The sequence below is a fragment of the Pleurodeles waltl genome, chromosome 4_1 (assembly GCF_031143425.1).
Source record: "Pleurodeles waltl isolate 20211129_DDA chromosome 4_1, aPleWal1.hap1.20221129, whole genome shotgun sequence".
NCBI classification, from domain to species: domain Eukaryota; kingdom Metazoa; phylum Chordata; class Amphibia; order Caudata; family Salamandridae; genus Pleurodeles; species Pleurodeles waltl.
The window spans coordinates 40812164-40884252 of NC_090442.1; the positions used below are offsets into that span (position 1 = coordinate 40812164).

The following is a 72089-nucleotide window of genomic DNA, read 5'->3' on the forward strand; positions in this document are numbered from 1 at the left end:
TTTTAAGGACGTACAAATTGGAATGTGACAATTTCAGAGTTCCTCATTCATAAGAAGTCTGTGAGATAGTATCTCAGAAAGATCTCAAGTTTATAACAAAAATGGTTGTAATGGTGATTTTTACCACACAATTGCAACTCGGTGCCTCAATCTGCAAGAGACCAGTCCTTGACAGATTACACAACTGGGGCAAAAGCAAAGGCAGCAATTGCGTCAATCCTTTATGATTCTTCTCTAGTACTATACTTTTTCTGAGGGACAATTTGCATTATTCCTGGAGAAAATCATAGAGCTTCTACACATCCATAGTTTCTGCATTCTGCACGCACACACACTCCCTGCACTGAATCTACCCACAGTTCTGTTCAGAATGATTGTGCCATGTCATATTGTTGCATACGTATTGCATATCCGTGGCATTTATGAAGAGGTACTTTGGTATGGCAGAAAGACAGAAAAGTAGCAATGCTGAAGGCGTAATGTGACTGATTGTGCAGTTTGCATTGGGCTTTCTTAATGAGTGAGAGTGAAAGGAGTATTGTAAGAGTGTGCCTCCAGTTTGTATGTAAAGATAAGTTGGGTGCTGTGAGAAAAAGACTCAACCATTGATGACGCAGAAATGAAGGTTTTACATTTATTAGCGCATAAACGTAGTGCCGCAATAATCAAGTGTGACTTTAACCGAACTAATAAAGATTGTACGGGGACAAATGTGCCCTCAGAGTAGTTCGCCAACATTTATAAGCGTGCTTTATATAACGTGATGTATTAGAATTGTACTAATCTGACATAACCATAAACGTGTGCCATGATTTGCTTGTTTGAAATGTTTTAACTTAGCATAACTTTAGTGGAGGCTTCGGCCTAGTTGCCTTGTCTCACGGTTTAGATGCTCGTGTTTTTCTAATGTGCTAATAAAACGTGTATTCCTGCTTGAAGCTGTACTTTTCCAGTGAGATCGGTTCACATGCTTATCTTTAAGGTTTCGTGCCAGCCTGGTATCTTCCTCTTTGCTCCAAGGTCAATCTGCAGGTGCAGACAATGGAAGCTCTGAAAGTGAGTTAATTGGTAAAATATGTTGCAACTTACGTTCCCGACTCCAAGGATAATGTATGCCTAGGTAGAAGCTTGTAAATTGTTGTTTTTGATTGGACAATTTGAAGCCAACCTATGAACCCTCCAATGGAAGACCCTACTGGATTTGAACTGTTGTTTATTTAAACCTGGTGCACAAGAAGAAAGCGGCCATTACCCGCCATTTGCAGGACATTAGCCATTCCATTGCAGCCATTATGGCCCATCTTGCCGACCTCTTCATTTTGCCATCTTCTACGATGCCAATTGATGTTCGACGCCATTTTGAATGAGACTTTGATGCTTTCTCTAATCGAGAGAAAGAGACTTTAAGTAATTCTCGCCCTAGAGACTTTAACTTTGAATCGTCCCTTTGCATAAAGTAGTAGTTTTGTCCTTTTATCTTGCCGCTGTGAGGCAATTGCCCCGTCCACCCTGCCCCCTTTGCCCCGTCCTATGCTGATCGAAACCGGTACCTGTGAGACGAAGACTTCCTTGAATGCTGATTGAATTTGGTAAATATGAAAGGAAAATGTACAATTGCATTGTGTTTCTTTTTAGGTAACCAACTGCTGATTTTTGATAAGAGCCCTAGTTAGGAGTTTTCCAAATCAATGTTGCTAAATTGTTTTTGCATGAAGTCCCACATGCAGATGCTAATTTGAGGTTAGATGAGGATTCATTTGTTGCACGATGCAATTTGAGACCTTGTTATGCTGACTAATGTATGCAATTAGCCCATTACAGATTATAGTTTTAGTGGTTTGCGTTGCTATTATCGAATGCATTGTTATTCAAATGCTGCATAGATTGTATCTTTTTCGCCGTTATGGACAGCTATTAATGTTCATTTACATATATCATTTGGTGTTGAGACACATTTATATCGTGCTAGCTTTGTTAATATAGGGAAATAAATTCATTAACTTTGAATGAACTGGTGTGGTTATTCATGGCCGAAAGGTCATGGTTCGCCGAAATGTTTTCTGGATTAATTGTGAAGTGTTATGTTGATCAGGGCATTGCTTATGTTCGTTATTGATTATTGATTTGATTAAATTGACTAATCTCGGGTGAAGAGAGCCCCACTTGGTCAAAAGATTCATCGACCCAAGAGCGTCCAAATACAGGTAATTTATTAGTACGGAACGCTCTATCAGTAGATGGTAGCAGAGGACGGTTTCGACTTTTGGGACCCCACTCGAGAGGACGGTTTCGACTTTTGGGACCCCACTCAGGAGAACGGTTTCGCCCTTTGGGACCCCACTCGAGAGGTAATGGTTTCGTCCTTTGGGACCCCACTCGAGAGGTAACGGTTTCGCCCTTTGGGACCCCACTCGAGAGGTATATGGTGTTGAATTAGATTTTTCTTGGGTAAAACAGATTGAGAGAATGATGATGCCCTAAGACCCCCGCGACTTTCCCGGGATCTCGGAGCTTGCGAATGGAGAGAATGGAGGTGTGAAATCGGCGTTGGCGGTACTAGTGACGGTATGAGTGAAGTCAGGGTTTTGCGCTTGCACAGCTTATTGCCGCAGATTGTTTGAAAAGGTTGCGAGGATTTTAGAGAATAGCGGAGATGCGACTCCGAGTGTGAGAGTAGGGAAGTCGTCGAACTTCATGTGCATGTGGCGCTTTGTGCAGAAAAAGGTCCACGTGGTTGTTGTTGTTGAGACGGGCCCTGCGAGGTCAAGAGACTCCGGAGTATGTTGAAAAGTGTATGAGACACTTGTTTTATGTTGTGGTCTGGTCGGTTTAATAGGTTGACCGGGCGTGGTCAACGAGTCGGTACATGTGTTAAGGGAGTGAAAGAAAACTTCGACTTCGGGCTTTGACAAATTCTAAGTGCACTAGAATAGATCATTGACAAGTTGAGAGCAGAGTCTGCGGGTCAGGATTTGCTTGCGAATGTGGGGACCGAGAAAGATGGAATAACTGCCGAGGCTAGTGAAAAATCCCTAAGGTCCTGAAGCGATTGTGTTACCCTTCCTGTAGTAAACCGACAGATCTGTTTTATTATTATTTGGTTGCTCGCGATACATGCCAGAAGTTGTTACGAGAGGAGCGGAGTGAAGGAGGACAAGCCGCGAGGCTTTGTCAGCCGCAGTGTGTGTGAGTGTGACGTCACTAGGAGCCGCGCTGGGATAGGTTGGTTGCAAAGAAGGGCCGCACTCGGATTGGACGCAGTCCGTGGGGCTCGATTGGAAGGGGAAAGGCAAGCGAAGAGTATTCCGGGAATTAAAGTCACTTATTGATTACAAACTTTGTGAAATAAAAGACGAGAAAATGAAATTTTTTAAAGCATTAAAGAGTGCGATGAAGGGGGAGTCTTACATTAAAGCGAGCGTAGGAGAGGAGACGCCACCTGAAGGTACACCAGCTTACATTGTAATGGAGGAAAAGGGGGTAGCTCCGTGCCTTTGGCTAAAGCAATGGCACAAGCTGACAGAGAAACATGGGAGCGTAGCGTTCCCGATCCATGGGACATTCAATATAAGGATCCTAGAGAATTTGAGATTCGCGATGTACGACATGAAGGTACCTCCAAGGCCAGCACAGTTTGAGGCTCTAGCGATTTGGGAACTAATGGCTAGACAGCAACAGCAAAAGAAGTTCGAGACCAGGATAAGAAAGGTAGAAAAGGCACTAGCGGACGCTAGGTGAGATAATGCACAGAAGGTGTGGAGGTCAGATATATTGCAGGGGATAAAATTGTTTCCCGCAATTGCTAAGGAAGAAGAGGCGACAGGCAAGAAAGCTACCTGTAAGACAAACAGGAGGTGTTCCAAAGATAGAGAGGACGAGGAAAAGTTAAGGAGAGAAGAGGAGTCAGAGGATGAGGAGTTCATCATGCAATTGCTGAACGACCGTCCACCACCTTATGCAGAGAGTGAACAAGGTCCAAGTACCAGTTCTGCCCCTCCGGCACCGGTACAGAATAATGAAACTCCGAGTTCAGAAACGCCATCGGGATCTAAGGACCCGAGTTTACTGTTCACCCTGCAGATACAGCAGGTTAGGAGAATATATCCAGATGTGCCTATATTGAAAACAGCAGAAAATTATCAGCCGCAGGTCCCAAGGTACTACAGCAGTGACAACAGTACGGGAATGATTCTAGATCCAACCGTAATGGGAGTACAGAATGGTCGCAACCCAACATTGGCACAAGCTGAATCAACCCAGTTTTTGATGCCTCAAAAGCAGATGCAGGGGGAACCGCACATGCTCAGATGACGGGGAGTCAGACGGGCATGCCGGCAATGATGACCCATAGTGTGGGAATGAACATGCCTCAGAACCTGGTGAATGGACAGAACCCAGATGCGATATCCCTACCCATTACTGTAGGTCCACCGGTACCTTTGTACATTCAGCCTAACTCAGGTATGAGCGGTCAAGGATCAATGGTACAGAGTGGGACGGAAAGGAGGTACATAGAAAACACTCCAGAGACAACTCCGATAGCGGCTCTGCCAACTGGATCTGGGTCCTTGATGGAGTTTAGCCCCATATGTGCTCAGTCAACAGTGGTGAGGTCGAGTCCCCCACTGATGATACCGCTATCATCGAACACTGAAAAGTTGCCGCAACCATCAATGGCAGTCGATGTGAATGCTACACTGATGGGGTTGAATGCGCAACAGCTGACACAGTGGTTCAACAGTCTGAATTCCACACAAAGCTCAGCCAGTGGGAAGGGAGAAGACTTATCTGAATAAGGTCAGGTTGAACATGGAAGCAGAAGAATTGGTGGAAGGGACTATGGGTTTGAATAGGTTAGAGTCCTACTCGGAAGAAGAGCTGAGGTATCTATGTCCTAGGATTACGAGAGAAGTGAACAAGGTACATAGAAGGTTGCAAGAAATAGCTGACAAAAACGGGGTTGAGATAGACAAGACAAAACACTTGAGCAGGAGCTATAGATTGGATTTCGGGACCACAGACTTTGAACACATGAGGTCAGCAGGCATGAAAACGCACCTTAGAGAATTGCTGCAGAGTGCACAAGTGTGGAGGTGCTTAGACAAATGGGAAAGCAGATGGGCAAAGAAAAAGGAAAAGAGGAAAGACAGTGTCCCAGAGCATAAGGAGAAAAGACCGCAGAGTAGTGATGCAATAACCATGTTACCAATGAGGGAGACAGCAGGGGGAAAATTAATACATGTACCGTGGCACAGAAGCGACATTCAGTCTTTTACGGATGATTTTCCCAAACTGAGAGAGAAACCGATTGAATGGTATCAACAGACTGATAGGTTTGTGAAGCTTGCAAAATGTCTTTGGGAAGACCTGAACACCCTCTTTGAGATTGTGGTTCCGGCAGATTTGTGGGAAGACTGCAAAAGGGCTGTAGGTTGGCCGACAAGTGAACCAGAGAGAGACAGGGATACGGGTGCACCATCACCTATGGTAATGAGCTTGTACTATAAGGTGATTGAGCATTTGAAGACGAAGGTTGCCACGAAAAATGTGGATTGGCAGAAGATTGATCGAACTGCCCAAGAGACTAAAGAGTCGATTCATGGTTACTATGAGAGGTTGTTGAAGGCGTTCAAGAACTACAGTGGCACGGAAACAATAGAGGCGAAGGACATGCTTCATTTTGTGTTTAGATTTGTGGAAGGGCTGAGACCAGAGATAAGTCAGATGATAAAGACGCATTTGATTTGTTGGCAGTCGAAACCTATTGATGAGGTGTTGAATTATGCGAAATACTGTAGCGACGAAATTGAAGTGAAACAGAAAAGGTTGAAAGAGAAAGTGATGGTGATGCAACTTAAAGCAGCTCAGACAGGTCTGCAAGGGTTGCAAGGGTTTCAACAGCAGATACCGCAGCCGCAGCCGCAGGGAAATATGGTGTTTCAGCCACAGGCGAGAGGCAGAGGCAGAGGAGGCTTTGGGAGTAATGGTCCGGATTTGAACACTGTTGCAATTCCGAATGGTGTGCAGGCAATGAAAAGGGTGATGCCGTGTCACGTGTGCGGAATCGTCGAACATTGGAAACGCGAGTGCCCGATGGTGATGCAGGAAGGTGCAGGTGTTGGTCCGCAAAACAATGATGTCAATGCATTCCAGACAATGAGGGGACCGAAAATGAGAGGTCCAAACCCAAATTTTCAGACCATAAATCAGCTGCAGGGATTACAGCCCATGCAGCTGCAGCAGATGCAGATGCCCCGTATGCAGATGACGCAAATGCAGCCAATGCAACAGCAGTTTCCCATGGTACCTAATCAGCAAATGCAAATACCTTTGGCACCAGTGAGTCAGCAGCAAGTGATGGTTCCTCCACAGGTCTCGGGTCAGGTGATGAATACAAATGGCACCGTACAACAGTTCCCATTACACAGTGAGAATGGAATAAACAATGTATGGGAGAGTGAAAGTTCAGATGAGGAGGGAAATTGTGTTCTTGCAGCATCTTTAGAAGTTGATCAAAAGGGTCCATATGTGGAGGGAAGTGTTATGGGTCATCGTGTTTCATTCTTGGTTGACACAGGAGCCACACGTTCAACTGTTAGGAGCATTAAAGTACCAAATTTGCCACTCTCAGGGAGAACAGTTCAAGTAGTGGGAGTAGCAAACAGGCACCTGACGAACCCAATCACAGATCCAGTACAAGTCAGAATTGGTAACTATCAAGGGTTACATAAATTTGTGGTATGTGACTCAAGCCCGATAGCACTGTTAGGGAGAGACCTATTGTGCAAATTGGGATGTTCGATTATGTGTTCGAACGATGGAATTAGAATTCAGACGAGCAGTGATGGGGAAGAAGAGGACAGTGTAGAAGGGGATGAGATGGAAACTGTCGATGAAGAATATCCTCTGATTAACCTTTTTCCGATGATAACTGAAGAAGATATTCCAGCTGAATTACGGGAAACAGTCGGAAAGGAAGTGTGGGATATGACAGGAAAAGAGGTGGGATTGGTGAAAGGAGTGGAACCAGTGAAAGTGACCGTAAAACCCAATGTAACCTTTCCCCAGACCCCACAATACCACATGGCACAAGACACCCTCATGAAAGTCGCCCAACTCATTGACGAGTTTGTAAAACAGGGAGTACTGAAAGAAGTGTTAAGCAGTCCATGTAATTCACCAATCATGGGACTAATAAAGCCGAGTGGAAAGGTCCGAATCGTGCAGGACTTGAGGAAAATAAATGACATCATAATTAAATGCTGCCCTGTAGTACCGAATCCAGCTGTGATAATGTTTCAAGTCCCTTGCGATGCCGAGTGGTTCTCAGTCATTGACTTGTCACAAGCATTCTTTTCGGTGCCTCTTCATGAGGACAGCCAATTTCTCTTTTGTTTCAAATTCTTAGACAGAGTTTACAGTTGGTGTCGAATTCCTCAAGGGTTTTCAGAGTCACCGTCAATTTTCAATCAGATTCTAAAGAAAGACTTGGAAGCGTTAGAATTGCCATTCGAGTCAACCCTAGTACAGTACATCGATGACTTACTGATTGCATCTAAGACAGAAAGTGGCTGCACAGCCGACACCATTGCTCTACTGAACCATTTGGGAAGGAATGGACACAAGGTGTCTCCTTCAAAGTTGCAGTTCTGTCAGAAGAAAGTAAAATACTTGGGTCATCAAATAGAGAAAGGGTCACGGAGAATAATGAAGGAAAGAATAACAAGTGTACTTCAAATGAGTCCACCAAAGACGAGGAGGGAGGTGAGGAAGTTTTTGGGGATGGTGAGCTACTGTCGCCAGTGGATTCCCAACTTTTCAACTCTAGCAAAGCCTTTACTGAAACTGACCCAGAAGGATGCCTTGGATGAAATTGAGCTGAAAGGAGATGAGATGGATGCTTTTATTGAATTGAAAGAATGCATGTGCAGGGCTCCAGCTTTAGGTATGCCTGATTACACAAAGCTTTCACATTGTTTTGTCATGAACGTGATGCATGTTCTTTGTCTGTCTTGACCCAAGCCCATGGTGGCATAAACAGACCAGTAGCGTATTTTTCAGCTACTTTGGATCCGGTCGCAGCAGCACTGCCAGGGTGTTTGCGCGCTGTAGCAGCAGTTGGTATCAGCCTCACTCAGAGTGAAGGAATAGTGATGGGACACCCATTAACAGTCATGGTCCCTCACTCAGTTGAGATACTTTTGACCCGCTCCCGAACGCAACACATGACTGGAGCAAGACTCACAAGGTATGAAACAATAATTCTGGGCTCACCGAATGTGCAGCTGAAAAGGTGCACTACGTTGAATCCAGCAACCTTGCTTCCCGGTGAAAATGCTGAAATTGAGAACGCTGAAGACGTCGAGCACGACTGCCTTCAGGTGACTGAATTTTGCACAAAACCCCGACCTGACATTAAGGATACTAAGCTTGATGAAAATGACCAAATTGTTTTTGTTGATGGGTCATGTTTAAGAGATGCATTGGGAATTTTGAAAGCAGGATATGCTGTATGTACTGTAACAGGTGTCTTGGAAGCATCCTGGCTTCAAGGAGTCTATTCCGCACAAGTAGCAGAGCTTGTAGCCCTTACAAGAGCATGCCAACTGTCTACATTGATGAAGGTTACCATTTACACTGACAGTCAGTACGGGTTTGGAATTGTGCACGACTTTGGGCAACTATGGTCAAAGAGAGGTTTCCTGACCTCTTCAGGGTCCCCAGTGAAAAACGGGGAGAGAATAAGGGAATTGTTACACGCCATTCAGATGCCAGCCAAAATTGCAGTGGTAAAGTGTAGTGCTCATACAAAAGGACAGGACTATGTTTCTCTGGGAAATGCATATGCGGATCAAGTCGCAAGATTTTGTGCCTTGAACTGTATATTGCTCAGGGATGAATGGAATTTGATAAGTGAACCAGAACTCGAACCAGCTGAAGCATTTGCCTTGAAGGTCGTGGATACAATGGATGAACTAAAAGCATTACAGAATAGCGTCAGGGAGGATGAAAGAGTTTCCTGGATTAAGTCACAATGTACAAGGAGACCAGATGAGTTATGGGTTTCAAATGAAGGAAAATTTGTTTTACCAAATAGTCTCTTATCGCAGCTAGCGCGGTTCTATCATGGGCAGGCTCACCTAGGGAGAGGTGCCATGATAAGATTGTTCAAAACTGATTGGTTTAACCCCAGATTCCGTCAAGTTGCAGAAGCAGTTTGCCATCGTTGTGTCATTTGTCAGCAGATGAACCCAGGAAAGGGAACGGTTGTGAACGTGAGCCACATTGGTAGGGCGGGTGGCCCGTTCAGCAGAATGCAGATGGACTTTATTGAGATGCCTGTGCATGGAGGTCTGAAGTATGTGTTGGTGATTGTGTGCATTTTTAGTCACTGGATTGAAGCATACCCCACACGTAGAAATGACAGCCTTACAGTTGCAAAACTATTGTTGAGGGAGTTGATACCACGTTTCGGATTCCCGATCTCTTTAGAATCGGATAGAGGAAGTCACTTCAATAACGAGGTGATAAAGTTACTTTGCGCAGCGCTGAACATTGAGCAAAAACTGCATTGTAGCTATCGCCCTGAAGCCTCAGGACTGGTGGAACAGATGAATGGTACACTGAAATCAAGAATGGCGAAAATATGTGCATCGACAAATTTGAAATGGCCTGACGCATTGCCTTTGGTGTTAATGTCAATGAGAAACACCCCTGACAGAAAGACTGGATTGCCCCCGCACGAAATTCTCATGGGCAGGGCCATGAGACTTCCTGCAGTTCCCGCAAACGCGCTTTTGAATATTACAGATGATATGGTGTTAGACTACTGCAAAGGTCTGGCTGACGTGGTTCGCTCTTTCTCTCACCAGGTGGAAGCAACCACCTTGTCACCGATCCAAGGTCCAGGACACACACTGAAAGCAGGTGACTGGGTCGTGATAAAGAAGCACGTGAGGAAGTCATGTCTGGAACCCCGTTGGAAAGGCCCTTTCCAAGTGATCCTGACGACCACTACCGCTGTGAAGTGTGCGGGAGTTCCCAACTGGATTCACGCCAGTCATACAAAGAAGGTGTTGTGTCCCACAGATGAGGAAGTTGAAGCGCTGAAACTGCCAGTACCTGATAACAAAGTGCCGAGCGCTGAGACAGAGCAAAACAGAACTAGGAGCGAACAGGCAGAAATAGAAGAGAGAGAAATATTCTCTGAGGACGAAACAACCGATTCACTTGGGGAAGACCAAGGAGAAACCTCAGACAGCGACGAAGCAGCTGAAGGTAGCAAAGAGCCTGAAGCAGCTGAAGGTAGCAAAGAGCCTGAAGCAGCTGAAGGTAACAAAGAGCCTGAAGAAAGTAACGGGGACAAAGGGCTCGAAAGAGGTGAAGAAGCAGGAGAGCCTGATCAGAGGAGGGCTTTCCCAGAAGCAGACGGTACAGAAAAAGAAAAGAAAAACCTGATTGACTCCCCAGAAGGAGGGGACAAGGCAGAACAGAACGAAACTGTTCAAACTTCCTCAGAAGAGATCGCAGGTCCATCAAGTGGACACAGTGCAAAGAGAAGACCAAGTATATCACCAGTAAAACTAAGAACTAGAGAAACGTTGAACGACAGTGAAGGGCCAAGAGTGAAAGAGAAAAGAAAGGAAGTGTCTGTCGTGGTACCAACATCAAGTGAAGAAAAAGACTTGGCCAAAGAGGAAAGTACCAGTGAGGCAGAATCGAAGAGAGATGCAAAATTGAAAAGGAAAAGGATACCAAACAGGAGATATTCCGGTCCAGAATGGGCATATGTAGTCAATGACGATTGGACCGACGAATTTGTATCTCTTAGCCTCGAGAACGAAGAAGAAGAGATACCAATAGAAAAGAAAAGTTTTATGGACACTATTGATTGAAAGGGTGATAAATGACATTGCTTGCTATAATCTAACGTGATACAACCAGCTGAGACATTGCTAAACCGGATGAGACATTTGCTAACTTGATAAGACTTTGATAACCTGATTGACTCTTAAACCCGATTTGAGACAACGTTGCTAACTGATAAAAGACTGAGTTATTGCCGAATTGAGACAAATGCTGCTAACCGATAAGTGACTGGGCTCCTGAAGAAAACTGTGTGAACATTGCGCTCGTTCAGCTTTGTAACTAATTGCTAAATCGTTTCTTTATAAGTGCTTCTAGCTCTCTGATTCTATACAGATCATGACTAAGTACGCTACACAAAATAGTAGAGTGAAATATTGTAAATATGCGTGTATAGGCTTGATAACTGCATGTGTACTAATAATAATGGCAATAGTGCTTGCAATGCGTGGTAAGGGTGAGAATGAGAAAGGTGATGCTTCTACTTCTGCTCCTGTTACTGTCACTGAACTAACCGCATTGAAAAGACTAGAATTAGATGAGAGACACTTGCATGATAAGAAGGAACTTTCGTATAATGTTTTCTATCGCCTACTAACAGAATATGTTGAGACTATGGACGCGAAAGATTGTTATGTGTGTACACAGATACCGACATCGGTAACGGAAGGGGTGACTTATCACCACATGCCTCTTACATATGGGATTACATGTAGTTTAGTAACTTCTAGATTTTATGGTCAAACTAACATACAGTATTTTTATTCAAATTATGATGTTACCTTTGCATATGTTCCTATAATAACGCAACTAAGCCAGATTGCTAAAGATTGGGATGCTAAAATAATGAGGGAATTTTTCGAGCCAATGCAACCTTTTGAAACAGCTCCCGCTCATAGGGAAAACCTTACCTGCTCGCTTTCTGCAGTAGAAATAAGCTTTTTAGATCGCACAGATGTTAGAAGGGCACAAATGAATGTGAAATTAGAAAAAGAGCTAAGTAAGAGGACTTCAGTAGATAATTATGCTTTTGCCGCAATCAAAACACACGGAAAAACAGCTTTAGACGCTTGGCATGTAGGGAAATTTTGTATATATCGTGGTGAATCTTATTATGATAACATTTTCGTGGGAGCGAGTGAATGTAAACATACGTTTATCTTTAAGGCCAAATGGACATTCATGCTGAACGGACTTGACCCTGTCATACCTGGTGTATATTACATTTGTGGGCATAATGCCTATTATCGTCTTCCAAAGGGATGGTGGGGGAAATGTTATTTGGGTATAGTGTTCCCAAAGGTTTATCAACTGGATGACCTATTGGTGATTCCAAAGACGTCTGGATCTCATCATATCCAGAAAAGAGAGACCGCAGCTGCTGTGGTAGGAGATATATTTGGAGCCATGATTCCTTCATTGGGAGTTGTGTTGAATTCCATCAAAATAAGAAAGTTGTCTACTGTAGTGGATAACATGTTGACAAAGTTTTCAGGTGCTATAATCCTGATGGATGCTGAACTTGCAGCAGAGAGAGCTATGACTCTTCAAAACAGGCTTGCCCTAGACATTCTTTTAGCAAAGGATGGCGGCGTTTGCAAAATGCTTGGTGCGCGTCACTGTTGCACGTATATACCAGACAACAGTGTGAAGATTAAAACAATGCTTGCAAATCTAACAAAAGAGAGTGCAGACTTGAAGGAATTGAAAGAACCAGGAGTTTGGGAGAAGGTTGGAAAGGGAGTTGCTTCAGTGGGAAATTGGCTTGGTGGCATTTGGAATGGAATATTACTAAAAATAATACAGGGAATACTAATAGTACTAATTTGCATTTTTGGGATTTGGGGAATAAAGAGGGGAATACTAATGATCATGGCAAGAATTAAGAGAAGGAAGGAAGAGAAAATAATGAAAAGAATGGCAGAAGAATACCAGGCAAGAACAAGGGGAACTAAAAGGCAAAGAGAACTGACAGAATTTTAATGGAATAAAATTTGTGGGAATAGTTTTGTGTGATGACAAATAGTCATCAGAGGAGGGATTGATGACGCAGAAATGAAGGTTTTACATTTATTAGCGCATAAACGTAGTGCCGCAATAATCAAGTGTGACTTTAACCGAACTCATAAAGATTGTACGGGGACAAATGTGCCCTCAGAGTAGTTCGCCAACATTTATAAGCGTGCTTTATATAACGTGATGTATTAGAATTGTACTAATCTGACATAACCGTAAACGTGTGCCATGATTTGCTTGTTTGAAATGTTTTAACTTAGCATAACTTTAGTGGAGGCTTCGGCCTAGTTGCCTTGTCTCACGGTTTAGATGCTCGTGTTTTTCTAATGAGCTAATAAAACGTGTATTCCTGCTTGAAGCTGTACTTTTCCAGTGAGATCGGTTCACATGCTTATCTTTAAGGTTTCGTGCCAGCCTGGCATCTTCCTCTTTGCTCCAAGGTCAATCTGCAGGTGCAGACAATGGAAGCTCTGAAAGTGAGTTAATTGGTAAAATATGTTGCAACTTACGTTCCCGACTCCAAGGATAATGTATGCCTAGGTAGACGCTTGTAAATTGTTGTTTTTGATTGGACAGTTTGAAGCCAACCTATGAACCCTCCAATGGAAGACCCTACTGGATTTGAACTGTTGTTTATTTAAACCTGGTGCACAAGAAGAAAGCGGCCATTACCCGCCATTTGCAGGACATTAACCATTCCATTGCAGCCATTATGGCCCATCTTGCAGACCTCGTCATTTTGCCATCTTCTACGATGCCAATTGATGTTCGACGCCATTTTGAATGAGACTTTGATGCTTTCTCTAATCGAGAGAAAGAGACTTTAAGTAATTCTCGCCCTAGAGACTTTAACTTTGATTCGTCCCTTTACATAAAGTAGTAGTTTTGTCCTTTTATCTTGCCGCTGTGAGGCAATTGCCCTGTCCACCCTGCCCCCTTTGCCCCGTCCCATGCTGATCGAAACCGGTACCTGTGAGACGAAGACTTCCTTGAATGCTGATTGAATTTGGTAAATATGAAAGGAAAATGTACAATTGCATTGTGTTTCTTTTTAGGTAACCAACTGCTGATTTTTGATAAGAGCCCTAGTTAGGAGTTTTCCAAATCAATGTTGCTAAATTGTTTTTGCATGAAGTCCCACATGCAGATGCTAATTTGAGGTTAGATGAGGATTCATTTGTTGCACGATGCAATTTGAGACCTTGTTATGCTGACTAATGTATGCAATTAGCCCATTACAGATTATAGTTTTAGTGGTTTGCGTTGCTATTATCGAATGCATTGTTATTCAAATGCTGCATAGATTGCATCTTTTTCGCCGTTATGGACAGCTATTAATGTTCATTTACATACATCATTTGGTGTTGAGACACATTTATATCGTGCTAGCTTTGTTAATATAGGGAAATAAATTCATTAACTTTGAATGAACTGGTGTGGTTATTCATGGCCGAAAGTTGATAATTTCCAAAGTTTCATATCTTATGATGTGCTTTTTTGCCGTTAATCCTCCTTTCTTCTTTTATTGAATACTCTGTTTTATGCTGCAATGGTATTTTTGGATTATTTGAAAAGAGAATGAAACTGCTTTGACAGTAGTTCAGACTTCCCATTTCTTGACTTGCTAATTTGCTCCCGAAATTAGCTTATACAAGTGACATGAACAGGGCCTTGACCTAAGCACGTACCTGAAAGCCTGTCACCACCTCTAGAAATAAAATTCACAGCAGCTAAAACAATCATTTTGAAAGAGAATATTTCAAGTGAGTCCAAGTTTAATTTCAATAAAGAAAGCTGTATAAAATGACACGCTGCACATTTGGGTAACCAGCATGACTCTTTTCAGTGAAGAAGTAGAATGGTTCTTTTGCAATATACTATCACCCTGGCAAGCTGCTACGAGGAAGAGTAAACAATATGATTAGGTTTCAGCAAAAATGTATTAGTTCAGGATGTGCACCTCAGATAGACTTAAACTTACACACCCTGGTCTGTGAGAGTAGTGCCCTATTCATTGCGGCATTGAGAGTAATCTGCAAGACAGAGCTCCAAAATCATCCTTTCATCTCAGTTCATGGCCACATACAGTATTTCTGCAGTCATCCATTTCACTTTTCTGTCTTTAACTAAACTGACCATTTTAAACCTCTGCCAACCACCACTTCAATCTTACCATTTTTCTGCTATCATAGGGCCTTGAAACTTTTGGCAAGTGGACAGAAACAGTCAGAGAACCACATCACAATACATACTCCTTTCCCTGATACCTTTCACAACAAACTGCTCTTGGAAAAAGACGTTAACCGGTCCTTGCTCTCAGACAGACACAGAAAGCCTATCACCACCTCTACGAACATATTTCAATCAAACCAATATATATCATTCAACAATTATGCCTCTGTATCAATATAACTACAACTCGAGACAGAAAGGAATTTAAAAAACAATCTGCCCATTTGAATAACCAGCAGAGTTTTAAGGATGTACAAATTGAATGTGACAATTTCAGAGTTCCTTAATCATAAGAAGTCTGTGAGGTAGTATCTCAGAAAGATCTCAAGTTTATAGCAAAAATGGTTGTAAGGGTAATTTATACCACACAATTGCAACTAGGTGCCTCAGTCTGCAAGAGACCAGTCCTTGACAGATTACACAATTGGGGCAACAACAAAGGCAGCAATTGTGTCAATCCTTTATGATTCTTCTCCAGTACTATACATTTTCTGAGGGACAATTTGCAGTATTCCTGGAGAAAATCATAGAGCTTCTACGCATGCATAGTTTCTGCTTTCTGCACGCACACACACTCCCGGCACTGAATCTACCCACAGTTCTGTTCAGAATGATTGTGCAATGTCATATTGTTGTATACGTATTGGATATCCGTGGCATTTATGAAGAGGTACTTTGGTATGGCAGAAAGACAGAAAAGTAGCAATGCTGAAGGTATAATGTGACTGATTGTGCAGTTTGCATTGGGCTTTCTTAATGAGTGAGAGTGAAAGGAGTATTGTAAGAGTGTGCCTCCAGTTTGTATGTAAAGATAAGTTGGGTGCTGTGAGAAAAAGACTCAACCATGAAGGGACTCGAACCCTCAATTTTGTGATCCGAAGTCAGACGCCTTATCCATTAGGCCACATGGTCACTGACTGCAATGTGTTTGGGTGTTTAGGGTTAGGTGGTATGAATGGATGTGGAACATATCAATTACAGGTGCGCAGGACAAGATCCCATAACGTTCTTCATCTTCTTTCCATCAAAGGAGTTTTTTCAAACAATATCTTGATAATTTCCAAAGTTTCATATCTTATAATGTGCTTTTCTGCCGTTAATCCTCCTTTCTTCTTTTATTGAATACTCTGTTTTATGCTGCAATGGTATTTTTTGATTATTTGAAAAGAGAATGAAACTGCTTTGACAGTAGTTCAGACTTCCCATTTCTTGACTTGCTAATTTGCTCCATGAATTAGCTTATACAAGTGACATGAACAGGGCCTTGACCTAAGCACGTACCTGAAAGCCTGTCACCACCTCTAGAAATAAAATTCACAGCAGCTCAAAACAATAATTTTGAAAGAGAATATTTCAAGTGAGTCCAAGTTTAATTTCAATAAAGAAAGCTGTATAAAATGACACGCTGCACATTTGGGTAACCAGCATGACTCTTTTCAGTGAAGAAGTGGAATGGTTCTGTTGCAATATACTATCACCCTGGCAAGCTGCTACGAGGAAGAGTAAACAATATGATTAGGTTTCAGCAAAAATGTATTAGTTCAGGGTGTGCACCTCAGATAGACTTAAACTTACACACCCTGGTCTGTGAGAGTAGTGCCCTATTCATTGCGGCATTGAGGGTAATCTGCAAGACAGAGCTCCAAAATCATCCTTTCATCTCAGTTCATGGCCACATAGAGTATTTCTGCAGTCATCCATTTTACTTTTCTGTCTTTAACTAAACTGACCATTTTAAACCTCTGCCAACCACCACTTCAATCTTACCGTTTTTGTGCTATCATAGGGCATTGGAACTTTTGGCTAGTGGACAGAAGCAGTCAGAGAACCACACCACAATACATACTCCTTTGCCTGATACCTTTCACAACAAACTGCTCTTGGAAAAAGACATTAACCGGTCCTTGCTCTCAGACAGACACAGAAAGCCTATCACCACCTCTACGAACATATTTCAATCAAACCAATATATATCATTCAACAATTTTGCCTCTGTATCAATATAACTACAAATCGAGACAGAAAGGAATATAAAAAACAATCTGCCCATTTGAATAACCAGCAGAGTTTTAAGGACGTACAAATTGGAATGTGACAATTTCAGAGTTCCTCATTCATAAGAAGTCTGTGAGATAGTATCTCAGAAAGATCTCAAGTTTATTGCTAAAATGGTTGTAAGGGTGATTTATACCACACAATTGCAACTAGGTGCCTCAATCTGCAAGAGACCAGTCCTTGACAGATTACACAACTGGGGCAACAGCAAAGGCAGCAATTGTGTCAATCCTTTATGATTCTTCTCCAGTACTATACTTTTTCTGAGGGACAATTTGCATTATTCCTGGAGAAAATCATAGAGCTTCTACGCATGCATAGTTTCTGCTTTCTGCACGCACACACACTCCCTGCACTGCATCTACCCACAGTTCTGTTAAGAATGATTGTGCCATGTCATATTGTTGTATACGTATTGCATAACCGTGGCATTTATGAAGAGGTACTTTAGTGTGGCAGAAAGACAGAAAAGTAGCAATGCTGAAGGCATAACGTGACTGATTGTGCAGTTTGCATTGGGCTTTCTTAATGAGTGAGAGTGAAAGGAGTATTGTAAGAGTGTGTTTCCAGTTTGTATGTAAAGATAAGTTGTGTGCTGTGAGAAAAAGACTCAACCATGAAGGGACTGGAACCCTCAATCTTCTGATCCGAAGTCAAACACCTTATCCATTAGGCCACATGGTCACTGACTGCAATATGTTTGGGTGTTTAGGGTTAGGTGGTATGAATGGATGTGGAACATATCAATTACAGGTGCGCAGGACAGGATCCCATACCGTTATTCATCTTCTTTCCATCAAAGGAGTTTTTTCAAACAATATATAGATAATTTCCATAGTTTCATATCTTATGCTGTGCTTTTTTGCCGTTAATCCTCCTTTCTTCTTTTATTGAATACTCTGTTTTATGCTGCAATGGTATTTTTGGATTATTTGAAAAGAGAATGAAACTGCTTTGACAGTAGTTCAGACTTCCCATTTCTTGACTTGCTAATTTGCTCCCTCAATTAGCTTATACAAGTGACATGAACAGGGCCTTGACCTAAGCACGTACCTGAAGGCCTGTCACCACCTCTAGAAATAAAATTCACAGCAGCTCAAAACAATCATTTTGAAAGAGAATATTTCAAGTGAGTCCAAGTTTAATTTAAAAAAGAAAGCTGTATAAAATGACACGCTGCACATTTGGGTAACCAGCATGACTCTTTTCAGTGAAGAAGTGGAATGGTTCTGTTGCAATATACTATCACCCTGGCAAGCTGCTACGAGGAAGAGTAAACAATATGATTAGGTTTCAGCCTAAATGTATTAGTTCAGGGTGTGCACCTCAGATAGACTTAAACTTACACACCCTGGTCTGTGAGAGTAGTGCCCTATCCATTGCAGCATTGAGGGTAATCTGCAAGACAGAGTTCCAAAATCATCCTTTCATCTCAGTTCATGGCCACATACAGTATTTCTGCAGTCATTCGTTTCACTTTTCTGTCTTTAATTAAACTGACCATTTTAAACCTCCGGCACCCACCACTTCAATCTTACCGTTTTTGTGCTATCATAGGGCCTTGGAACTTTTGGCAAGTGGACAGAAGCAGTCAGAGAACCACATCACAATACATACTCCTTTGCCTGATACCTTTCACAACAAATTGCTCTTGGAAAAAGACTTTAACCGGTCCTTGCTCTCAGACAGACACAGAAAGCCAATCACCACCTCTACGAACATATTTCAATCAAACCAAAATATATCATTCAACAATTATGCCTCTGTATCAATATAACTACAACTCGAGACAGAAAGGAATTAAAAAAACAATCTGCCCATTTGAATAACCAGCAGAGTTTTTAGGACGTACAAACTGGAATGTGACAATTTCAGAGTTCCTCATTCATAAGAAGTCTGTGAGATAGTATCTAAGAAAGATCTCAAGTTTATAGCAAAAATGGTTGTAAGGGTGATTTATACCACACAATTGCAACTAGGTGCCTCAATCTGCAAGAGACCAGTCCTTGACAGATTACACAACTGGGGCAACAGCAAAGGCAGCAATTGTGTCAATCCTTTATGATTCTTCTCCAGTAGTATATTTTTTCTGAGGGACAATTTGCATTTTTCCTGGAGAAAATCATAGAGCTTCTACGCATGCATAGTTTCTGCTTTCTGCACGCACACACTCCCTGCACTGCATCTACCCACAGTTCTGTTAAGAATGATTGTGCCGTGTCATATTGTTGTATACATTTGCATATCCGTGGCGTTTATGAAGAGGTACTTTGGTATGGCAGAAAGACAGAAAAGTAGCAATGCTGAAGGCATAACGTGACTGATTGTGCAGTTTGCATTGGGCTTTCTTAATGAGTGAGAGTGAAAGGAGTATTGTAAGAGTGTGTTTCCAGTTTGTATGTAAAGATAAGTTGGGTGCTGTGAGAAAAAGACTCAACCATGAAGCGACTCAAAGCCTCGATCTTCTGATCCAAAGTCAGACACCTTATCCATTAGGCCACAAGGTAAATGACTGCAATATGTTTGGGTGTTTAGGGTTAGGTGGTATAATTGGATGTGGAACATATCAATTACAGGTGCGCAGGACAGGATCCCATACCGTTCTTCATCTTCTCTCCATCAAAGGAGTTTTTTCAAACAATATCTAGATAATTTCCAAAGTTTCATATCTTATGATGTGCTTTTTTGCCGTTAATCCTCCTTTCTTCTTTTATTGAATACTCTGTTTTATGCTGCAATGGTATTTTTGGATTATTTGAAAAGAGAATGAAACTGCTTTGACAGTAGTTCAGACTTCCCATTTCTTGACTTGCTAATTTGCTCCCTGAATTAGTTTATACAAGTGACATGAACAGGGCCTTGACCTAAGCACGTACCTGAAAGCCTGTCACCACCTGTAGAAATAAAATTCACAGCAGCTCAAAACACTCATTTTGATAGAGAATATTTCAAGTGAGTCTAAGTTTAATTTCAATAAAGAAAGCTGTATAAAATGACACGCTGCAAATTTGGGTAACCAGCATGACTCTTTTCAGTGAAGAAGTGGAATGGTTCTGTTGCAATATACTATCACCCTGGCAAGCTCCTACGAGGAAGAGTAAACAATATGATTAGGTTTCAGCAAAAATGTATTAGTTCAGGGTGTGCACCTCAGATAGACTTGAACTTACACACCCTGGTCTGTGAGAGTAGTGCCCTATCCATTGCGGCATTGAGGGTAATCTGCAAGACAGAGTTCCAAAATCATCCTTTCATCTCAGTTCATGGCCACATATAGGGGCATATTTATACTCCGTTTGCGCCGGAATTGCGTAGTTTTTTTGACGCAATTTCGACGCAAAACTAACTCCATATTTATACTTTGGCGTTAGACGCGTCTAGCGCCAAAGTCCATGGAGTTTGCGTCATTTTTTTGCGTGGACACCTACTTTGCGTTAATGAGATGCAAGGTAGGCGTTCACGTCTAAAAAATCGACTCCGAGGCATGTGCGTCGGATTTATACTCCCGGGCAAAATTCACGCCCGGGAGTGGGCGGGTCAAAAAAAATGACGCACGGCTGCTTTTGCGCCGTTTTTTAGCGCCTGCAAAAGGCAGGCGTTAAGGGACCTGTGGGCTCTTAAGGAGCCCAGAGGTGCCCTCCCATTCCCCCAGGGACACCCCCTGTCACCCTTGCCCACCCCAGGAGGACACCCAAGGCTGGAGGGACCCATCCCAGGGACATTAAGGTAAGTTCAGGTAAGTGTTTTTTTTTTTTTTTTTTTGTGGCATAGGGGGGCCTGATTTGTGCCCCCCTACATGCCACTATGCCCAATGACCATGCCCAGGGGACATAAGTCCCCTGGGCATGGCCATTGGGCAAGGGGGCATGACTCCTGTCTTTGCTAAGACAGGAGTCATTTCTATGGGGGTTGGGAGTGAAAAAAAATGGCGCAAATCGGGTTGTGGCGAAAAAATTGCCTCAACCTGACTTGCCCCATTTCTTGACGCCCAAGCTCCATTTTCCCCTACGCCGGCGCTGCCTGGTGTATGTCGTTTTTTTTAACGCACACCAGACGGTGCCGGCGGCTAACGCCGCTAACGTCATTCAATGAATACGGCGCCCGCATGGCGCCTCAGAATGGCGTTAGCCGGCGCTAATTTTTTTGACGCAAAACTGCGTTAGCGCAGTTTTGCGTCAAAAAGTATAAATATGGGCCAGAGTATTTCTGCAGTCATTCGTTTCACTTTTCTGTCTTTAATTAAACTGACCATTTTAAACCTCTGCCACCCACCACTTCAATCTTACCGTTTTTATGTTATAAAAGGGCCTTGGAACTTTTGGCAAGTGGACAGAAGCAGTCAGAGAACCACATGACAATACATACTCCTTTGCCTGATACCTTCTACAACAAATTGCTCTTGGAAAAAGACGTTAACCGTTCCTTGCTCTCAGACAGACACAGAAAGCCTATCACCACCTCTACGAACATATTTCAATCAAACCAATATATATAATTCAACAATTATGCCTCTGTATCAATATAACTACAACTAGAGACAGAAAGGAATTTAAAAAAGAATCTGCCCATTTGAATAACCAGCAGAGTTTCAAGGACGTACAAATTGGAATGTGACAATTTCAGAGTTCCTCATTCATAAGAAGTCTGTGAGATAGTATCTCAGAAAGATCTCAAGTTTATAGCAAAAATGGTTGTAAGGGTGATTTTTACCACACAATTGCAACTAGGTGCCTCAATCTGCAAGAGACCAGTACTTGACAGATTACACAACTGGGGCAACAGCAAAGGCAGCAATTGTGTCAATCCTTTATGATTCTTCTCTAGTACTATACTTTTTCTGAGGGACAATTTGCATTATTTTTGGAGAAAATCATAGAGCTTCTACCCATGCATAGTTTCTGCTTTCTGCACGCACACACTCCCTGCACTGAATCTACCCACAGTTCTGTTCAGAATGATTGTGCCATGTCATATTGTTGTATACGTATTGCATATCCGTGGCATTTATGAAGAGGTACTTTGGTATGGCAGAAAGACAGAAAAGTAGCAATGCTGAAGGCATAACGTGACTGATTGTGCAGTTTGCATTGGGCTTTCTTAATGAGTGAGAGTGAAAGGAGTATTGTAAGAGTGTGTTTCCAGTTTGCATGTAAAGATGAGTTGGGTGCTGTGAGAAAAAGACTCAACCATGAAGGGACTCGATCCTTCAATCTTCTGATCCGAAGTCAGACGCCTTATCCATTAGGCCAAATGGTCACTGACTGCACTATGTTTGGGTGTTTAGGGTTAGGAGGTATGAATGGATGTGGAACATATCAATTACAGGTGCGCAGGACAGGATCCCATACCGTTCTTCATCTTCTTTCCATCAAAGGAGTTTTTTCAAACAATATCTTGATAATTTCCAAAGTTTCATATCTTATGATGTGCCTTTTTGCCGTTAATCCTCCTTTCTTCTTTTATTGAATACTCTGTTTTATGCTGCAATGGTATTTTTGGATTATTTGAAAATAGAATGAAACTGCTTTGACAGTAGTTCAGACTTCCAACTTCTTGACTTGCTAATTTGCTCCCTGACTTAGCTTATACAAGTGACATGAACAGGGCCTTGACCTAAGCACGTACCTGAAAGCCTGTCACCACCTCTAGAAATAAAATTCACAGCAGCTCAAAACAATCATTTTGAAAGAGAATATTTCAAGTGAATCCAAGTTTAATTTCAATATAGAAAGCTGTCTAAAATGACACGCTGCACATTTGGGTAACCAGCATGACTCTTTTCAGTGAAGAAGTGGAATGGTTCTGTTGCAATATACTATCACCCTGGCAAGCTGCTATGAGGAAGAGTAAACAATATGATTAGGTTTCAGCAAAAATGTATTAGTTCAGGGTGTGCACCTCAGATAGACTTAAACTTACACACCCTGGTCTGTGAGAGTAGTGCCCTATCCATTACGGCATTGAGGATAATCTGCAAGACTGAGTTCCAAAATCATCCTTTCATCTCAGTTCATGGCCACATAGAATATTTCTGCAGTCATTCGTTTCACTTTTCTGTCTTTAATTAAACTGACCATTTTTAACCTCCACCACCCACCACTTCAATGTTACCGTTTTTATGTTATAATAGGGCCTTGGAACTTTTGGCAAGTGGACAGAAGCAATCAGAGAACCACATGACAATACATACTCCTTTGCCTGATACCTTTCACAACAAACTGCTCTTGGAAAAAGACGTTAACCGGTCCTTGCTCTCAGACAGACACAGAAAGCCTATCACCACCTCTACGAACATATTTCAATTAAACCAATATATATCATTCAACAATTATGCCTCTGTATCAATATAACTACAACTCGAGACAGAAAGGAATTTAAAAAACAATCTGCCCATTTGAATGACCACCATGGTTTTAAGGACGTACAAATTGGAATGTGACAATTTCAGAGTTCCTCATTCATAAGAAGTCTGTGAGATAGTATCTCAGTAAGATCTCAAGTTTATAGCAAAAATGGTTGGAATGGTGAGTTTTACCACACAATTGCAACTAGGTGCCTCAATCTGCAAGAGACCAGTCCTTGACAGATTACACAACTGGGGCAACAGCAAAGGCAGCAATTGTGTCAATCCTTTATGATTCTTCTCCAGTACTATACTTTTTCTGAGGGACAATTTGCATTATTCCTGGAGAAAATCATAGAGCTTCTACGCATGCATAGTTTCTGCTTTCTGCACGCACACACACTCCCTGCACTGAATTTACCCACAGTTCTGTTCAGAATGATTGTGCCATGTCATATTGTTGTATACGTATTGCATATCCGTGGTATTTATGAAGAGGTACTTTGGTATGGCAGAAAGACAGAAAAGTAGCAATGCTGAAGGCATAATGTGACTGATTGTGCAGTTTGCATTGGGCTTTCTTAATGAGTGAGAGTGAAAGGAGTATTGTAAGAGTGTGCCTCCAGTTTGTATGTAAAGATAAGTTGGGTGCTGTGAGAAAAAGACTCAACCATGAAGGGACTTGAACCCAAAATCTTCTGATTAGAAGTCAAATGCCTTATCCATTAGGCCACATGGTCACTGACTGCAATAAGTTTGGGTGTTTAGGGTTAGGTGGTATGAATGGCTGTGGAACATATCAATTACAGGTGCGCAGGACAAGATCCCATACCGTTCTTCAACTTCTTTCCATCAAAGGAGTTTTTTCAAACAATATCTTGATAATTTCCAAAATTTCATATCTTATGATGTGCTTTTATGCCGTTAATCCTGCTTTCTTTCTTTATTGAATACCCTGTTTTATGCTGCAATGGTATTTTTGGATTATTTGAAAAGAGAATGAAACTGCTTCGACAGTAGTTCAGACTTCCAACTTCTAGACTTGATAATTTGCTCCCTGACTTAGCTTATACAAGTGACATGAACAGGGCCTTGACCTAAGCACGTACCTGAAAGCCTGTCACCACCTCTAGAAATAAAATTCACAACAGCTCAAAACAATCATTTTGAAAGAGAATATTTCAAGGGAGTCCAAGTTTAATTTCAATAAAGAAAGCTGTATAAAATGACACGCTGCACATTTGGGTAACCAGCATGACTCTTTTCAGTGAAGAAGTGGAATGGTTCTGTTGCAATATACTATCACCCTGGCAAGCTGCTACGAGGAAGAGTAAACAATATGATTAGGTTTCAGCAAAAATGTATTAGTTCAGGGTGTGCACCTCAGATAGACTTAAACTTACACACCCTGGTCTGTGAGAGTAGTGTCCTATCCATTGCGGCATTGAGTGTAATCTGCAAGACAGAGTTCCAAAATCATCCTTTCATCTCAGTTCATGGCCACATAGAGTATTTCTGCAGTCATTTGTTTCACTTTTCTGTCTTTAATTAAACTGACCATTTTAAACCTCCACCACCCACCACTTCAATGTTACCGTTTTTATGTTATAAAAGGACCTTGGAACGTTTGGCAAGTGGACAGAAGCAGTCAGAGAACCACATGACAATACATACTTCTTTGCCTGATACCTTTCACAACAAACTGCTCTTGGAAAAAGACGTTAACCGGTCCTTGCTCTCAGACTGACACAGAAAGCCTATCACCACCTCTACTAACATACTTCAACCAAACCAATATATATCATTCAAACAATTATGCCTCTGTATCAATATATCTACAACTCGAGACAGAAAGGAATTTACAAAACAATCTGCCCATTTGAATAACCAGCATGGTTTTAAGGATGTACAAATTGGAATGTGACAATTTCAGAGTTCCTCATTCATAAGAAGTCTGTGAGATAGTATCTCAGAAAGATCTCAAGTTTATAGCAAAAATGGTTGTAAGGGTGATTTTTACCACACAATTGCAACTCGGTGCCTCAATCTGCAAGAGACCAGTCCTTGACAGATTACACAACTGGGGCAAAAGCAAAGGCAGCAATTGTGTCAATCCTTTATGATTCTTCTCTAGTACTATACTTTTTCTGAGGGACAATTTGCATTATTCCTGGAGAAAATCATAGAGCATCCATAGTTTCTGCTTTCTGCACGCACACACACTCCCTGCACTGAATCTACCCACAGTTCTGTTCAGAATGATTGTGCCATGTCATATTGTTGCATACGTATTGCATATCCGTGGCATTTATGAAGAGGTACTTTGGTATGGCAGAAAGACAGAAAAGTAGCAATGCTGAAGGCATAATGTGACTGATTGTGCAGTTTGCATTGGGCTTTCTTAATGAGTGAGAGTGAAAGGAGTATTGTAAGAGTGTGCCTCCAGTTTGTATGTAAAGATAATTTGGGTGCTGTGAGAAAAAGGTTCAACCATAAAGGGACTCGAACCCTCAATCTTCTGATCCGAAGTCAGACGCCTTATCCATTAGGCCACATGGTCACTGAATGCAGTATGTTTGGGTGTTTAGGGTTAGGTGGTATGAATCGATGTGGAACATATCAATTACAGGTGCGCAGGACAGGATCCCATACTGTTCTTCATCTTCTTTCCATCAAAGGAGTTTTTTCAAACAATATCTTGATAATTTACAAAGTTTCATATCTTATGATGTGCTTTTTTGCCGTTAATCCTCCTTTCTTCTTTTATTGAATACTCTGTTTTATGCTTCAATGGTATTTTTTGATTATTTGAAAAGAGAATGAAACTGCTTTGACAGTAGTTCAGACTTCCCATTTCTTGACTTGCTAATTTGCTCCAGAAATTAGCTTATACAAGTGACATGAACAGGGCCTTGACCTAAGCATGTACCTGAAAGCCTGTCACCACCTCTAGAAATAAAATTCACAGCAGCTAAAACAATCATTTTGAAAGAGAATATTTCAAGTGAGTCCAAGTTTAATTTCAATAAAGAAAGCTGTATAAAATGACACGCTGCACATTTGGGTAACTAGCATGACTCTTTTCAGTGAAGAAGTGGAATGGTTCTTTTGCAATATACTTTCACCATGGCAAGCTGCTACGAGGAAGAGTAAACAATATGATTAGGTTTCAGCAAAAATGTATTAGTTCAGGGTGTGCACCTCAGATAGACTTAAACTTACACACCCTGGTCTGTGAGAGTAGTGCCCTATTCATTGCGGCATTGAGAGTAATCTGCAAGACAGAGCTCCAAAATCATCCTTTCATCTCAGTTCATGGCCACATACAGTATTTCTGCAGTCATCCATTTCACTTTTCTGTCTTTAACTAAACTGACCATTTTAAACCTCTGCCAACCACCACTTCAATCTTACCGTTTTTCTGCTATCATAGGGCCTTGAAACTTTTGGCAAGTGGACAGAAGCAGTCAGAGAACCACATCACAATACATACTCCTTTCCCTGATACCTTTCACAACAAACTGCTCTTGGAAAAAGACGTTAACCGGTCCTTGCTCTCAGACAGACACAGAAAGCCTATCACCACCTCTACGAACATATTTCAATCAAACCAATATATATCATTCAACAATTATGCCTCTGTATCAATATAACTACAACTCGAGACAGAAAGGAATTTAAAAAACAATCTGCCCATTTGAATAACCAGCAGAGTTTTAAGGAAGTACAAACTGGAATGTGACAATTTCAGAGTTCCTCATTCATAAGAAGTCTGTGAGGTAGTATCTCAGAAAGATCTCAAGTTTATAGCAAAAATGGTTGTAAGGGTAATTTATACCACACAATTGCAACTAGGTGCCTCAGTCTGCAAGAGACCAGTCCTTGACAGATTACACAATTGGGGCAACAACAAAGGCAGCAATTGTGTCAATCCTTTATGATTCTTCTCCAGTACTATACTTTTTCTGAGGGACAATTTGCATTATTCCTGGAGAAAATCATAGAGCTTCTACGCATGCATAGTTTCTGCTTTCTGCACGCACACACACTCCCTGCACTGAATCTACCCACAGTTCTGTTCAGAATGATTGTGCAATGTCATATTGTTGTATACATATTGCATATCCGTGGCATTTATGAAGAGGTACTTTGGTATGGCAGAAAGACAGAAAAGTAGCAATGCTGAAGGCATAACGTGACTGATTGTGGAGTTTGTATTGGGATTTCTAAATGAGTTAGAGTGAAAGGAGTATTGTAAGAGTGTGCCTCGAGTTTGTATGCAAAGATAGGTTGGGTGCTGTGAGAAAAAGACTCAACTATGAAGGGACTCGAACCCTCAATCTTCTGATCCGAAGTCAGACGCCTTATCCATTAGGCCACATGGTCACTGACTACAATATGTTTGGGTGTTTAGGGTTAGGTGGTATGAATGGATGTGGAACATATCAATTACAGGTGCGCAGGACAGGATCCCATACCGTTCTTCATCTTCTTTCCATCAAAGGAGTTTTTTCAAACAATATCTTGATCATTTCCAAAGTTTCATATCTCATGATATGCTTTTTTGCCGTTAATCCTCCTTTCTTCTTTTATTGAATACTCTGTTTTATGCTGCAATGGTATTTTTGGATTATTTGAAATGAGAATGAAACTGCTTTGACAGTAGTTCAGACTTCCCATTTCTTGACTTGCTAATTTGCTCCCTGAATTAGCTTATACAAGTGACATGAACAGGGCCTTGACCTAAGTACGTACCTGAAAGCCTGTCACCACCTCTAGAAATAAAATTCACAGCAGCTCAAAACAATCATTTTGAAAGAGAATATTTCAAGTGAGTCCAAGTTTAATTTCAATAAAGAAAGCTGTATAAAATGACACGCTGCACATTTGGGTAACCAGCATGACTCTTTTCAGTGAAGAAGTGGAATGGTTCTGTTGCAATGTACTATCACCCTGGCAAGCTGCTACGAGGAAGAGTAAACAATATGATTAGGTTTCAGCAAAAATGTATTAGTTCAGGGTGTGCACCTCAGATAGACTTAAACTTACACACCCTGGTCAGTGAGAGTAGTGCCCTATCCATTGCGGCATTGGGGGTAATCTGCAAGACAGAGTTCCAAAATCATCCTTTCATCTCAGTTCATGGCCACATACAGTATTTCTGCAGTCATTCGTTTCACTTTTCTGTCTTTAATTAAACTGACCATTTTAAACCTCCGGCACCCACCACTTCAATCTTACCGTTTTTGTGCTATCATAGGGCCTTGGAACTTTTGGCAAGTGGACAGAAGCAGTCAGAGAACCTCATCACAATACATACTCCTTTGCCTGATACCTTTCACAACAAATTGCTCTTGGAAAAAGACGTTAACCGGTCCTTGCTCTCAGACAGACACAGAAAGCCTATCACCACCGCTACTAACATACTTCAACCAAACCAATATATATCATTCAAACAATTATGCCTCTGTATCAATATAACTGCAACTCGAGACAGAAAGGAATTTAAAAAACAATCTGCCCATTTGACTAACCAGCATAGTTTTAAGGACGTACAAATTGGAATGTGAAAATTTCAGAGTTCCTCATTCATAAGAAGTCTGTTAGATAGTATCTCAGAAAGATCTCAAGTTTATAGCAAAAATGGTTGTAAGGGTGATTTATACCACACAATTGCAACTAGGTGCCTCAATCTGCAAGAGACCAGTCCTTGACAGATTACACAACTGGGGCAACAGCCAAGGCAGCAATTGTGTCAATCCTTTATGATTCTTCTCTAGTGCTATATTTTTTCTGAGGGACAATTTGCATTATTCCTGGAGAAAATCATAGAGCTTCTACCCATGCATAGTTTCTGCTTTCTGCACGCACACACTCCCTGCACTGAATCTACCCACAGTTCTGTTCAGAATGATTGTGCCATGTCATATTGTGGTATACGTACTGCATATCCGTGGCATTTATGAAGAGGTACTTTGGTATGGCAGAAAGACAGAAAAGTAGCAATGCTGAAGGCATAACGTGACTGATTGTGCAGTTTGCATTGGGCTTTCTTAATGAGTGAGAGTGAAAGGAGTATTGTAAGAGTGTGTTTCCAGTTTGTATGTAAAGATAGGTTGGGTGCTGTGAGAAAAAGACTCAACCATGAAGGGACCCAAACCGTAAATCTTCGGTTCCGAAGTCAGACCCCTTATCCATTAGGCCACATGGTCACTGACTACAATATGTTTGGGTGTTTAGGATTAGGTGGTATGAATGGATGTGGAACATATCAATTACAGGTGCGCAGGACAGGATCCCATACCGTTCTTCATCTTCTTTCCATCAAAGGAGTTTTTTCAAACAATATCTAGATAATTTCCAAAGTTTCATATCTTATGATGTGCTTTTTTGCCGTTAATCCTCCTTTCTTCTTTTATTGAATACTCTGTTTTATGCTGCAATGGTATTTTTGGATTATTTGAAAAGAGAATGAAACTGCTTTGACAGTAGTTCAGACTTCCCATTTCTTGACTTGCAAATTTGCTCCCTGAATTAGCTTATACAAGTGACATGAACAGGGCCTTGACCTAAGCACGTACCTAAAAGCCTGTCACCACCTCTAGAAATAAAATTCACAGCAGCTCAAAACAATCATTTTGAAAGAGAATATTTCAAGTGAGTCCAAGTTTAATTTCAATAAAGAAAGCTGTATAAAATGACACGCTGCACATTTGGGTAACCAACATGACTCTTTTCAGTGAAGAAGTGGAATGGTTCTGTTGCAATATACTATCACCCTGGCAAGCTGCTACGAGGAAGAGTAAACAATATGATTAGGTTTCAGCAAAAATGTAGTAGTTCAGGGTGTGCACCTCAGATAGACTTAAACTTACACACCCTGGTCTACGAGAGTAGTGCCCTATCCATTGCGGCATTGAGGGTAATCTGCAAGACAGAGTTCCAAAATCATCCTTTCATCTCAGTTCATGGCCACATACAGTATTTCTGCAGTCATTCATTTCACTTTTCTGTCTTTAATTAAACTGACCATTTTAAACCTCCGGCACCCACCACTTCAATCTTACCGTTTTTGTGCTATCATAGGGCCTTGGAACTTTTGGCAAGTGGACAGAAACAGTCAGAGAACCACATCACAATACATACTCCTTTGCCTGATACCTTTCACAACAAACTGCTCTTGGAAAAAGACGTTAACCGGTCCTTGCTCTCAGACAGACACAGAAAGCCTATCACCACCGCTACGAACATATTTCAATCAAACCAATATATATCATTCAACAATTATGCCTCTGTATCAATATAACTACAACTAGAGACAGAAAGGAATTTAAAAAACAATCTGCCCATTTGAATAACCAGCAGAGTTTTAAGGACGTACAAATTGGAATGTGACAATTTCAGAGTTCCTCATTCATAAGAAGTCTGTGGGATAGTATCTCAGAAAGATCTCAAATTTATAGCAAAAATGGTTGTAAGGGTGATTTATAACACACAATTGCAACTAGGTGCCTCAATCTGCAAGAGACCAGTCCTTGACAGATTACACAATTGGGGCAACAGCAAAGGCAGCAATTGTGTCAATCCTTTATGATTCTTCTCCAGTACTATATTTTTTCTGAGGGACAATTTGCATTATTCCTGGAGAAAATCATAGAGCTTCTACGCATACATAGTTTCTGCTTTCTGCACGCACACACTCCCTGCACTGCATCTACCCATAGTTCTGTTAAGAATGATTGTGCTGTGTCATATTGTTGTATACGTATTGCATATCCGTGGTGTTTATGAAGAGGTACTTTGGTATGGCAGAAAGACAGAAAAGTAGCAATGCTGAAGGCATAACGTGACTGATTGTGCAGTTTGCATTGGGCTTTCTTAATGAGTGAGAGTGAAAGGAGTATTGTAAGAGTGTGTTTCCAGTTTGTATGTAAAGATAAGTTGGGTGCTGTGAGAAAAAGACCCACCCAAGAAGGGACTCGAACCCTCAATCTTCTGATTTGAAGTCAGACACCTTATCCATTAGGCCACATGGTCACTGACTGCAATATGTTTGGGTGTTTAGGGTTAGGTGGTATGAATGGATGTGGAACATATCAATTACAGGTGCGCAGGACAGGATCCCATACCGTTCTTCATCTTCTTTCCATCAAAGGAGTTTTTTCAAACAATATCTAGATCATTTCCAAAGTTTCATATCTTATGATGTGCCTTTTTGCCGTTAATCCTCCTTTCTTCTTTTATTGAATACTCTGTTTTATGCTGCCATGGTATTTTGGGATTATTTGAAAAGAGAATGAAACTGCTTTGACAGTAGTTCAGACTTCCCATTTCTTGATTTGCTAATTTGCTCCCTGAATTAGCTTATACAAGTGACCTGAACAGGGCCTTGACCTAAGCACGTACCTGAAAGCCTGTCACCACCTCTAGAAATAAAATTCACAGCAGCTCAAAACATTCATTTTGAAAGAGAATATTTCAAGTGAGTCCAAGTTTAATTTCAATAAAGAAAGCTGTATGAAATGACACACTGCACATTTGGGTAATCAGCATGACTCTTTTCAGTGAAGAAGTGGAATGGTTCTGTTGCAATATACTATCACCCTGGCAAGCTGCTACGAGGAAGAATAAACAATATGATTAGGTTTCAGCAAAAATGTAGTAGTTCAGGGTGTGCACCTCAGATAGACTTAAACTTACACACCCTGGTCTACGAGAGTAGTGCCCTATCCATTGCGGCATTGAGGGTAATCTGCAAGACAGAGTTCCAAAATCATCCTTTCATCTCAGTTCATGGCCACATACAGTATTTCTGCAGTCATTCGTTTCACTTTTCTGTCTTTAATTAAACTGACCATTTTAAACCTCCGGCACTCACCACTTCAATCTTACCGTTTTTGTGCTATCATAGGGCCTTGGAACTTTTGGCAAGTGGACAGAGGCAGTCAGAGAACCACATCACAATACATACTCCTTTGCCTGATACCTTTCACAACAAACTGATCTTGGAAAAAGACGTTAACCGGTCCTTGCTCTCAGACAGACACAGAAAGCCTATCACCACCTCTACGAACATATTTCAATCAAACCAATATATATCATTCAACAATTATGCCTATGTATCAATATAACTACAACTCGAGACAGAAAGGAATTTAAAAAACAATTTGCCCATTTGAATAACCAGCAGAGTTTTAAGGACGTACAAATTGGAATGTGACAATTTCAGAGTTCCTCATTCATAAGAAGTTTGTGAGATAGTATCTAAGAAAGATCTCAAGTTTATAGCAAAAATGGTTGTAAGGGTGATTTTTACCACACAATTGCAACTAGGTGCCTCAATCTGCAAGAGACCAGTCCTTGACAGATTACACAATTGGGGCAACAGCAAAGGCAGCAATTGTGTAAATCCTTTATGATTCTTCTCCAGTACTATATTTTTTCTGAGGGACAATTTGCATTATTCCTGGAGAAAATCATAGAGCTTGTACGCATGCATAGTTTCTGCTTTCTGCACGCACACACTCCCTGCACTGCATCTACCCGCAGTTCTGTTAAGAATGATTGTGCCGTGTCATATTGTTGCATACGTATTGCATATCCGTGGCATTTATGAAGAGGTACTTTGGTATGGCAGAAAGACAGAAAAGTAGCAATGCTGAAGGCATTCAGTAAAACGACGACCCACCACCACCCTCAACAAACCCCCCGCAGGAGCTGGAACAAGATCACCGGCGACCAGCTCACCACCTTCCTCAGCCAGAACCCCCCCACCAGCTCAACGGACCCCAACGAAGCCGCCAACAACCTCACACAATGGATCACCAACTGCGCAGACGCCCTCGCACCACTGAAGAAGAACCCCCCCAGCAGACGCAGCAGCAAGAAAGCCTCCTGGTTCACCGACGAGCTCATCACCTCCAAGAAGAACTGCCGCTCCCTGGAGAACACCTGGCGCACCAACCAGACCACAGACAACATGACGGCCCTCAAACACGCCACCCGCAAACACCACCAACTGATCCGCGCCACAAAGAAGACAGCCTTCAAGGAACGACTGGACAACAACACCCACAACAGCAAGGAACTCTTCAGCATCGTCAAAGAGCTCTCCAACCCCGACGCCGGAAACAATGACATCACTCCCTCGCAAGACCTCTGCGACTCCCTCGCAGGCTTCTTCCACGACAAGATCGCCAACATTCACAACAGCTTCGGCCCCCCAACCACAAACCCCACCACCGAACCGATGCCCCCCACCGCCACCCTCCGCACCTGGACCCCAGTCAGCACCGAAGACACAACACGCACAATGAACACCATCCACTCCGGATCCCCTACGGACCCCTGCCCACACCACATCTTCAACACGGCTGACCACATCATCGCACCCCACCTCCGTGACATCGTCAACGCCTCCTTCAACACCGCCACCTTCCCGGAGTGCTGGAAACACGCCGAGATCAGTGCCCTGCTGAAGAAACCAACTGCAGACCCCTCCGACCTCAAGAACTACCGCCCCATCTCGCTCCTCCCGTTTCCTGCCAAAGTCATCGAGAAGACCGTCAACAGACAGCTAGCTGCCTTCCTCGAGACCAACGGATCCCTCGACCACTCGCAATCTGGCTTCCGAGCCAACCACAGCACGGAGACCGCCCTCATCGCAGCCACAGACGACATCAGATCCCTAATGGACAATGGGGAAACTGCGGCCCTCATCCTCCTGGACCTCTCCGCAGCGTTCGACACTGTCTGCCACCGCACCCTGGTACAGCGCCTGAACAACACCGGCATCCAGGAGAAGGCCCTGGAGTGGATCACCTCATTCCTCGACGGAAGAACCCAGAGAGTCCGCCTCCCCCCGTTCCGGTCAGCGGCCACCGAAGTCATCTGCGGAGTTCCACAAGGGTCATCGCTCAGCCCCACCCTCTTCAACGTCTATATGAGCCCCCTCGCAACCATCGCACGTCAACACAACCTCAAGATCATCACCTACGCCGACGACACCCAGCTGATCCTCTCCCTCACCAGCGACCCGGACGCCGCCAGAGCCAGCCTACACGAAGGGATGAAAGACGTCGCCGAATGGATGAAGAACAGCCGCCTGAAACTGAACTCAGACAAGACGGAGGTCCTCATCCTGGGATCATCACCATCCGCCTGGGACGACTCCTGGTGGCCCCCCGCCCTGGGAGCCACCCCCAAGCCAACGGACCACGCTCGCAACCTAGGCTTCATCCTGGACTCCTCCCTCTCGATGACCAGACAAGTCAACGCCGTCTCATCTTCATGCTTCAACACCCTGCGCATGCTTCGAAAGATCTTCCGGTGGATCCCCACCGAGACCAGGAAGACGGTCACCCAGGCCCTCGTCACCAGTCGGCTGGACTACGGGAACGCCCTCTACGCCGGCACCGCCGCCAAACTCCAGAAGAAACTCCAACGGATCCAGAACGCCTCAGCACGACTCATCCTGGACATCCCCCGACACAGCCACATCTCCGAACACCTGAGAGACCTGCACTGGCTCCCCGTCAACAAAAGAATCACGTTCCGACTCCTCACCCACGCACACAAGGCCCTCCACGACCTGGGCCCCAAGTTCCTCAACAGCCGCCTGACCTTCCACAAGCCCACCCGCCAGCTCCGCTCCGCCAGCCTCGCTCTCGCCACCGTCCCCCGCATCCGCAGAGCCACCGCCGGAGGAAGATCCTTCTCCTACCTGGCAGCCAAGACATGGAACTCCCTCCCCATCCACCTCCGGACAACGCAAGACCATCTCGCCTTCAGGAAGCAACTCAAGACCTGGCTGTTCGAGCAGTAGCGTTTCCCCCCCCCCCAGCGCCTTGAGACCCTCCGGGTGAGCAGTGCGCTATACAAATGCCTTTGATTGATTGATTGATTGATAACATGACTGATTGTGCAGTTTTTATTGGGCTTTCTTAATGAGTGAGAGTGAAAGGAGTATTGTAAGAGTGTGTTTCCAGTTTGTATGTAAAGATAAGTTGGGTGCTGTGAGAAAAAGACTCAACCATGAAGGGACCCGAACCATCAATCTTCTGATCCGAAGTCAGACCCCTTATCCATTAGGCCACATGGTCACTGACCGCAATATGTTTTGGTGTTAAGGGTTAGGTGGTATGAATGGATGTGGAACATATCAATTACAGGTGCGCAGGACAGGATCCCATACCGTTCTTCATCTTCTTTCCATCAAAGGAGTTTTTTCAAACAATATCTAGATAATTTCAAAAGTTTCATATCTTATGATGTGCTTTTTTGCCGTTAATCCTCCTTTCTTCTTTTATTGAATACTCTGTTTTATGCTGCAATGGTATTTTTGGATTATTTGAAAAGAGAATTAAACTGCTTTGACAGTAGTTCAGACTTCCCATTTCTTGACTTGCTAATTTGCTCCCTGAATTAGCTTATACAAGTGACATGAACAGGGCCTTGACCTAAGCACGTACCTGAAAGCCTGTCACCACCTCTAGAAATAAAATTCACAGCAGCTCAAAACAATCATTTTGAAAGAGAATATTTCAAGTGAGTCCAAGTTTAATTTCAATAAAGAAAGCTGTATAAAATGACACGCTGCACATTTGGGTAACCAGCGTGACTCTTTTCAGTGAAGAAGTGGAATGGTTCTGTTGCAATATACTATCACCCTGGCAAGCTGCTACGAGGAAGAGTAAACAATATGATTAGGTTTCAGCAAAAATGTATTAGTTCAGGGTGTGCACCTCAGATAGACTTAAACTTACACACCCTGGTCTGTGAGAGTAGTGCCCTATCCATTGCGGCATTGAGGGTAATCTGCAAGACAGAGTTCCAAAATCATCCTTTCATCTCAGTTCATGGCCACATACAGTATTTCTGCAGTCATTCGTTTCACTTTTCTGTCTTTAATTAAACTGACCATTTTAAACCTCCGGCACCCACCACTTCAATCTTACCGTTTTTGTGCTATCATAGGGCCTTGGAACTTTTGGCAAGTGGACAGAAGCAGTCAGAGAACCACATCACAATACATACTCCTTTGCCTGATACCTTTCACAACAAACTGCTCTTGGAAAAAGACGTTAACCGGTCCTTGCTCTCAGACAGACACAGAAAGCCTATCACCACCTCTACGAACATATTTCAATCAAACCAATATATATCATTCAACAATTATGCCTCTGTATCAATATAACTACAACTAGAGACAGAAAGGAATTTAAAAAACAATCTGCCCATTTGAATAACCAGCAGAGTTTTAAGGACGTACAAATTGGAATGTGACAATTTCAGAGTTCCTCATTCATAAGAAGTCTGTGGGATAGTATCTCAGAAAGATCTCAAGTTTATAGCAAAAATGGTTGTAAGGGTGATTTATACCACACAATTGCAACTAGGTGCCTCAATCTGCAAGAGACCAGTCCTTGACAGATTACATAATTGGGGCAACAGCAAAGGCAGCAATTGTGTCAATCCTTTAAGATTCTTCTCCAGTACTATATTTTTTCTGAGGGACAATTTGCATTATTCCTGGAGAAAATCATAGAGCTTCTACGCATGCATAGTTTCTGCTTTCTGCACGCACACACTCCCTGCACTGAATCTACCCACAGTTCTGTTCGGAATGATTGTGCCATGTCATATTGTTGTATACGTATTGCATATCCGTGGCATTTATGAAGAGGTACTTTGGTATGGCAGAAAGACAGAAAAGTAGCAATGCTGAAGGTATAACATGACTGATTGTGCAGTTTGCATTGGGCTTTCTTAATGAGTGAGAGTGAAAGGAGTATTGTAAGAGTGTGTTTCCAGTTTGTATGTAAAGATAATTTGGGTGCTGAGAGAAAAAGACTCCACCACGAAGGGACTCAAACCCTCAATCTTCTGATTCGAAGTCAGACGCCTTATGCATTAGGCCACATGGTCACTGACTGCAATATGTTTGGGTGTTTAGGGTTAGGTGGTATGATTGGATGTGGAACATATCAATTACAGGTGCTCAGGACAGGATCCCATACCGTTCTTCATCTTCTTTCCATCAAAGGAGTTTTTTCAAACAATATCTAGATAATTTCCAAAGTTTCATATCTTATGATGTGCTTTTTTGCCGTTAATCCTCCCTTCTTCTTTTATTGAATACTCTGTTGTTGGAAAATGGGTTATTGGTAGGGCAGGTAGGTACCTACACCTAGCAACAAGCCACTAACCTCCACATAGGTACAGTTAGGTCTCAGTAAATTAATCCCAGCTCAACCCTTGGTAGCTTGGCAACGAGCGTCAAGGCTTAATTTAGGAGACAAAGTGTAAAGCATTCAAATATCACAAAACAGTAATTAAATAAAACACAGGAAACAGTTTAAAAATCCAAAACCAATTTATAAAAATAGTTTATATTTTTATCTTTAAAATGACACAAAAACGATTAAAATCGGTTCAGGGGAACCGGAGATATGAATTTTTAAAGAATTATTACTTTTCTAGCGCTTAGAAACAAAAAGCGCCAATCGGGTTATCTGGTTGCACCTCGACCGGGGCAAAGTCAAACTTTCAGGCCGACCGCGATGGAGCCCTGCTCGGCTACAGGTCGCGGGAGGCCTCGGTTAAAAAGTTACCTTCTGACTTAGTCTTTATTTTGAAGTTTTTCTTCACCGGGACGAACCTGCCAGTTGAATCCGACCTCCTGGAGCCCTTGTCCGGATACGCGATGTGGGTTTCCTCGGTGGAGACTTTTACCTTCGGACTTAGTCGTTTTTTCGAGATGAAAATCCTTCGACCGGGGTAAACCTGGATCTTGATCCGACGTCCATGGAGCCCTTCTCGGATACGATGGCTGGGAGGTCCCGGTCAACTTTTTACGTTCGGACTTAGTCTCTTTTTTGGATGTTTTTCTTTACCGGGACGAACCACGAAGTCAGGCCGGGTCGCGGTTGAGGCAAGCCGGCTAGAATTTCCACGGCGGGTCGGTCCCTCTCTGGAGCTTTTTTCCAAAAATTCTCAAATCTTTTCCAAACTTCTGGGGCTTCACCCAGATGTTCTTTTAAGGTTCTTTTGGGGTCCACAGCTCACCCCAAGGGTCCAGAAGTTCTGTGATGGTCCTTGGGGGGTGCGGACTTCAACTCCCAGAATGCACCTGGCGCAAACTCCTTTTTGGCCACTGGACAGTGGTCAGCTGGTCGCTTTCTTCAGGAGTTGGTGCAGGGGACTCTGGTTTAGCAATTTTTTACCTGTAGCAAACAGGGAGTCCCTCCTTGAACCAGTTGAAGCCAGGAAAAGTCCTTCTTGTGGTGAAGCCCAAGTGTGCAGCTGGTGCAGTCCTTCTGAGTGCAGGGTCCAGGTGCAGGCCAGGGGTCCAGCAGGGCAGTCCTTCTTCTTCTTTAGTTCCTTTCTTGTTGAATTCTGGAGGGGATCTGAGGTGTGGGTGCAGGTCTGCCAGTTTTATCCTTGCTCCTGGGTGAAAAGCAGGGGGGCCCTGGTTCTCCAATCAGGGACAGGGTCGTCCCCCTGTGATGACCACTTCCTGGGAAGTGTGGCAAAAATCCATCCCAGAAGGCAACAGTCTCTAAAAATCCAACATGGATGAATCTGATTTTTGGAGGTTACATCTGGCTGAGCCCACCCACTGGTGTGGCTAAAAATCATAAACACACCCCTCTCCTGCCCTCTCCTAATCTAATCAAGGGGGCACCTAATTGTCTGGGGTTGCAGGATGTGGGGGTGTTGCTGGGTGCTCCAAATATCCTTCTCTGCCTTTGAAGACCAGTTTGGCAGCCCTCCCCCTTCCTGCCTCACCATCTGCTGAGGGGAGATTCTCTCCCCCAAGCACATTCCTTTGTGTGAAGCCTGGCCACTTCACACCTCATCAAGGCAGCCTGGCAGAAGCTGCTGCAGGCTGGCCAATCAGAGCACAGCAGCAAAAACAATGCAGAGCTGAAATTGGCAACTTTTTAGGTAAAGTCTAAACTTTTTACCTGGACAAGTTATATTAAATCCAACAACTGGAAGTTGTGGGATTTATTACAACAATCAATTTGATACCAAATTCTTGGTATGTAACATTTAAGGAGACTTTAAAATTTAAAATAAAGTCTGCCCATTCTAGCCTATGAAGGCCATTTACTTCAATGAGGGAAAAACGAATTTGGCTGTTTTTACCTCACCAGGGCTTATAAATCTATTTTTATAAAGTCCCTGCTTATAGTTACATGGCACCCAGCCCTAGGGGCACACATGGCACACCTTAGGGGTGACTTATATGTAAAAATAAGGTAGTTTAAGTCTTTGGAAGTACCTTTAATTCCAAAGTCGAATTTGCATATAACTTTAATTTAAAAGCAGCCAGCAAGGCAGGCTTGTTTTTAAAATGACACTGGGCACCTCAGCAGTGCACCTAGGTGTGCACCACCTATGCTGTGGTCCCTAAACCTACATGCCCTACCATATACTAGGGACTTATAGGTAGGTTAACTTAGCCAATTATAATTAGCCTAATTTGCATATCCATTTTACACAGAGCACAGGCCCTGGGACTGGTTAGCAGTACCCAGGGCACCATCAAAGTCAGGAAAACACCAGCAAAAAGAGGAAAATGGGGGCAAAAAGTTATGGGGCCTCTGCAATCAGCCCTGTTTTCTCACATCTGTTTTATGCTGCAATGGTATTTTTGGATTATTTGAAAAGAGAATGAAATTGCTTTGACAGTAGTTCAGACTTCCCATTATTTGACTTGCTAATTTGCTCCCTGAATTAGCTTATACAAGTGACATGAACAGGGCCTTGACCTAAGCACATACCTGAAAGCCTGTCACCACCTCTAGAAATAAAATTCACAGCAGCTCAAAACAATCATTTTGAAAGAGAATATTTCAAGTGAGTCCAAGTTTAATTTCAATAAAGAAAGCTGTATAAAATGACACGCTGCACATTTGGGTAACCAGCATGACTCTTTTCAGTGAAGAAGTGGAATGGTTCTGTTGCAATATACTATCACCCTGGCAAGCTGCTACGAGGAAGAGTAAACAATATGATTAGGTTTCAGCAAAAATGTATTAGTTCAGGGTGTGCACCTCAGATAGACTTAAACTTACACACCCTGGTCTGTGAGAGTAGTGCCCTATCCATTGCGGCATTGAGGGTAATCTGCAAGACAGAGTTCCAAAATCATCCTTTCATCTCAGTTCATGGCCACATACAGTATTTCTGCAGTCATTCGTTTCACTTTTCTGTCTTTAATTAAACTGACCATTTTAAACCTCCGGCACCCACCACTTCAATCTTACCGTTTTTGTGCTATCATAGGGCCTTGGAACTTTTGGCAAGTGGACAGAAGCAGTCAGAGAACCACATCACAATACATACTCCTTTGCCTGATACCTTTCACAACAAATTGCTCTTGGAAAAAGACGTTAACCGGTCCTTGCTCTCAGACAGACACAGAAAGCCTATCACCACCTCTACGAACATATTTCAATCAAACCAATATATATCATTGAACAATTATGCCTCTGTATCAATATAACTACAACTAGAAACAGAAAGGAATTTAAAAAACAATCTGCCCATTTGAATAACCAGCAGAGTTTTAAGGACGTACAAATTGGAATGTGACAATTTCAGAGTTCCTCATTCAAAAGAAGTATGTGAGATAGTATCTCAGAAAGATCTCAAGTTTATAGCAAAAATGGTTGTAAGGGTCATTTATACCACACAATTGCAACTAGGTGCCTCAATCTGCAAGAGACAAGTCCTTGACAGATTACACAATTGGGGCAACAGCAAAGGCAGCAATTGTGTCAATCCTTTATGATTCTTATCCAGTACTATATTTTTTCTGAGGGACAATTTGCATTATTACTGACGAAAATCATAGAGTTTCTACACATGCCTAGTTTCTGCTTTCTGCACGCACACACTCCCTGCAGTGCATCTAACCACAGTTCTGTTAAGAATGATTGTGCAGTGTCATATTGTTGCATACGTATTGCATATCCGTGGCATTTATGAAGAGGTACTTTGGTATGGCAGAAAGACAAAAACGTAGCAATGCTGAAGGCATAACGTGACTGATTGTGCAGTTTGCATTGGGCTTTCTTAATGAGTGAGAGTGAAAGGAGTATTGTAAGAGTGTGTTTCCAGTTTGTATGTAAAGATAACTTGGGTGCTGTGAGAAAAAGACTCAACCATGAAGGGACTCGAACACTCTATTTTCTGATCCGAAGTCAGACGCCTTATCCATTAGGCCACATGGTCACTAACTGCAGTATATTTGGGTGTTTAGGGTTAGGTGGTATGAATGGATGTGGAACATATCAATTACAGGTGCGCAGGACAGGATCCCATACCGTTCTTCATCTTCTTTCCATCAAAGGAGTTTTTTCAAACAATATCTAGATAATTTCCAAAGTTTCATATCTTATGATGTGCTTTTTTGCCGTTAATCCTCCTTTCTTCTTTTATTGAATACTCTGTTTTATGCTGCAATGGTATTTTTGGATTATTTGAAAAGAGAATGAAACTGCTTTAACAGTAGTTCAGACTTCCCATTTCTTGACTTGCTAATTTGCTCCCTGAATTAGCTTATACAAGTGACATGAACAGGGCCTTGACCTAAGCACGTACCTGAAACCCTGTCACCACCTCTAGAAATAAAATTCACAGCAGCTCAAAACATTAATTTTGAAAGAGAATATTTCAAGTGAGTCCAAGTTTAATTTCAATAAAGAAAGCTGTATAAAATGACACGCTGCACATTTGGGTAACCAGCATGACACTTTTCAGTGAAGAAGTGGAATGGTTCTGTTGCAATATACTATCACCCTGGCAAGCTGCTACGAGGAAGAGTAAACAATATGATTAGGTTTCAGCAAAAATGTATTAGTTCAGGGTGTGCACCTCAGATAGACTTAAACTTACACACCCTGGTCTGTGAGAGTAGTGCCCTATCCATTGTGGCATTGAGGGTAATCTGCAAGACAGAGTTCCAAAATCATCCTTTCATCTCAGTTCATGGCCACATACAGTATTTCTGCAGTCATTCGTTTCACTTTTCTGTCTTTCATTAAACTGACCATTTTAAACCTCCGGCACCCACCACTTCAATCTTACCGTTTTTGTGCTATCATAGGGCCTTGGAACTTTTGGCAAGTGGACAGAAGCAGTCAGAGAACCACATGACAATACATACTTCTTTGCCTGATACGTTTCACAACAAACTGCTCTTGGAAAAAGACGTTAACCGGTCCTTGCTCTCAGACAGACACAGAAAGCCTATCACCACCTCTACGAACATATTTCAATCAACCCAATATATATCATTCAACAATTATGCCTCTGTATCAATATAACTACAACTCGAGACAGAAAGGAATTTAAAAAACAATCTGCCCATTTGAATAACCAGCAGAGTTTTAAGGTCGTACAAATTGGAATGTGACAATTTCAGAGTTCCTCATTCATAAGAAGTCTGTGAGATAGTATCTCAGAAAGATCTCAAGTTTATAGCAAAAATGGTTGTAAGGGTGATTTATACCACACAATTGCAACTAGGTGCCTCAATCTGCAAGAGACCAGTCCTTGACAGATTACACAATTGGGGGAACAGCAAAGGCAGCAATTCTGTCAATCCTTTATGATTCTTCTCCAGTACTATATTTTTTCTGAGGGACAATTTGCATTATACCTGGAGAAAATCATAGAGCTTCTACCCATGCATAGTTTCTGCTTTCTCCACGCACATACACTCCCTGCACTGCATCTACCCACAGTTCTGTTAAGAATGATTTTGCCGTGTCATATTGTTGCATACGTATTGCATATCCATGGCATTTATGAAGAGGTACTTTGGTATGGCAGAAAGACAGAAAAGTAGCAATGCTGAAGGCATAACGTGACTGATTGTGCAGTTTGCATTGGGCTTTCTTAATGAGTGAGAGTGAAAGGAGTATTGTAAGAGTGTGTTTCCAGTTTGTATGTAAAGATAAGTTGGGTGCTGTGAGAAAAACACTCAACCATGAAGGGACTTGAACCCTCAATTTTCTGATCCAAAGTCAGACGCCTTATCCATTAGTCCACATGGTCACAAACTGCAATATGTTTGGGTGTTTAGGGTTAGGTGGTATGAATGGATGTGGAACATATCAATTACAGGTGCGCAGGACAGGATCCCATACCGTTCTTCATCTTCTTTCCATCAAAGGAGTTTTTTCAAACAATATCTAGATAATTTCCAAAGTTTCATATCTTATGATGTGCTTTTTTGCCATTAATCCTCCTTTCTTCTTTTATTGAATACTCTGTTTTATGCTGCAATGGTATTTTTGGATTATATGAAAAGAGAATGAAACTGCTTTGACAGTAGTTCAGACTTCTCATTTCTTGACTTGCTAATTTGCTCCCTGAATTAGCTTATACAAGTGACATGAGCAGGGCCTTGACCTAAGCACGTACCTGAATGCCTGTCACCACCTCTAGAAATAAAATTCACAGCAGCTCAAAACATTCATTTTGAAAGAGAATATTTCAAGTGAGTCCAAGTTTAATTTCAATAAAGAAAGCTGTATAAAATGACACGCTGCACATTTGGGTAACCAGCATGACACTTTTCAGTGAAGAAGTGGAATGGTTCTGTTGCAATATACTATCACCCTGGCAAGCTGCTACGAGGAAGAGTAAACAATATGATTAGGTTTCAGCAAAAATGTATTAGTTCAGGGTGTGCACCTCAGATAGACTTAAACTTACACACCCTGGTCTGTGAGAGTAGTGCCCTATCCATTGCAGCATTGAGGGTAATCTGCAAGACAGAGTTCCAAAATCATCCTTTCATCTCAGTTCATGGCCACATACAGTATTTCTGCAATCATTCGTTTCACTTTTCTGTCTTTAATTAAACTGACCATTTTAAACCTCCGGCACCCACCACTTCAATCTTACCGTTTTTGTGCTATCATAGGGCCTTGGAACTTTTGGCAAGTGGACAGAAGCAGTCAGAGAACCACATCACAATACATACTCCTTTGCCTGATACCTTTCACAACAAACTGCTCTTGGAAAAAGACGTTAACCGGTCCTTGCTCTGAGACAGACACAGAAAGCCTATCACCACCTCTACGAACATATTTCAATCAAACCAATATATATCATTCAACAATTATGCCTCTGTATCAATATAACTACAACTCGAGACAGAAAGGAATTTAAAAAACAATCTGCCCATTTGAATAACCAGCAGAGGTTAAGGACGTACAAATTGGAATGTGACAATTTCAGAGTTCCTCATTCATAAGAAGTCTGTGAGATAGTATCTCAGAAAGATCTCAAGTTTATAGCAAAAATGGTTGTAAGGGTGATTTTTACCACACAATTGCAACTAGGTGCTTCAATCTGCAAGAGATCAGTCCTTGACAGATTACACTACTGGGGCAACAGCAAAGGCAGCAATTGTGTCAATCCTTTATGATTCTTCTCTAGTACTATGCTTTTTCTGAGGGACAATTTGCATTGTTCCTGGAGAAAATCATAGAGCTTCTACCCATGCATAGTTTCTGCTTTCTGCACGCACACACTCCCTGCACTGAATCTTCCCACAGTTCTGTTCAGAATGATTGTGCCATGTCATATTGTTGTATACGTATTGCAAATCCGTGACATTTATGAAGAGGTACTTTGGTATGGCAGAAAGACAGAAAAGTAGCAATGCTGAAGGCATAACGTGACTGATTGTGCAGTTTGCATTGGGCTTTCTTAATGAGTGAGAGTGAAAGGAGTATTGTAAGAGTGTGTTTCCAGTTTGTATGTAAAGATAAGTTGGGTGCTGTGAGAAAAAGACACCACCATGAAGGGACTCGAACCCTCAATCTTCTGATCTGAAGTCAGGCGCCTTATCCATTAGGCCACATGGTCACTGACTATAATATGTTTGGGTGTTTAGGGTTAGGTGGTATGAATGGATGTGGAACATATCAATTACAGGTGCGCAGGACAGGATCCCATACCGTACTTCATCTTCTTTCCATCAAAGGAGTTTTTTCCAACAATATCTAGTTAATTTCCAAAGTTTCATATCTTATGCTGCACTTTTTTCCCGTTAATCCTCCTTTCTTCTTTTATTGAATACTCTGTTTTATGCTGCAATGGTATTTTTGGATTATTTGAAAAGAGAATGAAACTGCTTTGGCAGTAGTTCAGACTTCCCATTTCTTGACTTGCTAATTTGCTCCCTGAATTAGCTTATACAAGTGACATGAACAGGGCCTTGACCTAAGCACGTACCTGAAAGCCTGTCACCACCTCTAGAAATAAAATTCACAGCAGCTCAAAACATTAATTTTGAAAGAGAATATTTCAAGTGAGTCCAAGTTTAATTTCAATAAAGAAAGCTGTATAAAATGACACGCTGCACATTTGGGTAACCAGCATGACTCTTTTCAGTGAAAAAGTGGAATGGGTCTGTTGCAATATACTATCACCCTGGCAAGCTGCTACGAGGAAGAGTAAACAATATGATTAGGTTTCAGCAAAAATGTATTAGTTCAGGGTGTGCACCTCAGATAGACTTAAACTTACACACCCTGGTCTGTGAGAGTAGTGCCCTATCCATTGCGCATTGAGGGTAATCTGCAAGACAGAGTTCCAAAATCATCCTTTCATCTCAGTTCATAGCCACATACAGTATTTCTGCAGTCATTCGTTTCACTTTTCTGTCTTTAATTAAACTGACCATTTTAAACCTCCGGCACCCACCACTTCAATCTTACCGTTTTTGTGCTATCATAGGGCCTTGGAACTTTTGGCAAGTGGACAGAAGCAGTCAGAGAACCACATCACAATACATACTCCTTTGCCTGATACCTTTCACAACAAATTGCTCTTGGAAAAAGACGTTAACCGGTCCTTGCTCTCAGACAGACACAGAAAGCCTATCACCACCTCTACGAACATATTTCAATCAAACCAATATATATCATTCAACAATTATGCCTCTGTTTCAATATAACTACAACTCGAGACAGAAAGGAATTTAAAAAACAATCTGCCCATTTGAATAACCAGCAGAGTTTTAAGGACGTACAAATTGGAATGTGACAATTTCAGAGTTCTTCATTCAAAAGAAGTATGTGAGATAGTATCTCAGAAAGATCTCAGGTTTATAGCAAAAATGGTTGTAAGGGTGATTTATACCACACAATTGCAACTAGGTGCCTCAATCTGCAAGAGACAAGTCCTTGACAGATTACACAATTGGGGCAACAGCAAAGGCAGCAATTGTGTCAATCCTTTATGATTCTTATCCAGTACTATATTTTTTCTGAGGGACAATTTGCATTATTCCTGACGAAAATCATAGAGTTTCTATACATGCCTAGTTTCTGCTTTCTGCACGCACACACTCCCTGCACTGCATCTAACCACAGTTCTGTTAAGAATGATTGTGCCGTGTCATATTGTTGCATACGTATTGCATATCCGTGGCATTTATGAAGAGGTACTTTGGTATGGCAGAAAGACAGAAAAGTAGCAATGCTGAAGGCATAACGTGACTGATTGTGCAGTTTGTATTGGGCTTTCTTAATGAGTGAGAGTGAAAGTGAAAGGAGTATTGTAAGAGTGTGCCTCCAGTTTGTATGTAAAGATAAGTTAGATGCTGTGAGAGATAGACTCAACCACGAAGGGGCTCGAGCCCTCAATCTTCTGATCCGAAGTCAGATGCCTTATCCATTAGGCCACATGGTCACTAACTGCAGTATGTTTGGGTGTTTAGGGTTAGGTGGTATGAATGGATGTGGAACATATCAATTACAGGTGCGCAGGACAGGATCCCATACCGTTTTTCATCTTCTTTCCATCAAAGGAGTTTTTTCAAACAATATCTAGATAATTTCCTTATGATGTGCTTTTTTGCCGTTAATCCTCCTTTCTTCTTTTATTGAATACTCTGTTTTATGCTGCAATGGTATTTTTGGATTATTTGAAAAGAGAATGAAACTGCTTTGACAGTAGTTCAGACTTCCCATTTCCTGACTTGCTAATTTGCTCCCTGAATTAGCTTATACAAGTGACATGAACAGTGCCTTGACCTAAGCACGTACCTGAAAGCCTGTCACCACCTCTAGAAATAAAATAAACAGCAGCTCAAAACATTCATTTTGAAAGAGAATATTTCAAGTGAGTCCAAGTTTAATTTCAATAAAGAAAGCTGTTGCTGCACATTTGGGTAACCAGCATGACTCTTTTCAGTGAAGAAGTGGAATGGTTCTGTTGCAATATACTATCACCCTGGCAAGCTGCTACGAGGAAGAGTAAACAATATGATTAGGTTTCAACAAAAATGTATTAGTTCAGGGTGTGCACCTCAGATAGACTTAAACTTACACACCCTGGTCTGTGAGAGTAGTGCCCTATCCATTGCGGCATTGAGGGTAATCTGCAAGACAGAGTTCCAAAATCATCCTTTGATCTCAGTTCATGGCCACATACAGTATTTCTGCAGTCATTCGTTTCACTTTTCTGTCTTTAATTAAACTGACCATTTTAAACCTCCACCACCCACCACTTCAATCTTACCGTTTTTGTGCTATCATAGGGCCTTGGAACTTTTGGCAAGTGGACAGAAGCAGTCAGAGAACCACATCACAATACATACTCCTTTGCCTGATACCTTTCACAACAAACTGCTCTTGGAAAAAGACGTTAACCGGTTCTTGCTCTCAGACAGACACAGAAAGCCTATCACCACCTCTACGAACATATTTCAATCAAACCAATATATATCATTCAACAATTATGCCTCTGTATCAATATAACTACAACTCGAGACAGAAAGGAATTTAAAAAACAATCTGCCCATTTGAATAACCAGCATAGTTTTAAGGACGTACAAATTGGAATGTGACAATTTCAGAGTTCCTCATTCATAAGAAGTCTGTGAGATAGTATCTCAGAAAGATCTCAAGTTTATAGCAAAAATGGTTGTAAGGGTGATTTTTACCACACAATTGCAACTAGGTGCCTCAATCTGCAAGAGACCAGTCCTTGACAGATTACACAACTGGGGCAACAGCAAAGGCAGCAATTGTGTCAATCCTTTATGATTCTTCTCTAGTACTATACTTTTTCTGAGGGACAATTTGCATTATTCCTGGAGAAAATCATAGAGCTTCTACCCATGCATAGTTTCTGCTTTCTGCACGCACACACTCCCTGCACTGAGTCTACCCACAGTTCTGTTCGGAATGATTGTGCCATGACATATTGTTGTATACGTATTGCATATCCGTGGCATTTATGAAGAGGTACTTTGGTATGGCAGAAAGACAGAAAAGTAGCAATGCTGAAGGCATAACATGACTGATTGTGCAGTTTGCATTGGGCTTTCTTAATGAGTGAGAGTGAAATGAGTATTGTAAGAGTGTATTTCCAGTTTGTATGTAAAGATAAGTTGGGTGCTGTGACAAAAAGACTCAACCATGAAGGGACTCGAACCCTCAATCTTCTGAGCCGAAGTCAGACGCCTTATCCATTAGGCCACATGGTCACTGACTGCAATATGTTTGGGTGTTTAGGGTTAGGTGGTATGAATGGATGTGGAACATATCAATTACAGTTGCGCAGGACAGTATCCCATACCGTTCTTCATCTTCTTTCCATCAAAGGAGTTTTTTCAAACAATATCTAGATAATTTCCAAAGTTTCATATCTTATGATGTGCTTTTTTGCCGTTAATCCTCCTTCTTCTTTTATTGAATACTCTGTTTTATGCTGCAATGGTATTTTTGGATTATTTGAAAAGAGAATGAAACTGCTTTAATAGTAGTTCAGACTTCCCATTTCTTGACTTGCTAATTTGCTCCCTGAATTAGCTTATACAAGTGACATGAACAGGGCCTTGACCTAAGCACGTACCTGAAAGGCTGTCACCACCTCTAGAAATAAAATTCACAGCAGCTCAAAACATTCATTTTGAAAGAGAATATTTCAAGTGAGTCCAAGTTTAATTTCAATAAAGAAAGCTGTATAAAATGACACGCTGCACATTTGGGTAACCAACATGACACTTTTCAGTGAAGAAGTGGAATGGTTCTGTTGCAATATACTATCACCCTGGCAAGCTGCTACGAGGAAGAGTAAACAATATGATTAGGTTTCAGCAAAAATGTATTAGTTCAGGGTATGCACCTCAGATAGACTTAAACTTACACACCCTGGTCTGTGAGAGTAGTGCCCTATCCATTGCGGCATTGAGGGTAATCTGCAAGACAGAGTTCCAAAATCATCCTTTCATCTCAGTTCATGGCCACATAGAGTATTTCTGCAGTCATTCGTTTCACTTTTCTGTCTTTAATTAAACTGACCATTTTAAACCTCCGGCACCCACCACTTCAATCTTACCGTTTTTGTGCTATCATAGGGCCTTGGAACTTTTGGCAAGTGGACAGAAACAGTCAGAGAACCACATCACAATACATACTCCTTTGCCTGATACTTTTCACAACAAATTGCTCTTGGAAAAAGACGTTAACCGGCCCTTTCTCTCAGACAGACACAGAAAGCCTATCACCACCTCTACGAACATATTTCAATCAAACCAATATATATCATTCAACAATTATGCCTCTGTATCAATATAACTACAACTCGAGACAGAAAGGAATTTAAAAAACAATCTGCCCATTTGAATAACCCGCAGAGTTTTAAGGACGTACAAATTGGAATGTGACAATTTCAGAGTTCCTCATTCATAAGAAGTCTGTGAGATAGTATCTCAGAAAGATCTCAAGTTTATAGCAAAAATGGTTGTAAGGGTGATTTTTACCACACAATTGCAACTAGGTGCCTCAATCTGTAAGAGACCAGTCCTTGACAGATTACACAACTGGGGCAACAGCAAAGGCAGCAATTGTGTCAATCCTTTATGATTCTTCTCTAGTACTATACTTTTTCTGAGGGACAATTTGCATTGTTCCTGGAGAAAATCATAGAGCTTCTACCCATGCATAGTTTCTGCTTTCTGCACGCACACACTCCATGCACTGAATCTACCCACAGTTCTATTCAGAATGATTTGGGCCATGTCATGTTATTGCATACGTATTGCATATCCATGGCATTTATGAAGAGGTACTTTGGTATGGCAGAAAGACAGAAAAGTAGCAATGCTGAAGGCATAACGTGACTGATTGTGCAGTTTGCATTGGGCTTTCTTAATGAGTGAGAGTGAAAGGAGTATTGTAAGAGTGTGCCTCGAGTTTGTATGTAAAGATAGGTTGGGTGCTCTGAGAAAAAGTCTCAACTATGAAGGGACTCGAACCCTCAATCTTCTGATCCAAAGTCAGACGCCTTATCCATTATGCCACATGGCCACTGACTGCAATATGTTTGGGTGTTTAGGGTTAGGTGGTATGAATGGATGTGGAAAATATCAATTACAGGTGCGCAGGACAGGATCCCATACCGTACTTCATCTTCTTTCCATCAAAGGAGTTTTTTCCAACAATATCTAGATAATTTCCAAAGTTTCATATCTTATGATGTGCTTTTTTGCCGTTAATCCTCCTTTCTTCTTTTATTGAATACTCTGTTTTATGCTGCAATGGTATTTTTGGATTATTTGAAAAGAGAATGAAACTGCTTTGACATTAGTTCAGACTTCCCATTTCTTGACTTGCTAATTTGCTCCCTGAATTAGCTTATACAAGTGACATGAACAGGGCCTTGACCTAAGCACGTACCTGAAAGCCTGTCACCATCTTTAGAAATAAAATTCACAGCAGCTCAAAACATTCATTTTGAAAGAGAATATTTCAAGTGAGTCCAAGTTTAATTTCAATAAAGAAAGCTGTATAAAATGACACGCTGCACATTTGGGTAACCAGCATGACTCTTTTCAGTGAAGAAGTGGAATGGTTCTGTTGCAATATACTATCACCCTGTCAAGCTGCTACGAGGAAGAGTAAACAATATGATTAGGTTTCAGCAAAAATGTATTAGTTCAGGGTGTGCACCTCAGATAGACTTAACCTTACACACCCTGGTCTGTGAGAGTAGTGCCCTATCCATTGCGGCATTGAGGGTAATCTGCAAGACAGAGTTCCAAAATCATCCTTTCATCTCAGTTCTTGGCCACCTACAGTATTTCTGCAGTCATTCGTTTCACTTTTCTGTCTTTAATTAAACTGACCATTTTAAACCTCCGGCACCCACCACTTCAATCTTACCGTTTTTGTGCTATCATAGGGCCTTGGAACTTTTGGCAAGTGGACAGAAGCAGTCAGAGAACCACATGACAATACATACTCCTTTGCCTTATACGTTTCACAACAAACTGCTCTTGGAAAAAGACGTTAACCGGTCCTTGCTCTCAGACAGACACAGAAAGCCTATCACCACCTCTATGAACATATTTCAATCAACCCAATATATATCATTCAACAATTATGCCTCTGTATCAATATAACTACAACTCGAGACAGAAAGGAATTTAAAAAACAATCTGACCATTTGAATAACCAGCATAGTTTTAATGACGTACAAATTGGAATGTGACAATTTCAGAGTTCCTCATTCATAAGAAGTCTGTGAGATAGTATCTCAGAAAGATCTCAAGTTTATAGCAAAAATGGTTGTAAGGGTGATTTATACCACACAATTGCAACTAGGTGCCTCAATCTGCAAGAGACAAGTCCTTGACAGATTACACAATTGGGGCAACAGCAAAGGCAGCAATTGTGTCAATCCTTTATGATTCTTATCCAGTACTATATTTTTTCTGAGGGACAATTTGCATTATTCCTGACGAAAATCATAGAGTTTTTACACATGCCTAGTTTCTGCTTTCTGCACGCACACACTCCCTGCACTGCATCTAACCACAGTTCTGTTAAGAATGATTGTGCCATGTCATATTGTTGCATACGTATTGCATATCCGTGGCATTTATGAAGAGGTACTTTGGTATGGCAGAAAGACAGAAAAGTAGCAATGCTGAAGGCATAACGTGACTGATTGTGCAGTTTGTATTGGGCTTTCTTAATGAGTGAGAGTGAAAGTGAAAGGAGTATTGTAAGAGTGTGCCTCCAGTTTGTATGTAAAGATAAGTTGGGTGCTGTGAGAAATAGACTCAACCACAAAGGGGCTCGAGCCCTCAATCTTCTGATATAAAGTCAGACGCCTTATCCATTAGGGCACATGGTCACTGACTGCAATATGTTTGTGTGTTTAGGGTTAGGTGGTATTATTGGATGTGGAACATATCAATTACAGGTGCGCAGGACAGGATCCCATACCGTTCTTCATCTTCTTTCCATCAAAGGAGTTTTTTCAAACAATATCTAGATAATTTCCAAAGTTTCATATCTTATGAAGTGCTTTTTTGCCGTTAATCCTCCTTTCTTCTTTTATTGAATACTCTGTTTTATGCTGCAATGGTTTTTTTGGATTATTTGAAAAGAGAATGAAACTGCTTTGACAGTAGTTCAGACTTCCCATTTCTTGACTTGCTAATTTGCTCCCTGAATTAGCTTATACAAGTGACATGAACAGGGCCTTGACCTAATCACGTACCTGAAAGCCTGTCACCACCTCTAGAAATAAAATTCACAGCAGCTCAAAACATTCATTTTGAAAGAGAATATTTCAAGTGAGTCCAAGTTTAATTTCAATAAAGAAAGCTGCATAAAATGACACGCTGCACATTTGGGTAACCAGCATGACTCTTTTCAGTGAAGAAGTGGAATGGTTCTGTTGCAATATACTATCACCCTGGCAAGCTGCTACGAGGAAGAGTAAACAATATGATTAGGTTTCAGCAAAAATGTACTAGTTCAGGGTGTGCACCTCAGATAGACTTAAACGTACACACCCTGGTCTGGGAGAGTAGTGCCCTATCCATTGCGGCATTGAGGGTAATCTGCAAGACAGAGTTCCAAAATCATCATTTCATCTCAGTTCATGGCCACATACAGTATTTCTGCAGTCATTCGTTTCACTTTTCTGTCTTTAATTAAACTGACCATTTTAAACCTCCGGCACCCACCACTTCAATCTTAACGTTTTTGTGCTATCATAGGGCCTTGGAACTTTTGGCAAGTGGACAGAAGCAGTCAGAGAACCACATGACAATACATACTCCTTTGCCTTATACGTTTCACAACAAACTGCTCTTGGAAAAAGACGTTAACCGGTCCTTGCTCTCAGACAGACACAGAAAGCCTATCACCACCTCTACGAACATATTTCAATCAACCCAATATATATCATTCAACAATTATGCCTCTGTATCAATATAACTACAACTCGAGACAGAAAGGAATTTAAAAAACAATCTGACCATTTGAATAACCAGCATAGTTTTAATGACGTACAAATTGGAATGTGACAATTTCAGAGTTCCTCATTCATAAGAAGTCTGTGAGATAGTATCTCAGAAAGATCTCAAGTTTATAGCAAAAATGGTTGTAAGGGTGATTTATACCACACAATTGCAACTAGGTGCCTCAATCTGCAAGAGACCAGTCCTAGACAGATTACACAATTGGGGCAACAGCAAAGGCAGCAATTGTGTCAATCGTTTATGATTCTTCTCTAGTACTATACTTTTTCTGAGGGACAATTTGCATTATTCCTGGAGAAAATCATAGAGCTTCTACGCATGCATAGTTTCTGCTTTCTGCACGCACACACTCCCTGCACTGAGTCTACCCACAGTTCTGTTCGGAATGATCGTGCCATGACATATTGTTGCATACGTATTGCATATCCATGGCATTTATGAAGAGGTACTTTGGTATGGCAGAAAGACAGAAAAGTAGCAATGCTGAAGGCATAACATGACTGATTGTGCAGTTTGCATTGGGCTTTCTTAATGAGTGAGAGTGAAATGAGTATTGTAAGAGTGTATTTCCAGTTTATATGTAAAGATAAGTTGGGTGCTGTGACAAAAAGACTCAACCACGAAGGGACTCGAACCCTCAACCTTCTGATCCGAAGTCAGCCGCCTTATCCATTAGGCCACAAGTTCACTGACTGCAATATGTTTGGGTGTTTAGGGTTAGGTGGTATGAATGGATGTGGAACATATCAATTACAGGTGCGCAGGAGAGGATCCCATACCGTTCTTCATCTTCTTTCCATCAAAGGAGTTTTTTCAAACAATATCTAGATAATTTCCAAAGTTTCATATCTTATGATGTGCTTTTTTGCCGTTAATCCTCCTTCTTCTTTTATTGAATACTCTGTTTTATGCTGCAATGGTATTTTTGGATTATTTGAAAAGAGAATGAAACTGCTTTGACAGTAGTTCAGACTTCCCATTTATTGATTTGCTAATTTGCTCCCTGAATTAGCTTATACAAGTGACATGAACAGGGCCTTGACCTAAGCACGTACCTGAAAGCCTGTCACCACCTCTAGAAATAAAATTCACAGCAGCTCAAAACATTCATTTTGAAAGAGAATATTTCAAGTGAGTCCAAGTTTAATTTCAATAAAGAAAGTTGTATAAAATGACACGCTGCACATTTGGGTAACCAGCATGACTCTTTTCAGTGAAGAAGTGGAATGGTTCTGTTGCAATATACTATCACCCTGGCAAGCTGCTACGAGGAAGAGTAAACAATATGATTAGGTTTCAGCAAAAATGTATTAGTTCAGGGTGTGCACCTCAGATAGACTTAAACTTACACACCCTGGTCTGTGAGAGTAGTGCCCTATCCATTGCGGCATTGAGGGTAATCTGCAAGACAGAGTTCCAAAATCATCCTTTCATCTCAGTTCATGGCCACATACAGTATTTCTGCAGTCATTCGTTTCACTTTTCTGTCTTTAATTAAACTGACCATTTTAAACCTCCGGCACCCACCACTTCAATCTTACCGTTTTTGTGCTATCATAGGGCCTTGGAACTTTTGGCAAGTGGACAGAAGCAGTCAGAGAACCACATCACAATACATACTCCTTTGCCTGATTCCTTTCACAACAAATTGCTCTTGGAAAAAGACGTTAACCGGTCCTTGCTCTCAGACAGACACAGAAAGCCTATCACCACCTCTACGAACATATTTCAATCAAACCAATATATTTCATTCAACAATTATGCCTCTGTATCAATATAACTACAACTCGAGACAGAAAGGAATTTAAAAAACAATCTGCCCATTTGAATAACCAGCAGAGTTTTAAGGACGTACAAATTGGAATGTGACAATTTCAGAGTTCCTCATTCATAAGAAGTCTGTGAGATAGTATCTCAGAAAGATCTCAAGTTTATAGCAAAAATGGTTGTAAGGGTGATTTATACCACACAATCGCAACTATGTGCCTCAATCTGCAAGAGACCAGTCCTTGACAGATTACACAACTGGGGCAACAGCAAAGGCAGCAATTGTGTCAATCCTTTATGATTCTTCTCTAGTACTATACTTTTTCTGAGGGACAATTTGCATTATTCCTGGAGAAAATCATAGAGCTTCTACCCATGCATAGTTTTTGCTTTCTGCACGCACACACTCCCTGCAATGAATATACCCACAGTTCTGCTCAGAGTGATTGCGCCATGTCATATTGTTGTATACGTATTGCATATCCGTGGCATTTATGAAGAGGTACTTTGGTATGGCAGAAAGACAGAAAAGTAGCAATGCTGAATGCATAACGTGACTGATTGTGCAGTTTGCATTGGGCTTTCTTAATGAGTGAGACTGAAAGGAGTATTGTAAGAGTGTGTTTCCAGTTTGTATGTAAAGATAAGTTGGGTGCTGTGTGAAAAAGACTCAACCATGAAGGGACTCGAACCCTCATTCTTCTGATACGAAGTCAGGCGCCTTATCCATTAGGCCACATGGTCACTGACTGCAATATGTTTGGGTGTTTAGGGTTAGGTGGTATGAATGGATGTGGAACATATCAATTACAGGTGCGCAGGACAGGATCCCATACCGTTCTTCATCTTCTTTCCATCAAAGGAGTTTTTTCAAACAATATCTAGATAATTTCCAAAGTTTCATATCTTATGCTGTGCTTTTTTGCCATTAATCCTCCTTTCTTCTTTTATTGAATACGCTGTTTTATGCTGCAATGGTATTTTTGGATTATTTGAAAAGAGAATGAAACTGCTTTGACAGTAGTTCAGACTTCCCATTTTTTGACTTGCTAATTTGCTCCCTGAATTAGCTTATACAAGTGACATGAACAGGGCCTTGACCTAATCACGTACCTGAAAGCCTGTCACCACCTCTAGAAATAAAATTCACAGCAGCTCAAAACATTCATTTTGAAAGAGAATATTTGAAGTGAGTCCAAGTTTAATTTCAATAAAGAAAGCTGTATAAAATGACACGCTGCACATTTGGGTAACCAGCATGACTCTTTTCAGTGAAGAAGTGGATTGGTTCTGTTGCAATATACTATCACCCTGGCAAGCTGCTACGAGGAAGAGTAAACAATATGATTAGGTTTCAGCAAAAATGTATTAGTTCAGGGTGTGCACCTCAGATAGACTTAAACTTACACACCCTGGTATGTGAGAGTAGTGCCCTATCGATTGCGGCATTGAGGGTAATCTGCAAGACAGAGTTCCAAAATCATCCTTTCATCTCAGTTCATGGCCACATACAGTATTTCTGCAGTCATTCGTTTCACTTTTCTGTCTTTAATTAAACTGACCATTTTAAACCTCCGGCACCCACCACTTCAATCTTACCATTTTTGTGCTATCATAGGGCCTTGGAACTTTTGGCAAGTGGACAGAAGCAGTCAGAGAACCACATCACAATACATACTCCTTTGCCTGATACCTTTCACAACAAACTGCTCTTGGAAAAAGACGTTAACCGGTTCTTGCTCTCAGACAGACACAGAAAGCCTATCACCACCTCTACGAACATATTTCAATCAAACCAATATATATCATTCAACAATTATGCCTCTGTATCAATATAACTACAACTCGAGACAGAAAGGAATTTAAAAAACAATCTGCCCATTTGAATAACCAGCATAGTTTTAAGGATGTGCAAATTGGAATGTGACAATTTCAGAGTTCCTCATTCATAAGAAGTCTGTGAGATAGTATCTCAGAAAGATCTCAAGTTTATAGCAAAAATGGTTGCAAGGGTGATTTTTACCACACAATTGCAACTAGGTGCCTCAATCTGCAAGAGACCAGTCCTTGACAGATTACACAACTGGGGCAACAGCAAAGGCAGCAATTGTGTCAATCGTTTATGATTCTTCTCTAGTACTATACTTTTTCTGAGGGACAATTTGCATTATTCCTTGAGAAAATCATAGAGCTTCTACCCATGCATAGTTTCTGCTTTCTGCACGCACACACTCCCTGCACTGAGTCTACCCACAGTTCTGTTCGGAATGATTGTGCCATGACATATTGTTGTATACGTATTGCATATCCGTGGCATTTATGAAGAGGTACTTTGGTATGGCAGAAAGACAGAAAAGTAGCAATGCTGAAGGCATAACGTGACTGATTGTGCAGTTTGCAGTGGGCTTTCTTAATGAGTGAGAGTGAAAGGAGTATTTTAAGAGTGTGTTTCCAGTTTGTATGTAAAGATAAGTTGGGTGCTGTGAGAAAAAGACTCAACCATGAAGGGACTCGAATCCTCAATCCTCTGATCCGAAGTCAGAAGCATTATCCATTAGGCCACATGGTCACTGACTTCAATTTGTTTGGGTGTTTAGGGTTAGGTGGTATGAATGGATGTGGAACATATCAATTACAGGTGCGCAGGACAGGATCCCATACCGTTCTTCATCTTCTTTCCATCAAAGGAGTTTTTTCAAACAATATCTAGATAATTTCCAAAGTTTCATATCTTATGCTGTGCTTTTTTGCCGTTAATCCTCCTTTCTTCTTTTATTGAATACTCTGTTTCATGCTGCAATGGTATTTTTGGATTATTTGAAAAGAGAATGAAACTGCTTTGACAGTAGTTCAGACTTCCCATTTCTTGACTTGCTAATTTGCTCCCTGAATTAGCTTATACAAGTGACATGAACAGGGCCTTGACCTAAGCACATACCTGAAAGCCTGTCACCACCTCTAGAAATAAAATTCACAGCAGCTCAAAACATTCATTTTGAAAGAGAATATTTCAAGTGAGTCCAAGTTTAATTTCAATAAAGAAAGCTGTATAAAATGACACGCTGCACATTTGGGTAACCAGCATGACTCTTTTCAGTGAAGAAGTGGAATGGTTCTGTTGCAATATACTATCACCCTGGCAAGCTGCTACGAGGAAGAGTAAACAATATGATTAGGTTTCAACAAAAATGTATTAGTTCAGGGTGTGCACCTCAGATAGACTTAAACTTACACGACCTGGTCTGTGAGAGTAGTGCCCTATCCATTGCGGCATTGAGGGTAATCTGCAAGACAGAGTTCCAAAATCATCCTTTCATCTCAGTTCATGGCCACATACAGTATTTCTGCAGTCATTCGTTTCACTTTTCTGTCTTTAATTAAACTGACCATTTTAAACCTCCGGCACCCACCACTTCAATCTTACAGTTTTTGTGCTATCATAGGGCCTTGGAACTTTTGGCAAGTGGACAGAAGCAGTCAGAGAACCACATCACAATACATACTCCTTTGCCTAATACCTTTCACAACAAACTGCTCTTGGAAAAAGACGTTAACCGGTTCTTGCTCTCAGACAGACACAGAAAGCCTATCACCACCTCTACGAACATATTTCAATCAAACCAATATATATCATTCAACAATTATGCCTCTGTATCAATATAACTACAACTCGAGACAGAAAGGAATTTAAAAAACAATCTGCCCATTTGAATAACCAGCATAGTTTTAAGGACGTACAAATTGGAATGTGACAATTTCAGAGTTCCTCATTCATAAGAAGTCTGTGAGATAGTATCTCAGAAAGATCTCAAGTTTATAGCAAAAATGGTAGTAAGGGTGATTTTTACCACACAATTGCAACTAGGTGCCTCAATCTGCAAGAGGCCAGTCCTTGACAGATTACACAACTGGGGCAACAGCAAAGGCAGCAATTGTGTCAATCGTTTATGATTCCTCTCTAGGACTATACTTTTTCTGAGGGACAATTTGCATTATTCCTGGAGAAAATCATAGAGCTTCTACCCATGCATAGTTTCTTCTTTCTGCACGCACACACTCCCTGCACTGAGTCTACCCACAGTTCTGTTCGGAATGATTGTGCCATGACATATTGTTGTATGCGTATTGCATATCCGTGGCATTTATGAAGAGGTACTTTGGTATGGCAGAAAGACAGAAAAGTAGCAATGCTGAAGGCATAACATGACTGATTGTGCAGTTTGCATTGGGCTTTCTTAATGAGTGAGAGTGAAATGAGTATTGTAAGAGTGTATTTCCAGTTTGCATGTAAAGATAAGTTGGGTGCTGTGACAAAAAGACTCAACCATGAAGGGACTCGAACCCTCAATCTTCTGATCCGAAGTCAGACGCCTTATCCATTAGGCCACATGGTCACTGACTGCAATATGTTTGGGTGTTTAGGGTTAGGTGGTATGAATGGATGTGGAACATATCAATTACAGGTGCGCAGGACAGGATCCCATACCGTTCTTCATCTTCTTTCCATCAAAGGAGTTTTTTCAAACAATATCTAGATAATTTCCAAAGTTTCATATCTTATGATGTGCTTTTTTGCCGTTAGTCCTCCTTCTTCTTTTATTGAATACTCTGTTTTATGCTGCAATGGTATTTTTGGATTATTTGAAAAGAGAATGAAACTGCTTTGACAGTAGTTCAGACTTCCCATTTATTGACTTGCTAATTTGCTCCCTGAATTAGCTTATACAAGTGACATGAACAGGGCCTTGACCTAAGCACGTACCTGAAAGCCTGTCACCACCTCTAGAAATAAAATTCACAGCAGCTCAAAACATTCAGTTTGAAAGAGAATATTTCAAGTGAGTCCAAGTTTCATTTCAATAAAGAAAGCTGTATAAAATGACACGCTGCACATTTGGGTAACCAGCATGACTCTTTTCAGTGAAGAAGTGGAATGGTTCTGTTGCAATATACTATCACCCTGGCAAGCTGCTACGAGGAAGAGTAAACAATATGATTAGGTTTCAGCAAAAATGTATTAGTTCAGGGTGTGCACCTCAGATAGACTTAAACTTACACACCCTGGTCTGTGAGAGTAGTGCCCTATCCATTGCGGCATTGAGGGTAATCTGCAAGACAGAGTTCCAAAATCATCCTTTCATCTCAGTTCATGGCCACATACAGTATTTCTGCAGTCATTCGTTTCACTTTTCTGTCTTTAATTAAACTGACCATTTTAAACCTCCGGCACCCACCACTTCAATCTTACCGTTTTTGTGCTATCATAGGGCCTTGGAACTTTTGGCAAGTGCACAGAAGCAGTCAGAGAACCACATCACAATACATACTCCTTTGCCTGATACCTTTCACAACAAACTGATCTTGGAAAAAGACTTTAACCGGTCCTTGCTCTCAGACAGACACAGAAAGCCTATGACCACCTCTACGAACATATTTCAATCAAACCAATATATATCATTCAACAATTATGCCTCTGTATCAATATAACTACAACTCGAGACAGAAAGGAATTTAAAAAACAATCTGTCCATTTGAATAACCAGCATAGTTTTAAGGACGTACAAATTGGAATGTGACAATTTCAGAGTTCCTCATTCATAAGAAGTCTGTGGGATAGTATCTCAGAAAGATCTCAAGTTTATAGCAAAAATGGTTGTAAGGGTGATTTATACCACACAATTGCAACTAGGTGCCTCAATCTGCAAGAGACCAGTCCTTGACAGATTACACAATTGGGGCAACAGCAAAGGCAGCAATTGTGTCAATCCTTTATGATTCTTCTCCAGTACTATATTTTTTCTGAGGGACAATTAGCATTATTCCGGGAGAAAATCATAGAGCTTCTACGCATGCATAGTTTCTGCTTTCTGCACGCACACACTCCCTGCACTGCATCTACCCACAGTTCTGTTAAGAATGATTGTGCCATGTCATATTGTTGCATACGTATTGCATATCCGTGGCATTTATAAAGAGGTACTTTGGTATGGCAGAAAGACAGAAAAGTAGCAATGCTGAAGGCATAACGTGACTGATTGTGCAGTTTGCATTGGGCTTTCTTAATGAGTGAGAGTGAAAGGAGTATTGTAAGAGTGTGTTTCCAGTTTGTATGTAAAGATAAGTTGGGTGCTGTGAGAAAAAGACTCAACCACGAAGGGACTCGAACCCTCAATCTTCTGATCCAAAGTCAGACACCTTATCCATTAGGCCACATGGTGACTGACTGCAATATGTTTGGGTGTTTAGGGTTAGATGTATGATTGGATGTGGAACATATCAATTACAGGTGCGCAGGACAGGATCCCATACCGTTCTTCATCTTCTTTCCATCAAAGGAGTTTTTTCAAATAATATCTAGATAATTTCCAAAGTTTCATATCTTATGATGTGCTTTTTTTTCGTTAATCATCCTTTCTTCTTTTATTGAATACTCTGTTTTATGCTGCAATGGTATTTTTGGATTATTTGAAAAGAGAATGAAACTGCTTTGACATTAGTTCAGACTTCCCATTTCTTGACTTGCTAATTTGCTCCCTGAATTAGCTTATACAAGTGACATGAACAGGGCCATAACCTAAGCACGTACCTGAAAGCCTGTCACCATCTTTAGAAATAAAATTCACAGCAGCTCAAAACATTCATTTTGAAAGAGAATATTTCAAGTGAGTCCAAGTTTAATTTCAATAAAGAAAGCTGTATAAAATGACACGCTGCACATTTGGGTAACCAGCATGACTCTTTTCAGTGAAGAAGTGGAATGGTTCTGTTGCAATATACTATCACCCTGTCAAGCTGCTACGAGGAAGAGTAAACAATATGATTAGGTTTCAGCAAAAATGTATTAGTTCAGGGTGTGCACCTCAGATAGACTTAAACTTACACACCCTGGTCTGTGAGAGTAGTGCCCTATCCATTGCGGCATTGAGGGTAATCTGCAAGACAGAGTTCCAAAATCATCCTTTCATCTCAGTTCTTGGCCACATACAGTATTTCTGCAGTCATTCGTTTCACTTTTCTGTCTTTAATTAAACTGACCATTTTAAACCTCCGGCACCCACCACTTCAATCTTACCATTTTTGTGCTATCATAGGGCCTTGGAACTTTTGGCAAGTGGACAGAAGCAGTCAGAGAACCACATCACAATACATACTCCTTTGCCTGATACCTTTCACAAGAAACTGCTCTTGGAAAAAGACGTTAACCGGTTCTTGCTCTCAGACAGACACAGAAAGCCTATCACCACCTCTACGAACATATTTCAATCAAACCAATATATATCATTCAACAATTATGCCTCTGTATCAATATAACTACAACTCGAGACAGAAAGGAATTTAAAAAACAATCTGCCCATTTGAATAACCAGCATAGTTTTAAGGATGTGCAAATTGGAATGTGACAATTTCAGAGTTCCTCATTCATAAGAAGTCTGTGAGATAGTATCTCAGAAAGATCTCAAGTTTATAGCAAAAATGGTTGCAAGGGTGATTTTTACCACACAATTGCAACTAGGTGCCTCAATCTGCAAGAGACCAGTCCTTGACAGATTACACAACTGGGGCAACAGCAAAGGCAGCAATTGTGTCAATCGTTTATGATTCTTCTCTAGTACTATACTTTTTCTGAGGGACAATTTGCATTATTCCTTGAGAAAATCATAGAGCTTCTACCCATGCATAGTTTCTGCTTTCTGCACGCACACACTCCCTGCACTGAGTCTACCCACAGTTCTGTTCGGAATGATTGTGCCATGACATATTGTTGTATACGTATTGCATATCCGTGGCATTTATGAAGAGGTACTTTGGTATGGCAGAAAGACAGAAAAGTAGCAATGCTGAAGGCATAACGTGACTGATTGTGCAGTTTGCAGTGGGCTTTCTTAATGAGTGAGAGTGAAAGGAGTATTTTAAGAGTGTGTTTCCAGTTTGTATGTAAAGATAAGTTGGGTGCTGTGAGAAAAAGACTCAACCATGAAGGGACTCGAATCCTCAATCCTCTGATCCGAAGTCAGAAGCATTATCCATTAGGCCACATGGTCACTGACTTCAATTTGTTTGGGTGTTTAGGGTTAGGTGGTATGAATGGATGTGGAACATATCAATTACAGGTGCGCAGGACAGGATCCCATACCGTTCTTCATCTTCTTTCCATCAAAGGAGTTTTTTCAAACAATATCTAGATAATTTCCAAAGTTTCATATCTTATGCTGTGCTTTTTTGCCGTTAATCCTCCTTTCTTCTTTTATTGAATACTCTGTTTCATGCTGCAATGGTATTTTTGGATTATTTGAAAAGAGAATGAAACTGCTTTGACAGTAGTTCAGACTTCCCATTTCTTGACTTGCTAATTTGCTCCCTGAATTAGCTTATACAAGTGACATGAACAGGGCCTTGACCTAAGCACATACCTGAAAGCCTGTCACCACCTCTAGAAATAAAATTCACAGCAGCTCAAAACATTCATTTTGAAAGAGAATATTTCAAGTGAGTCCAAGTTTAATTTCAATAAAGAAAGCTGTATAAAATGACACGCTGCACATTTGGGTAACCAGCATGACTCTTTTCAGTGAAGAAGTGGAATGGTTCTGTTGCAATATACTATCACCCTGGCAAGCTGCTACGAGGAAGAGTAAACAATATGATTAGGTTTCAACAAAAATGTATTAGTTCAGGGTGTGCACCTCAGATAGACTTAAACTTACACGACCTGGTCTGTGAGAGTAGTGCCCTATCCATTGCGGCATTGAGGGTAATCTGCAAGACAGAGTTCCAAAATCATCCTTTCATCTCAGTTCATGGCCACATACAGTATTTCTGCAGTCATTCGTTTCACTTTTCTGTCTTTAATTAAACTGACCATTTTAAACCTCCGGCACCCACCACTTCAATCTTACAGTTTTTGTGCTATCATAGGGCCTTGGAACTTTTGGCAAGTGGACAGAAGCAGTCAGAGAACCACATCACAATACATACTCCTTTGCCTAATACCTTTCACAACAAACTGCTCTTGGAAAAAGACGTTAACCGGTTCTTGCTCTCAGACAGACACAGAAAGCCTATCACCACCTCTACGAACATATTTCAATCAAACCAATATATATCATTCAACAATTATGCCTCTGTATCAATATAACTACAACTCGAGACAGAAAGGAATTTAAAAAACAATCTGCCCATTTGAATAACCAGCATAGTTTTAAGGACGTACAAATTGGAACGTGACAATTTCAGAGTTCCTCATTCATAAGAAGTCTGTGAGATAGTATCTCAGAAAGATCTCAAGTTTATAGCAAAAATGGTAGTAAGGGTGATTTTTACCACACAATTGCAACTAGGTGCCTCAATCTGCAAGAGGCCAGTCCTTGACAGATTACACAACTGGGGCAACAGCAAAGGCAGCAATTGTGTCAATCGTTTATGATTCCTCTCTAGGACTATACTTTTTCTGAGGGACAATTTGCATTATTCCTGGAGAAAATCATAGAGCTTCTACCCATGCATAGTTTCTGCTTTCTGCACGCACACACTCCCTGCACTGAGTCTACCCACAGTTCTGTTCGGAATGATTGTGCCATGACATATTGTTGTATGCGTATTGCATATCCGTGGCATTTATGAAGAGGTACTTTGGTATGGCAGAAAGACAGAAAAGTAGCAATGCTGAAGGCATAACATGACTGATTGTGCAGTTTGCATTGGGCTTTCTTAATGAGTGAGAGTGAAATGAGTATTGTAAGAGTGTATTTCCAGTTTGTATGTAAAGATAAGTTGGGTGCTGAGACAAAAAGACTCAACCATGAAGGGACTCGAACCCTCAATCTTCTGATCCGAAGTCAGACGCCTTATCCATTAGGCCACATGGTCACTGACTGCAATATGTTTGGGTGTTTAGGGTTAGGTGGTATGAATGGATGTGGAACATATCAATTACAGGTGCGCAGGACAGGATCCCATACCGTTCTTCATCTTCTTTCCATCAAAGGAGTTTTTTCAAACAATATCTAGATAATTTCCAAAGTTTCATATCTTATGATGTGCTTTTTTGCCGTTAGTCCTCCTTCTTCTTTTATTGAATACTCTGTTTTATGCTGCAATGGTATTTTTGGATTATTTGAAAAGAGAATGAAACTGCTTTGACAGTAGTTCAGACTTCCCATTTATTGACTTGCTAATTTGCTCCCTGAATTAGCTTATACAAGTGACATGAACAGGGCCTTGACCTAAGCACGTACCTGAAAGCCTGTCACCACCTCTAGAAATAAAATTCACAGCAGCTCAAAACATTCATTTTGAAAGAGAATATTTCAAGTGAGTCCAAGTTTCATTTCAATAAAGAAAGCTGTATAAAATGACACGCTGCACATTTGGGTAACCAGCATGACTCTTTTCAGTGAAGAAGTGGAATGGTTCTGTTGCAATATACTATCACCCTGGCAAGCTGCTACGAGGAAGAGTAAACAATATGATTAGGTTTCAGCAAAAATGTATTAGTTCAGGGTGTGCACCTCAGATAGACTTAAACTTACACACCCTGGTCTGTGAGAGTAGTGCCCTATCCATTGCGGCATTGAGGGTAATCTGCAAGACAGAGTTCCAAAATCATCCTTTCATCTCAGTTCATGGCCACATACAGTATTTCTGCAGTCATTCGTTTCACTTTTCTGTCTTTAATTAAACTGACCATTTTAAACCTCCGGCACCCACCACTTCAATCTTACCGTTTTTGTGCTATCATAGGGCCTTGGAACTTTTGGCAAGTGCACAGAAGCAGTCAGAGAACCACATCACAATACATACTCCTTTGCCTGATACCTTTCACAACAAACTGATCTTGGAAAAAGACTTTAACCGGTCCTTGCTCTCAGACAGACACAGAAAGCCTATGACCACCTCTACGAACATATTTCAATCAAACCAATATATATCATTCAACAATTATGCCTCTGTATCAATATAACTACAACTCGAGACAGAAAGGAATTTAAAAAACAATCTGTCCATTTGAATAACCAGCATAGTTTTAAGGACGTACAAATTGGAATGTGACAATTTCAGAGTTCCTCATTCATAAGAAGTCTGTGGGATAGTATCTCAGAAAGATCTCAAGTTTATAGCAAAAATGGTTGTAAGGGTGATTTATACCACACAATTGCAACTAGGTGCCTCAATCTGCAAGAGACCAGTCCTTGACAGATTACACAATTGGGGCAACAGCAAAGGCAGCAATTGTGTCAATCCTTTATGATTCTTCTCCAGTACTATATTTTTTCTGAGGGACAATTAGCATTATTCCGGGAGAAAATCATAGAGCTTCTACGCATGCATAGTTTCTGCTTTCTGCACGCACACACTCCCTGCACTGCATCTACCCACAGTTCTGTTAAGAATGATTGTGCCATGTCATATTGTTGCATACGTATTGCATATCCGTGGCATTTATAAAGAGGTACTTTGGTATGGCAGAAAGACAGAAAAGTAGCAATGCTGAAGGCATAACGTGACTGATTGTGCAGTTTGCATTGGGCTTTCTTAATGAGTGAGAGTGAAAGGAGTATTGTAAGAGTGTGTTTCCAGTTTGTATGTAAAGATAAGTTGGGTGCTGTGAGAAAAAGACTCAACCACGAAGGGACTCGAACCCTCAATCTTCTGATCCAAAGTCAGACACCTTATCCATTAGGCCACATGGTGACTGACTGCAATATGTTTGGGTGTTTAGGGTTAGATGTATGATTGGATGTGGAACATATCAATTACAGGTGCGCAGGACAGGATCCCATACCGTTCTTCATCTTCTTTCCATCAAAGGAGTTTTTTCAAATAATATCTAGATAATTTCCAAAGTTTCATATCTTATGATGTGCTTTTTTTTCGTTAATCATCCTTTCTTCTTTTATTGAATACTCTGTTTTATGCTGCAATGGTATTTTTGGATTATTTGAAAAGAGAATGAAACTGCTTTGACATTAGTTCAGACTTCCCATTTCTTGACTTGCTAATTTGCTCCCTGAATTAGCTTATACAAGTGACATGAACAGGGCCATAACCTAAGCACGTACCTGAAAGCCTGTCACCATCTTTAGAAATAAAATTCACAGCAGCTCAAAACATTCATTTTGAAAGAGAATATTTCAAGTGAGTCCAAGTTTAATTTCAATAAAGAAAGCTGTATAAAATGACACGCTGCACATTTGGGTAACCAGCATGACTCTTTTCAGTGAAGAAGTGGAATGGTTCTGTTGCAATATACTATCACCCTGTCAAGCTGCTACGAGGAAGAGTAAACAATATGATTAGGTTTCAGCAAAAATGTATTAGTTCAGGGTGTGCACCTCAGATAGACTTAAACTTACACACCCTGGTCTGTGAGAGTAGTGCCCTATCCATTGCGGCATTGAGGGTAATCTGCAAGACAGAGTTCCAAAATCATCCTTTCATCTCAGTTCTTGGCCACATACAGTATTTCTGCAGTCATTCGTTTCACTTTTCTGTCTTTAATTAAACTGACCATTTTAAACCTCCGGCACCCACCACTTCAATCTTACCGTTTTTGTGCTATCATAGGGCCTTGGAACTTTTGGCAAGTGGACAGAAACAGTCAGAGAACCACATCACAATACATACTCCTTTGCCTGATACCTTTCACAACAAACTGCTCTTGGAAAAAGACGTTAACCGGTCCTTGCTCTCAGAAAGACACAGAAAGCCTATCACCACCTCTACGAACATATTTCAATCAAACCAATATATATCATTCAACAATTATGCCTCTGTATCAATATAACTACAACTCGAGACAGAAAGGAATTTAAAAAACAATCTGCCCATTTGAATAACCAGCATAGTTTTAAGGACGTACAAATTGGAATGTGACAATTTCAGAGTTCCTCATTCATAAGAAGTCTGTGAGATAGTATCTCAGAAAGATCTCAAGTTTATAGCAAAAATGGTTGTAAGGGTGATTTTTACCACACAATTGCAACTAGGTGCCTCAATCTGCAAGAGACCAGTCCTTGACAGATTACACAACTGGGGCAACAGCAAAGGCATCAATTGTGTCAATCCTTTATGATTCTTCTCTAGTACTATCCTTTTTCTGAGGGACAATTTGCATTATTGCTGGAGAAAATCATAGAGTTACTACGCATGCATAGTTTCTGCTTTCTGCACGCACACACTCCCTGCACTGAATCTACCCACAGTTCTGTTAAGAATGATTGTGCCATGTCATATTGTTGTATACGTATTGCATATCCGTGGCATTTATGAAGAGGTACTTTGGTATGGCAGAAAGACAGAAAAGTAGCAATGCTGAAGGCATAACGTGACTGATTGTGCAGTTTGCATTGGGCTTTCTTAATGAGTGAGAGTGAAAGGAGTATTGTAAGAGTGTGTTTCCAGTTTGTATGTAAAGATAAGTTGGGTGCTGTGAGAAAAAGACTCAACCACGAAGGGACTCGAACCCTCAATCTTCTGATCCAAAGTCAGACACCTTATCCATTAGGCCACATGGTGACTGACTGCAATATGTTTGGGTGTTTAGGGTTAGATGTATGATTGGATGTGGAACATATCAATTACAGGTGCGCAGGACAGGATCCCATTCAGTTCTTCATCTTCATTCCATCAAAGGAGTTTTTTCAAACAATATCTAGATAATTTCCAAAGTTTCATATCTTATGATGTGCTTTTTTGCCGTTAATCCTCCTTTCTTCTTTGATAGAATACTCTGTTTTATGCTGCAATGGTATTTTTGGATTATTTGAAAAGAGAATGAAACTGCTTTGACAGTAGTTCAGACTTCCCATTTCTTGACTTGCTAATTTGCTCCCTGAATTAGCTTATACAAGTGACATGAACAGGGCCTTGACCTAAGCACGTACCTGAAAGCCTGTCACCACCTCTAGAAATAAAATTCACAGCAGCTCAAAACATTCATTTTGAAAGAGAAAATTTCAAGTGAGTCCAAGTTTAATTTCAATAAGGAAAGCTGCATAAAATGACACGCTGCACATTTGGGTAACCAGCATGACTCTTTTCAGTGAAGAAGTGGAATGGTTCTGTTGCAATATACTATCACCCTGGTAAGCTGCTACGAGGAAGAGTAAACAATATGATTAGGTTTCAGCAAAAATGTATTAGTTCAGGGTGTGCACCTCAGATAGACTTAAACTTACACACCCTGGTCTGTGAGAGTAGTGCCCTATCCATTGCGGCATTGAGGGTAATCTGCAAGACAGAGTTCCAAAATCATCCTTTCATCTCAGTTCATGGCCACATACAGTATTTCTGCAGTCATTCGTTTCACTTTTCTGTCTTTAATTAAACTGACCATTTTAAACCTCCGGCACCCACCACTTCAATCTTACCGTTTTTGTGCTATCATAGGGCCTTGGAACTTTTGGCAAGTGGACAGAAGCAGTCAGAGAACCACATCACAATACATACTCCTTTGCCTGATACCTTTCACAACAACTGCTCTTGGAAAAAGACGTTAACCGGTCCTTGCTCTCAGACAGACACAGAAAGCCTATCACCACCTCTACGAACATATTTCAATCAAACCAATATCTATCATTGAACAATTATGCCTCTGTATCAATATAACTACAACTCGAGACAGAAAGGAATTTAAAAAACAATCTGCCCATTTGAATAACCAGCATAGTTTTAAGGATGTACAAATTGGAATGTGACAATTTCAGAGTTCCTCATTCATAAGAAGTCTGTGAGATAGTATCTCAGAAAGATCTCAAGTTTATAACAAAAATGGTTGTAAGGGTGATTTTTACCACACAATTGCAACTAGGTGCCTCAATCTGCAAGAGACCACTCCTTGACAGATTACACAACTGGGGAAACAGCAAAGGCAGCAATTGTGTCAATCCTTTATGATTCTTCTCTAGTACTATCCTTTTTCTGAGGGACAATTTGCATTATTCCTGGAGAAAATCATAGAGCTTCTACGCATGCATAGTTTCTGCTTTCTGCACGCACACACTCCCTGCACTGAATCTACCCACAGTTCTGTTAAGAATGATTGTGCCATGTCATATTGTTGTATACGTATTGCATATCCGTGGCATTTATGAAGAGGTACTTTGGTATGGCAGAAAGACAGAAAAGTAGCATTGCTGAAGGCATAACGTGACTGATTGTGCAGTTTGCATTGGGCTTTCTTAATGAGTGAGAGTGAAAGGAGTATTGTAAGAGTGTTTTTCCAGTTTGTATGTAAAGATAAGTTGGGTGCTGTGAGAAAAAGACTCAACCACGAAAGGACTCGAACCCTCAACCTTCTGATCCGAAGTCAGACGACTTATCCATTAGGCCACATGGTGACTGACTGCAACATGTTTGGGTGTTTAGGGTTAGGTGTATGATTGGATGTGGAACATATCAATTACAGGTGCGCAGGACAGGATCCCATACCGTTCTTCATCTTCTTTCCATCAAAGGAGTTTTTTCAAACAATATCTAGATAATTTCCAAAGTTTCATATCTTATGATGTGCTTTTTTGCCGTTAATCCTCCTTTCTTCTTTGATAGAATACTCTGTTTTATGCTTCAATGGTATTTTTGGATTATTTGAAAAGAGAATGAAACTGCTTTGACAGTAGTTCAGACTTCCCATTTCTTGACTTGCTAATTTGCTCCCTGAATTAGCTTATACAAGTGACATGAACAGGGCCTTGACCTAAGCACGTACCTGAAAGCCTGTCACCACCTCTAGAAATAAAATTCACAGCAGCTCAAAACATTCAGTTTGAAAGAGAATATTTCAAGTGAGTCCAAGTTGAATTTCAATAAAGAAAGCTGTATAAAATGACATGCTGCACCTTTGGGTAACCAGCATGACTCTTTTCAGTGAAGAAGTGGAATGGTTCTGTTGCAATATACTATCACCCTGTCAAGCTGCTACGAGGAAGAGTAAACAATATGATTAGGTTTCAGCAAAAATGTATTAGTTCAGGGTGTGCACCTCAGATAGACTTAAACTTACACACCCTGGTCTGTGAGAGTAGTGCCCTATCCATTGCGGCATTGAGGGTAATCTGCAAGACAGAGTTCCAAAATCATCCTTTCATCTCAGTTCATGGCCACATACAGTATTTCTGCAGTCATTCGTTTCACTTTTCTGTCTTTAATTAAACTGACCATTTTAAACCTCCGGCACCCACCACTTCAATCTTACCGTTTTTCTGCTATCATAGGGCCTTGGAACTTTTGGCAAGTGGACAGAAGCAGTCAGAGAACCACATCACAATACATACTCCTTTGCCTGATACCTTTCACAACAAACTGCTCTTGGAAAAAGACGTTAACCGGTCCTTGCTCTCAGAAAGACACAGAAAGCCTATCACCACCTCTACGAACATATTTCAATCAAACCAATATATATCATTGAACAATTATGCCTCTGTATCAATATAACTACAACTCGAGACAGAAAGGAATTTAAAAAACAATCTGCCCATTTGAATAACCAGC

The 72089-nt window shown here is 41.1% G+C and overlaps 5 non-coding genes across 5 annotated transcripts; all 5 read right to left on the minus strand.

Moving 5' to 3' along the window:
* Positions 1 to 25999: 25999 nt before the first annotated feature.
* TRNAR-UCG (transfer RNA arginine (anticodon UCG)) lies at positions 26000 to 26072 on the minus strand. The gene has a single exon. It is a non-coding gene; the product is annotated as a tRNA-Arg (tRNA).
* Positions 26073 to 27825: 1753 nt separating this feature from the next.
* TRNAR-UCG (transfer RNA arginine (anticodon UCG)) lies at positions 27826 to 27898 on the minus strand. The gene has a single exon. It is a non-coding gene; the product is annotated as a tRNA-Arg (tRNA).
* Positions 27899 to 48967: 21069 nt separating this feature from the next.
* TRNAR-UCG (transfer RNA arginine (anticodon UCG)) lies at positions 48968 to 49040 on the minus strand. The gene has a single exon. It is a non-coding gene; the product is annotated as a tRNA-Arg (tRNA).
* A 10882-nt stretch (positions 49041 to 59922) lies between these two features.
* TRNAR-UCG (transfer RNA arginine (anticodon UCG)) lies at positions 59923 to 59995 on the minus strand. The gene has a single exon. It is a non-coding gene; the product is annotated as a tRNA-Arg (tRNA).
* Positions 59996 to 65395: 5400 nt separating this feature from the next.
* Positions 65396 to 65468, minus strand: TRNAR-UCG (transfer RNA arginine (anticodon UCG)). The gene has a single exon. It is a non-coding gene; the product is annotated as a tRNA-Arg (tRNA).
* Between the last annotated feature and the right edge of the window lie 6621 nt (positions 65469 to 72089).